The sequence below is a fragment of the Pristiophorus japonicus genome, chromosome 14 (assembly GCF_044704955.1).
Source record: "Pristiophorus japonicus isolate sPriJap1 chromosome 14, sPriJap1.hap1, whole genome shotgun sequence".
In the NCBI taxonomy this organism is placed as follows: domain Eukaryota; kingdom Metazoa; phylum Chordata; class Chondrichthyes; family Pristiophoridae; genus Pristiophorus; species Pristiophorus japonicus.
Window position 1 is genome coordinate 58,796,059 of NC_091990.1, and position 72,089 is coordinate 58,868,147.

At 41.9% G+C, this 72,089-nt stretch overlaps 1 protein-coding gene across 1 annotated transcript; it reads left to right on the top strand.

Annotated features, from left to right (window-relative positions):
* The first annotated feature begins 12,809 nt into the window (after positions 1 to 12,809).
* LOC139279923 (protein tyrosine phosphatase type IVA 2-like) lies at positions 12,810 to 56,722 on the top strand. The gene is made up of 5 exons (XM_070899244.1): positions 12,810 to 13,104; positions 17,467 to 17,559; positions 40,182 to 40,312; positions 44,770 to 44,844; positions 51,872 to 56,722. Exons 1-5 carry the CDS (start codon positions 13,009 to 13,011, stop codon positions 51,981 to 51,983), a joined length of 507 nt encoding a protein of 168 aa, XP_070755345.1. The 5' UTR covers positions 12,810 to 13,008; the 3' UTR covers positions 51,984 to 56,722.
* The last annotated feature ends 15,367 nt before the right edge of the window (positions 56,723 to 72,089 follow it).

A 72,089-nucleotide genomic window follows, 5' to 3' on the forward strand; every position in this document is an offset into this window, starting at 1 on the left:
TCCCCAGGGCCTGATGGACTGCATCGCAGAGTACTTAAGGAGGTGGCCTTGGAAATAGCGGATGCATTGACAGTCATTTTCCAACATTCCATTGACTCTGGATCAGTTCCTATCGAGTGGAGGGTAGCCAATGTAACCCCACTCTTTACAAAAAGGAGGGAGAGAGAAAACATGGAATTACAGACCGATCAGCCTGACCTCAGTAGTGGGTAAAATGATGGAATCAGTTATTAAGGATGTCACAGCAGCGCATTTGGAAAGAGGTGACATGATAGGTCCAAGTCAGCATGATTTGTGAAAGGGAAATCATGCTTGACAAATCTTCTGGAATTTTTTGAGGATGTTTCCAGTAGAGTGGACAAGGGAGAACCAGTTGATGTGGTATATTTGGACTTTCAGAAGGCTTTCGACAAGGTCCCACACGAGATTAATGTGCAAAGTTAAAGCACATGGGATTGGGGGTAGTGTGCTGACATGGATTGAGAACTGGTTGTCAGACAGGAAGCAAAGAGTAGGAGTAAATGGGTACTTTTCAGAATGGCAGGCAGTGACTAATGGGGTACCGCAAGGTTCTGTGCTGGGGCCTCAGCTGTTTACACTGTACATTAATGATTTAGACGAGCGGATTAAATGTAGTATCTCCAAATTTGCGGATGGCACTAAGTTGGGTGGCAGTGTGAGCTGCGAGGAGGATGCTATTAGGCTGCAGAGTGACTTGGATAGGTTAGGTGAGTGGGCAAATGCATGGCAGATGAAGTATAATGTGGATAAATGTGAGGTTATCCACTTTGGTGGTAAAAACAGAGAGACAGACTATTAACTGAATGGTGACAGGTTAGGAAAAGGAGAAGTGCAATGAGACCTGGGTGTCATGGTACATCAGTCATTGAAGGTTGGCATGCAGGTGCAGCAGGCGGTTAAGAAAGCAAATGGCATGTTGGCCTTCATAGCGAGGGGATTTGAGTACAGGGGCAGGGAGGTGTTGCTACAGTTGTACAGGGCCTTGGTGAGGCCACACCTGGAGTATTGTGTACAGTTTTGGTCGTCTAACCTGAGGAAGGACATTCTTGCTATTGAGGGAGTGCAGCGAAGGTTCACCAGACTGATTCCCGGAATGGCGGGACTGACATATCACGAAAGACTGGATCAACTGGGCTTGTATTCACTGGAGTTCAGAAGAATGAGAGGGGACCTCATAGAAACGTTTAAAATTCTGACGGGTTTAGACAGGTTGGATGCAGGAAGAATGTTCCCAATGTTGGGGAAGTCCAGAACCAGGGGTCACAGTCTAAGGATAAGGGGTAAGCCATTTAGGACCGAGATGAAGAGAAACTTCTTCACCCAGAGAGTGGTGAACCTGTGGAATTCTCTACCACAGAAAGTAGTTGAGGCCAATTCACTAAATATATTCAAAAGGGAGTTAGATGAAGTCCTTACTACTCGGGGGATCAAGGGGTATGGCGAGAAAGCAGGAAGGGGGCACTAAATTTGCATGTTCAGCCATGAACTCATTGAATGGCGGTGCAGGCTAGAGGGGCCGAATGGCCTACTCCTGCACCTATTTTCTATGTTTCTAAACTCTTCGTAAAAGCAGGCGTATAACCTACTTTTACCAGCGTAAGGGTTTTAAAACATATAAAAATGAGTGATTAAATTAAATTTTTCTATTTTAAAAAAAAAACCTGTCCATTAAGGTAAGTTTTTTTTTATCCTATTAAAGCACGTTAAAAAAATTCAATTTTTTTTTCTAAAACATTTAATTACACTCAATTTCAATTTTTAAATGTGAGGTTTTTTAAATTTGTGTTTCTTGTTTCAGGGGGGTATTCTCATCAATAGTAATGGGAACGCTACAAACAGAGCTCCCATTATTATCAATAAGAATACTACAGTAATTGGTGGTTCAGGCCCACATGATTCCAGGATACGAATACGTACCTGGAAGACATGTTCCCATACGCTGCACAGCCAGTGAAGGCCTTCGATCCGAATCCTACGTTCCTCCGGGACCACCAGGTATTTTCATTAAAAAATTACAGCTTGGAGGCGTTCGTCCGAAGGAAGCCTCCGAAGGCAATTTCCACCCCCCAATTTTTCGTTCGTTGCTGAAAACTCATCCCAAGTACTTTGATTAGCTTGAAGTTCCCTTTGCCATTGCTTAAATTCTGATGGTTTGTTGCTGATGGATATCAGTTGAAAGATTTTAACTACCTTTTTTATAAGGCTAGAAAGTTTGTAAAAATAATTGGACATCAGTTTTAAGTTGCATTTTTAGAACAGAGAAGTTCTCAATATGCTGCACTACTGCACTTCCAAGCCGTGTACAATAGAATCATAGAATAGTTACAGCACAGAAGGAGGCCATTCGGCCCGTCGAGCCTGTGCTGGCTCTCAAAGAGCACTTCAGGTAGTCCCACTCCCCGTCCTTTCCCCGTAGCCTGCAATTTTGTTTCCTTCACGTACTTAATCTAACTCCCTTTTGAAAACAAGAAGACCTGCAAGAACTTGAGCTTACGGTAAGAACTTCCTGTTCTGTACCCCACTCAAGCATCATGATGCATGTCAAAATTGTTAAACCTTTGACTATCGCTCTTGTTGATCTTGTACCTAACCAGATAATTTAATTCCTCCTTTTGCCAGGGCAGTCAAAAAGTCTACTCAGACTGACAGGGAACTCAAATAAGGAACTCAAAGCACAAGCTCTTTTACTGTTTGCTGATAATGCCAATTGAGGTAGCTGGTATATATAGCTGCTTCAGTTGGCGTTTGTATACATGTAGAGACAAAATGTAGTCTTCGGAACATGTGAGTTAGAGGATGGGTGGCTCATAAGAACCTAAGAAATAGGAGCAGTAATAGGTCATTTGGCCCTTCGAGTCTGCTTCGCCATTTAATAAGATCATGGCTGATCTGATCATGGACTCGGCTCCACTTCCCTGCCCGTTCCCCATAACCCTTTATTCCCTTATTGCTCAAAAATCTGACTATCTCCACCTTAAATATATTTAACGACCCAGGTGCAACAGATCTCTGGGGCAGAGAATTCCACAGATTTACAACCCTCAGAAGAAATTCCTCCTCATCTCAGTTTTAAATGGGTGGCCCCTTATTCTGAGACTATGCCCCCTAGTTTTAGTTTCCTCTGAGTGGAAATATCCTCTCTGCATCCACCTTGTCGAGCCCCCTCATTATCTTATGTTTAAATAAGATCACCTCTCCTTCTTCTGAACTCCAATGAGTATCGGCTCAACTTATCTTCATAAGTCAACCCCCTCATCTCTGGAATCAACCTAGTGAACCTTCTCAGAACAGGCTCAGTGGATAGCAGAGTCACCCGAATCAGAAGGATGTCGGTTCAAGTCCCACTCCAGGAACTTAAGCACAAAAATCTAGGCTGACACTCCAGTGCAGTACTGAGGGAGTGCTGCACTGTCAGGTGCCTTCTTTCGGATGCGACGTTAAACCGAGGCCCTATCTGCCCCCTCAGGTGACATACAAGATCCCATGGCACTATTTCGAAGAAGAGCAGAGGAGTTATCCCCATTGTCCTGGCCAATATTTATATCTCTCTCAACATAACAAAAATAGATCATCTGGTCATTATCACATTGCTGTTTGTGGGAGCTTGCTGTGCGCAAGTTGGCTGCCGTGTTTCCCACATTACAAAAGTGATTACACTCAACGTACTTAATTGGCTGTAAAGCGCTTTGAGATGTCTGGTGGTTGTGAAAGGCGCTATATAAATGCAAGTCTTTCTTCATGGGAATAATTTGACCAGAATTGTGTATTCTGTCCTTATTTTGATGCAGTGTTTTCATTGTATATTTAAAGTTAGTTTAAAAACAAAACTTGCCATGATTTGGGAACCAGAGAAGTAGAGCTGGCTGGACTGAGTACAGGCTGAGGTGCTGGGAGATGCAAAACTGAAGTAATCTGTTGCCACCACTGGTGGGAGGGTGTAATTACAGTGTAACTGTTTACATAGGTAGTTCTATTATAAATGCAAACACAGGAATTTTTAATAGGAAAAAGTTGATGGGAAGCACACGAATGCAAGAATTTAAATATTTATATATAAATCATATATCGCAATATTTGAAGGAAGTGCGTCTTATCTTGGCATATACTCTGCTGCTGTGCTTGTGAAGAGCAGATTGTTTAACCAGATGTTAAAGTTCCACAAGGAATGTGGAAAAGAGGGTGCAGCAATGAAACCAAGCAATTAAATTACAAATATATTTATGGTGACAAAGCCTGGAATATCTACTGGTCTATATATATATATCCATATTGATCTGTTCGAAGTAGAACTTATAACTTGGATTTTTGTTCAAGGAACCTCTTGACGTTGGCAGAAAGTCTACATTCCAGGAATGAGAGTATCTGTGCAGAGTGGCTGCACGTCTCCTTTATCAGCTGCCTCTTGAGTGCAAGATACCGAGAACTAAGTATGGCAGATAAGCTACAAACCAAAACATTGCTTTGGGGAACTGTGGCACAAGTCTGCTGTGCTGACGCACAGAAAACTAGATAGACCACAAACCTACCAAGGATTTGGCAGCATGCTTGTCCAAACTTACTTTTATTGCAGCTTTAGAGATTTGGACATCCTTTTTGGTAAGCTATGGACAGACTCTGCTTATGAGACTTTATTTAAAAATAACTGACCTAATATTGAAAATTTGATTTGTCATTAAATTCCAGCAAGAAATAGCTGCTTTTGGAAATTAGAGGAATTCTGTATTTCAAATTCCCTTTATTTTGACCGTGGCTATAAATTACACATTAATTCATTTCAGTACGTTGTTATAGTGGAAAGAAGCATTCCATTGATCCAATTAAAGAAAGACATTCATTTATATAGTGCCTTTCAAGACCACATGATGTCCCAAAGTGCTTTACAGCCAATTAAGTACTTTTTAAAGTGGAGTCACTGATGTAATGTAGGAAACGCAGCAGCCAATTTGCTCACAGCAAAGTTCCACAAACAGCAATGTGATAATGCTCTGTTTTAGTGATGTTAGTTGAGGGAAAATATTGGTCAGGATGCCAGGAAGAATTTCCCTGCTCTTCAAAATCGTGCCATTAGCTCTGTTACGTCGACCTGAGCAGGCAGATGGGACCTCTGTTTAACATCTCATCCTTTGACAGTGCAGCACCTCTTCGGTATTGCACTGAAGTGTCAGTCTAGATTTTATGCTCAATACCTGGAGCGGGACATGACCCCAACCTTCTGACTGTGAGAGTGTTGCCACTGAGCCAAAGCTGACTCCTAAATTATATTCAAGAACTACTTGGTTTTACATTTGTGAATGTCAGATAGGTTGTGTATGGAACAATAGCAACTTTGCACTAATGGCAAACAATGGAGGAAGACAATGGGTAACTACACTCGGTGTGAATCTATTGCTTGCTTTTTGTGTTTGTGTGTGTATTTATAAAAATAATATATATTCCTTTGGTTGTCCAAGCCCCACCATTTTGAATGAAGAAAATGTGGTTGCTTTAGTATGTTTTTCAAATTTTAAGGAAGCCTTCCTATGTTCCTGAATGATTACCGTGTTATTTCCGATCTGCATTCAGGGTGTTTATCCGTGGTGGGAAATAGTCGGCAATTTTGTGATAACAAGATTCCATCTTGAATTTTCCCTCATTAGTCACTGCCCTCCAGCTGAAAACCTGTGCTCTAGAACTAGCCACACCTCTAGCCAAGTTATTTCAGTACAATTCCACAACAATAGCATCTACCCAACAAGTGAAAAATTGCCCAGGTATGTCCTGTCCACAAAAAGCAAAACAAAGCCAATCTGACCAATTACCACCCAATCAGCTTACTCTCAATCATCAGCAAAGTGATGGACAGGGTTGTCGACAGTGTTATCAAGCGGCACTTAATAACCTGCTCACCAATGCTCAGTTTGGGTTCCGCCAGGACAACTCTGCTCCAGACCTCATTGCAGCCTTGGTCCAAATATGGACAAAAGAGCTGAATTCCAGAGGAGAGGTGAAAGTGACATCAAGGCAGCATTTGACAGAATCAGTGGGAATAGAGGAAAACTCCACTGGCTGGAGTTATACCTAGCAAAAAGGAAGATGGTTGTGGTTGTTGGAGGCCAATCATCTCAGCCCCAGGACGTCACTGTAGGAGCTCCTCAGGGCAGTGTCCTAGATCCAACCATCTTCAGCTGCTTCAATGACCTTCCCTCCATCATAACATCAGAAGTGGGGATGTTAGCTAATGATTGCAGAGTGTTCAGTGCATTTGCTGCAACTCAGATAATGCTGCATGCAGGCAAGGGACTGCTTCAAGACCTGGATGAGATTCAGACTTGGGCTGATAAATGGCAAGTAATATTTGTGCCGCGTAATGACTATTTCCAACAAGAGAGAGTCTTAACCACCTCCCCATGACATTCAATGGCATTACCATCAACATCTTGGGGGGGGTCACCATTGACCACAAAGTTAACTGGACCAGCCACATAAATACTGTGTACAAGAGCAGGTTAGAGGTTGGGTATTTTCCCCTCTTGACTTTCCCAAAACTTTTCCAAGATCTACAAAGCACATGTCAAGAGTGTGATGGAATGCTCTCCACTTGCCTGTATGAGTGCAGCTCCAACACTCCAGAAGCTCGACATCCATCATCCAAGCTGTTCAGAAGTGAAACTTAGAGTACAGGTAACACTGCTGACTGTGTAAAGTATCTGAGAGCAGGTAGCAGTACAGAATTCAAGTGATCATTATTCTAAACTGGAAGGTAAGGGTTGATTGTCTGAAAAGTGAACTCTGAATTTTGAATCTGACTGCTGCAGAGAAATTTCAGATTCGCGCAGCAACACAAAAGCTTAGAATTTAAACAGACTAAGTGCCATTGCTTACTGATGGTTGAGGAAATAAAAATGCCAGTTGAGTGCCATAATTTGGGACTCGAGCAGAAACCACAATAAACCAGCATATTAATTCTTACTCAGAATTTCGCAATGATTCTGATGTAAGTTTCTAAGCTGTTGCAAAGGTTTTAGGTTCTGATTTAATGATGCCTTCTTGAGACTTCCATCTATACTTCAGCAATGCCAGGCAGCAATGGAGTCATTCTGTCGCACACGAAGGAGCTGAGGCAAGGCACCATTAATTCAGAGGTAAGAGTGCTGACACATGGCTTTTAAATATCTCTGCTTTCAATGAAATTTATTTACAATAACTTCCAGCATTCTAGTGTATAAAAATAGCATTTGATTTTTAAAACAGCTTGCAATCCTTTCAGTAAACGGACCAAATACTCCGTTTGGGATTTCGTTGAACAGGCTTCCTGAAGCATTGTTCTCTGGCATTTGTACACAGTCTTCTCATGCAGGTAAAGGTTGCTGCTGATCAGTCAAGGATGACGTAAACTGTTTTACATTTCATTCGCTGAAAGGTAGAATTGCCCTGATAAGGTATCTAAGCACTAAATACAAGGTCTCATCGATTTGTCTTTGAACTGCCAGTTTTATAATGCTCCTGCTTTTTTATCAATAAAGTGTTCCTGAAATACTGGACCGTATTTACTCACTTGCATGCACGCTGCACCTTTCAAGAGCAAAAACCATTTAAGTTCAGAATGTGGTCGATATGCGAGTTATCATTTTTTTTGTAATTTTTCTTTGGGGTAAGATTCAAAGTTGGGGTGCATTCTTTTATTCAAGATTGGCCTGTAAATGAGTAAATGCAATAATTGTTGTAATTGTTCACCTTTTGTAACTAAACAATAGGGTGGGCCAGTACATTTTACCTCCATATCCCCAAAGAATGCTAACGTTCCTGTTGACATCAGCTAACCAGTACAGACCAGGAGTCAAACCTGTTACCACATGGTCTATCCACAAGTACAGGGGTGTCCAAAAAGCAGGTCACATGTGACCCTGGAGCCCAAATAAATTCAGTCCTGCTGCAATTGTATTTCATACTCTCTCGTTTGTCCTGTTTGTTTTATCAGCCTTGCGTTTTGGAAAGGACTTCTGTCTCATTGGATAATCCTAAATCAGAAAACCGAAATCTACTGGTATTAGTAATGTGAGTTAAATGTGAAATATTTCAAACATGGAGTGAAATTGTAAATGGCCCCCAGAGCACCTCGATATTTAACTGTGTGGCCCACAAAGCTTCGCCATCACTGCACTAGACCATTGGGGTCCTTTTTATAAGCTTTACATATCGTCACACGAACTGCAATTGTCACCACACGTTTATCCTGCTCATTTCACCCTAACTTTCTAGATAAAACTTTGTGGTTATTTAAGAATTAATTGTGGCCAAGAGGGAATTCTGACAGACCAAGAATCATTATTTTGAAAAATCTAGTTAAGTTATTTCCCTGTCTAACGTTGTGCGATGTGTAGTCAAGACATTTGGTTGACATGTAAAGATTGATTTTTTTTTTTAATGATCTGGTGGCAATATGGAGTTTGAAGGCGAAATTTATCCAGATTATAATGCACTAGAGTCTGCTTTTACACCCGCCTTTACGTCACATTTTGTTGATTAAATTATTGCTGTAGTTAAGTCTACCATTTTAAGAACATCCTTTTGTGATTGATGAAACAATTACATTCTGAGTTTTTAATGAACATTAGAAATAATCGGCACTTGCTGTATTACAAAATATAAATAGGCATAATTTGGCATTCCTGTCTAGTAATTCTGTATGTAGAAAATAGTTTGAGACTAGTTGGATTAGGGAAAAAAACCAAGCCAGTGTCCAAAAAGAAAATGTTGCATCTCATTCTGACAATTACATACTTCCCAATTTGCTGCGCGTGTTCCTTTATAGATCAGTGAAATTTGAAATTTTGCTGTTAATACTGTAGGATTCCTTTGGCTAGGGAAGGGGGGAATTAAGAGAGGATTTTAATTGGAGAGAAATTAAGCTATTAACTGCAGTCCTTTTTTTAAAAAAAAATTAAAAGGAATGGCTGATTTTCCTCAAGGTTTCTTCTAAATTTTACTGTTAAACAAAAATACAAAACAAAAATAGTAAGTCCTGATATTATGAATTCATTGTGTCTTCAGGTGTCAAGACCCTAAACTCTGAAATTCCCTCCCTAAAACTCTGTCTCTCCATCTCCTTTAAGATCCTCAAACTTAACATTTTGATCAAGCTTTTAGTCATCTATCCTAATATCACCATCTTTGGCTCAATCTCAGTTTTTGTCTTATTACATTCCTTGGGACGTTTTCCTACATTGGAAGATGCTATACAAATACAAGTTGTTGTAGTTGTGTACTATTGGTGGTGGTAGGTCTGTCACTGGTGACATTGGCAATTGGAGGTGCACTTGAAGCACATCACACAATGTCAATGGAGATTGGCTTAAGTGTTTTCCTTTCATACATGATGAGGTGATCCTCATCCTTGGTGTGAGACCAACTCTCTTCTTTCACCAGACTTCTGGGCTGCAGGAGCGTGCTCTACTTTGCCAGTTTTTCATTCTTCCCATTCCACTTACTGATTCCTCTTTTTAGTTCATCTCAAACTCTCCTATATGTCTTTTGCTCTCATTATGTCGCCTGTGAATATCACTTCTGCGCTTTAACCATTTTCTGGTCCCCACCGTAGCACTTTACATGTCATAAAAACATAGAAACATGTCATTTAATATATTTTCCTGCTTTCCCACCCACCCACCGACTTTCCCTGTCTGTTCCTCCTTAAATGCCGCTCATCTGGAATATCTTCCAGTTCTGAGGAAGAGTTCCCACCTGAAATGTCAACTGACTCCTATTTTATTGATGCATGTTGTCTGACCTGCTCAGTTTAAAAATTCAAAAATCAGTAAAAGAAAAGTTAATAAAAAATAAAATCTTTTGGTAGTATTACTTTAAAGTGGTGGTGAGGAGCTCTAACCAAGAGCTTCTTTGCAAAAGGACTGCTAAATTAGAAGAGCAATTTATGGATTATTATATGAACTGGCTTCTTCAGGCTTGTATTGATGTAGGATTTTTTAAGTTAAGGATTAAACGTTTAGTTATTTGATCAAATTTCAGTGTAGGTGGTGATTGCTGCGTAGGCAGCAATACGTACTAGAGGAAACCCTGTGTAAATGGGTCATAACATTGTGTGTACGTCTTGAGTGGAAATTTTATTACAGCATCCCTGTATTCTTAGTAACCACTCTAAAATGATGCAGGAGGTAAATTAGGTATTTAGAAACTGGAGAAAACCTTAATTGCTGCTTACAGTCGCTGAACCGGGATGTTCTGGGTTTGTGGGGAAGTGGGAGGAGGCAAAATGGCACATTTATATCACAACCACTTTAGGCTTTGACAGCCCAAGGACAACAGAAAAATAATGTGCACAAGCTTGCAGCTGCTGCACAATTCTTTTAACAGTTGCATTTTGTGACTTATTTCAGACTGCTGTGACTTACCCAATAGAAGGCGGCTGATAGGCTAGTTTTACCTGCCCAAAAAAACTCTTCGCTAGGCAGGCTGAGTTGCTTAATCTGTTCACCAAAAAGCTAGATGTCTCTGCTTTAGGCAGCTAAGCTTTTATTACCATCATGACCATGCTGCTTAAAGGCACACCATTGAAACCATCACTTTTGGGATGTTTTGGACTCTCTGAAGGCAGCATTGGCACCTTGTTTATTGTGCCTTTCCGTACTAAAGGGCATTTTAGCCCAAAATTCATCATCTAATATTCAGGAGTCTTGCTGCAGACACTTTCAGCTGTGTAATCTTAAGCTCCAAGCTGCTATTCTCCAGGCAAGTTCCATATTTATACTGGAGTTCCAGGAATCTGCTGCCCAGTACTGTGCTTCAGTCTCCCAAGAAATGCCATGCTATGCAAAAGAGGCTTAGGAAAATTAAACATTTTCAGATCATCTCCTGCCTTATATTAATTTCCACACAACATCCCAGAACCCGAGAGAATCCCAGCTGGTCTCTGGAATAAACATGGTCTCTGGTTTAAGAAGTACACATTCAGTCTGCAGTTTTGCTCTGATACGGAGAATATTTTGAAAGCTGATCCTTGTAACCTCTGAAGCACATTTGCAGCGTAAGAGTAGAAAGCGCTCAGCTGTTGCTGCCAATGTATGAGGGCCTTTTTGAAGGCTCAATGATCATGACTTTTTTTGAGTTATGAAACTCAGCCAGGTTATGGGGAGCGGGCGGGGAAGTGGAGTTGAGTCCATGATCAGATCAGCCATGATCTTATTAAATGGCGGAGCAGGCTCGAGGGGCCAAATGGTCTACTCCTGCTCCTATTTCTTATCAGTTTCAGCTTGTGCTGAAAGACTGTGAGCAGCATGTGTATGGAATGCAAGAACCAAGACAAGGATCTTGCCACGTAATTGCAGAACTTGAGCTGCCTTCAGATCTGTAGCAGCTTACTGAGCTGGGGTGCCAGGAAGGGGGCTGAACTTTAGCTAAAATGAGCCTCACCACGGATCGTTAGTGTAGTTTGTTCTTAAACTTTAAATGTTTCAAACTGCTTTGAGAACAGAGCAAAGTAGTACAGGTACTTAATTTCCTATCTACCCCCAGCTTGTGGGGTGCCTTGATGAATTTACAGCAGAAATTGTCAGGGCTATTTTTTTCCCCTCTGATTAATGAGCCATATTTTTGTCCAGCGTGCGTTTCTTTTAACTTGACATCCATGAATATGTTTCTGCAGTTGGATGTTACTGTAGCAGTAGTTCTGTTCTGTGATGTATCACTGCATTATTATGGAGCGTACACTGTGATGAGGATAGTGAGCTACCACTGGAATTACAGACACGCCTAGTGGCTCAGTTTTAAGAATGTAACAGTCATACAGACCACGGTTCGATTCCTGGTCTGTTCAGTTAACTGAACTCCGCTTGGTTGTGATGTTGCCCCAAGGTTGCCTCACAGGTGAGGCTCTCGCTGCTTGGCCATTGAGAACCTTGTGAAACCCCAATAGTGCCCTCAAGAAAACAAGGGAGAAAAGGGGATATAGTTACAAAACAATAGTCGATCTTACCACATTTTTGCCTCTTAAAAGGGAGAGGCACATATTTTCAGCGTGCGTCCAGTTAAAGTTTCACTTGTGAAAGTGCCAAGCTCTGTTAGTAACCTTGGACAGCCAAAAACCTGGTGAAAGCTTTACTCAAGACATAATTCCACCTGGGGTTCCTGGGAAAATGCAGTTGTCTCTAAAGAGGAATTTGATATACTGCTTGAGCTGTTTGGATGTGCACTAAAGATTTTTGGGAGCGCAGGAGAGAGTGAGAGAGTGAGAGTGTTAATTATGTCGTGCAACTGCAGTGGGGAGAAAGTATATAAACAACTGACGCAGAGGAGAATGTGTACTGTGGAAGGGCTCTCTTAGTTTATGAAAGTATTAATGCTTCTATTTACTTAGCGTCTTAATGAGTTAATATTTAAAGCACTTCACATATGGAGTTACGTGTGAAGTGCCTGCCTGTTATTTTGGTTATATTGTGTACAAGCTGTGTAACCCTTTACTGAGTGCTTCCTCCTCTTCTTCAACAGCAATTCAGTGGTATTTCCGGTTGCTCATTTATGGAGTTTCTGAAGGGCAGCAGGGACTATTGCCAGGCACAGCACGGCCTCCTTGCAGACAAGTGAACTCAAGGTCTCTCCCGATTCAACTACTCCACTAGGAAACCACCTTAACCGGAAAAGTGCCAACAACAAACTGGGATTCACCTGGATACTGGATTTAAAAATTGGATAGTTTGTGAGAAGCAGAGGACGTTTGTTCTTTCGATGACCTAGCCTGGATGGGGTAAATCTGCTCGTGTTTTGTGCAATTGGATGCTTTAAGGAGCACCATTGCACAGAGACACCAACCGAAAAGTGCCAGTTTGGACTGGACTTTACAACACGCGTGCTAAGTCCAGTTTTGTGAGTGGAGGTTTTAAAAGCACAAGTACCAACCGTGAAAAGGAACACGTGCTGCTTCAGAGTCTTTCCCCCTTTTTATTTTTATTTTTTTGTTTAGTTTTTTTTGGAAGTTGTAAAAGTATTGCGGCCACAATGAACCGCCCGGCCCCAGTAGAAATCAGCTCGGAGAGTATGAGGTTTCTCATCACACACAACCCAACCGATGCTACCCTCAACAAGTTCACAGAGGTAAAAAAAACAATTTATCTTCCAGGCCAACTTTGCAAATAAACTGATGTAATGTTTTTACTGTACTGTGCAATCCTCCCCATGGGTCTTTGGATCAGATCTAGCCCAGAAAGAGAAGATAAAACCTTTTTAAGAGGAAACAAATGGTACCGTGTGATACTTTGGCACTTCAAACCCAGCTCAGACAGAGGAGGAAGGTCTCTTCACACCACCCCTGCCCTCCCCCAAACAGATGTTAAGAGTCCTAAGTAAATATATTTGTGTTCACAGGCCAGCACCAGTGGCCGGAAGTCTAAAAACAAAACTGCCTTTGCATTCAGCACTCATAGGCAACCATTGGGTGGTCTTGTGGAAAGATGACACTTGGATTGAGCATGCATGAATTCAACTCTTCACTCGCACATAGCGGAGGTCTTTCTGGGGTGGCATTTCATTGTCGACGGTGTTAATTTGCTGGCTTTTTGCTGCAGCCACTAGGTGCCAATTAGAAAAATATGTTTTCAGCCTGCCCTTGACTGTAGCACAGTGATGTGCAAACACCAGCAGTGTCTGACTCTGGTGTTTAACTTTGGGGAAAAAAAACAACCCAAATCCTAGTGTCTCTCGTTCTCTTCTAACTACTAATCCGCTTAATATTTTGCAAGAGTTTAAATTCAAAAGGATTAAAGGTCATTGCTAAATTAGTAGTCGTAGCTTGATAGAAGCAAACAACTTGTTTAAAACTTTGGAGTGTACATGTGATTGTTTCATGTTTCTCATGTAGATAATCATGTTAAGAGGTCAGATGTCACCAAATAGCAAGTAGTGGAAAAAAATAGTGCGCACAAAAACCTAGTGCACAAGTATCCCCTTCACCTTGTTTTTAATCTAACTATTAAGAGCACAGCTCAAACATTTAAAACCTAATCTGGATTAAATTTTTGTTTTGCAAAGTTTCTTGTACCCTAATTAAGAAGGCAACAGGCAAGTTGCTAAATCTTCCTTTCTCTTACGCTCTCTCTCCCTTCCCAGTACATGGCTGATATAAGTCATATCATGGGAATTAAAAGTGCGAATCTTCATCACGTTACTCTAAGTAGTGTGTTGGAGCTGCAGTTTGCTGTGGTTACCATGTAATTGTTGATTTGACATTTTCACTAAGTGACCAAGTGATGCAGGCACTTAACATGCTTATGTTCATTGACTCCAGCACCATGGTTTGGACTAACACCCCAGGTTGCAAAGGTGAAAGTATCTTCTGTGCTGCTATTGGAGCCTGATATAAATGGGTTTGAACAGTCAGCACAGTTTCTAATGTTCAGAAGCTTGCACTATAAAACTGTCATTCAGTAGAAATATGCAATCTTGCTGAGCAGCTTGAAGGCTAACTGGTATGGGAAATTAAATGTCACACTTGGGCACAACAGGAGTTGTTCTGAGGTTGAAGTTGAAGTATGTTGAGGTGGAGTGAAGGGAGCTTTGCTCTATTTTCAGCTGCTCTTGACCAAGTGCTTGCTATTGACACTGGGTGAGAAGTGATTAATTCAGAATACTACAAAAAAAGCCAGCAGTAAAACATGGGGAACCATTTGTTTGTGAGAGTTAACAGTAAATGTATAATGTGGTTTTGAGGTTACCATGCAGTGGAAATTTCTGCATTTTGACTGCTTTGTCCACAGAGGCCGCAAGAGAATCTTTATTTAATAGTCAAATGACATTTAATACATTTCAGACCGGAATTGCACTGTGTCCCAGAATTAAGAGAGATGTTTAATCAGATGTGGTTCAAGTACTACCTCATTACCTTCCATCCAATCCTGTCTTAATGCTGCCTCTTCCCTTCAATATTTGTCAGTCATAAAATTGGATTTTTTGGTCCACGCTCTTATGATTTCTGCTGCCCTGTGCAGCAGGACTCATTTTTCCCAAAAGAAGTTTTCCATGTGCTGCTCGTCTTTTTCTCTGGTCCTTGCTGTTTATTGGGGTGAATGGAATTTGTAGACAAATCTTAAAAACAAGCACTCCAAGGTGTCAAGGATGTTATACGATTGGTTCATCCACCTTAATTTATATTAACTTATAATATAACAACTCTCCAAGCATAATTTCAAATCCAAAATTTAGCGCATGCCTCTATTATGTGCTCTCCTCTGTAATCACACACGAAGTTTGTGGCATTCATCACTTAGATTTTATTTGTGTTAAAAAGTAATCCCAGATCAATTTTTTTCATGTATTAAGATGTTCTAGATTGCACATGTATAATTTGAGATGTTGGTGTTGAATAATAGATGTGTAAATTTATGATAGAGTTGTTTAACTTTGGAATCCAATCTGTTTAAGTTCTATTTGAATATATACGGACCCTACGCATATTGTAGAATACTTGCAGGAATCTCCCGTGTCAACAAACTTTTACGTTTTTATGAAAATTTCAGTTCTAAGTATATTTCACACAATAGCCATTTTTTGCCTACTGATCTTCTGAGTGAATGCTGGTGCTTGTAAACTGAAACTTAGCTAAGCACATCTCAGCATCATGGCTTGAATTGAAGAATCACTTCAGTGGGACACACTGGAATTTTTATCAGATACTGTACATGAACAGTTGCCTTATCGTGTGCCCTATGGGGACTACAAGCACGTGTTTCAGTGATGAGTTACTCTTTAAAACATTTTTTTTAAACTGCCATGAGTTTAAAACATAATAAATGCTGCTGTTTCCAGTTGACTTCCTCAAGTGGTATGATATCACTCTTCCCAAGGGCTTATTTCAACCACAAGTTGTCACTTCAGCTCATGAAGTTTTATCCTAGTGGCCTCTACAGAATAAACCATTGGTCTGAAATAGGCACACCCATCTTGTTTAGATCTTTTTGGATGGAGTTGACTGGCAAATCGGTTAAATCTCAAAGCGTGACCATCTTGGTGCTCAAGTGGTTTAATGAAACCTGTATTAGGCTATTACACACCACGTTCAAACTCCTATTATCAACAACTTTAAATGTGCTTTTGTCAAAAGGCAGTTTGAGTTCTTGGAATTACAGAAGTTCCACTGAGTTACAGTAAATATTTGATCTGCATCAAACCCACATGATGCAGTCGAAACAACTAACTACAGTCCCAGCCTGCAGGTCTCTACTTCTAATTGCCACTGTAATATCCTCACACCATGGGATGCCCAGTTGCCAACACAGGAGTGACTTACCTCAAGCTGCACAATATTCATTTTTTTTCTACAAGGTTTTCAATTTTCCAATAAGCCTGATAACCACCTCTTGGGAATAAAATTGGAATCGGTGTTTATTTCAGTAACATCAATTAAAATCCCACAGAAATTGAGGGGAAAAGATCAAGAGGTAGCCAGTTATTTTAGGTTTGTGAGTTTTTGGTAAAATAACCTCTATTGACTGGCCTGCCTACATGAGTGCATCAGTTAACTTTATCTTTCACATTTTATCTATTTTGCACTGATTTTTAATTTTTGGTTGAAACAGAAGCAAATTCCAGTTTTAATGAAAATGCAAAATGGTTTAAAAGTAAACCCTGAAAACTTTTTTAAAAAAGCAAATCGGACCCAGAACCCTAATACTGAGCGAGTCTTTGGTTTAGTGGTAGCATTCCCACCTCTTGAGTCGGAAGGTGCAGGGTTTGAATCCCACTCCAGACAGTCCTGGCACAAAGACCATACCAAAGTTCCAGTTCTGAACTCTGGGTTGAAATCCAGTGGGATATTGCGCTTGCCCTACATATCATGTGGTGTGCGAATCCATAAAACACTCCCACCATATAGGACTACCCACTCTATTGTCTGGTATAATGATGGTTCCGGCCATGGAAGGAGCATTCACGGCTGTCGAACTGTTAATCAGCCTGTGGAACCTTCCACTACTTCATGCTATTCTCCAAGGGAAGAGCATGAAGTCACGCAAACAAAAACAACCTTACTAGCACATGTAATCACAAAGTTCACTGTGACATAGCTTTATGTACAAATAAAAGGTCAACCGATAATGAAAACTTGTATGCTGGCTTGGTTGATTAGCTGTGGAATGTGGAGAACTTCTTTTGAAGAATGAGGATTGCTGTCTCTTTGAGCAGAGATCTCTCCCTTTAATTGACATCTGAAAACTTCAAGTAATGTGCAAAGCTGTCCATTTCATTTATCAAACAGCGTGTCATTCCCCATTGTCGACTGCAACCTAGCATTGCCGTTGTCCAATTGCCCATAGTTGTCTGTCCCCTCTGACAAAGCAGAAGTATGTATAAATTGAGGTAGCTCTTGTTTACCATTCAATTTGACCAATGAGGGAAAGCAGAAACCGAAAAAAACTTTCCCAAGAACTTTTTATTTTAAACCTGAACTATTATTGTGCCCGCCAGGAGCTCAAAAAATATGGTGTTACCACGCTGGTTCGAGTTTGTGAAGCCACCTATGACAAGGCTCCTGTTGAAAAAGAAGGCATCCAGGTTTTGGTAAGTAGCTGTTAATAACAAACCAATTGAAATACAGCTTTTGGAGATAACCTGTTGACACGCAGTGCCCTGGATCTGTAGGATGTGAGTTTTGTCCCAATGAGTTCAGTCTCCAATGGAACAATTTGAAACGGCATTGAACACAGCCCGAAAAGGTCATGGATGAGAAACAGTCATTTGGCCCAGTGAGGTCATCTTTCCAGTATCCCAGTAGAAGGAGATTCCCCAATGAGAGAGTTGTCCCTGCCTCTCCTGGCTGATTGCAGAGTGAGAATTATAGGGATTTGGGGATAGTCCGCTGCCCTGTGATGCATTTGTTAAGGGATTAAATGTGTATGATAGGCAAGGGGGCATGGTTGGAGAAATAGATTTGACAAAATTTGTGCTTTCATTTGCTTAGTACTCCGCTTAGTACTTCAAGAATAGCACAGGGATATCCAAGCGTTTGACTTCATGGGCTGTACAGGTGCATATTATGGAGCCTCTAGGGCCACATAAATGAATGTTCAAGTTTCTGATACTAACCAGATCTTGGTGCTTTTATTAGGATGCATCATCAGTGAAACAATAGGGCTGAAAACAGACCTTTCCAAACTTCCAAGTCTACACAACAGGATAAACTAGCAGATAAGAAATTGAAGTGCAAAATAATATTCAGTTGACTAGGTTACAATGGGCAGATTGCTAGGGCTTGGGAGTTGGTTGGACACCCCTGATATAAAATATAATTTCAGGAAGGGATCCAAATTCCCATTCTGAGAACTTATGCCGCTAGTCTTCATGCAGATGGGTAATAGCGAGATCCTCAGTTTCTGAGATATCTCAAAACCTCCAACTGATTTTCCTAGTCTACAAAAGTAGCATTTATTTAAGAGTTGAATGCTTAGTACGTCTTGCATAGAGGACAGTACATCAAGCGGAATCTGATGACTTGATAAATTGCTTGAACTTTGTTCTTGTGCTTTATCCGCATTTCAGCCCCAGGATGAATTGGGCATATAAAAGTCAATCTATTAATCTGTGTGTGTCTCTCTCTCTCGTTCACCCGTTCTGTTTGTCTTTTTTTTACCAAATACATTCCCTTGACTACTTTTGCTGGATAGAGCAAAATAGGGGGAACAGCACTAATTCTTCATTTGATGAGCATCCTGCAACGGCATGAGCTGCGAATAGTGGCCCGCATTAACTTGGAACACACAGTCTTCTTGGGGCCACAGGCAGGAAAATGGTAGCTATAAATGGACTCTTGGGTCATATCACGAGTGTCACTGGATCAGACTGAAATCTACCAAATCTAATTAGTTGCAGTCAAAATAAATTATTTTTGATGGAACTTTCTGATATGTCCTTGGGGTCAACCTTGGCTCAGTGGGTAGCACTCTCACCTCGGAGTCAGAAGGTTGTGGGTTCAAACCTCACTCCAGAGACTTGAGCACATAATCTAGGTTGACATTTCTGTGCTGTACTAAGGAGGTGCTGCACTGCCCTCTTGGGTGGATGTAAAAGATCCCATGGCACTATTCGAAGAAGTGGTGGAGAGCCTTCCTGGCCTCACAAACAGGTTATCTGGGCTGATTTATTTCATTGTTTATGGGACCTAGTTGTGCAAATCAAAAATAATTTATTTTGACTGCAACTAATATTAGATTTGGTAGATTTCAGTCTGATCCAGTGATGCTCATGATATGACCCAAGAGTCCCTTTATAGCTACCATTTTCCTGCCTGTGGCCCTAAGAAAACTTTGTGTTCCAAGTGAATCCGGACCACTATTCGCAGCTCATGTCATTGCAGGATGCTTATCAAATGAAGAATTAGTGCTGTTCCCTCTATTTTGCTCTATCCAGCAAAAGTAGTCAAGGGAATGTATTTGGGAGTCAGAGTTACTCCACTTTCCATATAGCAAGTGAAAAGAGGTCTAAATTATACAGTATAAAGCTATTACAATAGTGACTGCACTTCAAAAATACTTCATTGACTGAAGTGCTTTGGGACGTCGTGAAAGGCACTCTAGAAATACAAGTTTTTTTTTGCCATTTGTTAGTTTTGAGTTCTTTTGAGGGCAGGGAATGTTGGTGTTTCACTGTTAACGAGGTACTGCCTTAAACACCATGCTTCTGGGAACTAACACGTTGCCCCTTGTTAATCTGATTAGATAGTCCAGAAACCAGATAAAGCAATGATATTTCTGTATTATTGATAACTTGTGTACATTGTTCCTGGAAAGCACTGTGTCAGTTGTTAGATTCCTGAGCTGTGACAAACACTCTGTTGCTGTTTATTTCTAGTTCCATTATCTCCATCCCTTTTTATATATATATAGACTGTCGCCCAGATGACTGACAATTGGCGGAAAGCATGTTTGTATATGGCAAGCCTCCAGAGTCTGCCTAGCAACTGAACGGTTAATTGTCATCTGTTTTCCTGCAAGCTGCATGTAGCGAGGGTTAGATACTTTGGCCCCAAGTTTCCACATGATTTGTTCCTGATTTTTAGGAGCAACTGGTGTAGAACGGAGTATCTTAGAAATCGGAATTCTCGTCATTTAGTTTGCTCCAGTTCTAGTCAGTTGGAACAGTTTCACTTTGGAACAGAATTTTATTTTTCAAAAGGGGGCGTGTCCGGCCACTTACGCCTGTTTTCAAAGTTTCATCAGTGAAAACTTACTCCAAACTAACTTAGAATGGAGTAAGTGAAGATTTTTGTACGCTCGAAAAAACCTTGTCTACACTTTAGAAAATCAGGCGTAGGTTACAAATCAGGCGTAGGGAATGGTGGGGGGGGGGGGTTTAAAGGGAAGTTTACAAACATTAAACACTTCAGTTTTACAAATAAAGAGCCATCATCAATAATAAATGATAAATACATCAATAAATCAATCAAAAAAAATTTATAAATATTTTTTTTAAATCAATAATTAAAACATTTTCTACTTACCGACTGCAGCACCGGGAGCCCTCCAACAGCGTGCTGGGATGCCCCCCCCGCCCCAATGTGTCTCTGTCAGTGTCTCTATCTCTCTGTCTGTCTGTGTGTGTCTCATTCTCTGTCTGTCCGTGTCTGTGTTTCTGACAGCGAGGAGAGGGATGGGGGGAGAAGGGGGGGGAAGGAGATGGGGGGAGGGGGGAAAGGAAGGAGATGGGGGGAGGAAGGCTGAACGGGCCTGGCCCGAGACTTCGGGCAGGGCCCGTCCCCAGCACCAGATTTACAGGTAGGTGGCGTCGGGTCGGGGGGGGGGTGGTGGGTGGGAGGTTGGTTCGGTGGGGGGGGGGGATCAAGTCGGGGAGAGGGAGGTCAGGTCGGATCCAGTCCGAGGGCGGGGGGGGTGCAGGAGTCTGGTCAGGTCCGGTCCGGAAGCGGGAGTCAAGTCGGGTCGGGAGGTAGCAGGAGCTGGCCGTAGGAGGAGCCTTATTCACGCAGCCCCAGTGAGGCCATTCGGCCAGGGCTAGGGGCTGCGTGCTTCGGCCCCTCCCACATAGTTTTGGGCACCTGGAGCTCTACTGCACTTGCGTGCCCACTGTAGCGCGCATGTGCAGAGGTCCCGGCACTGTTTTCAGCGCAGGGACCTGGCTCCGCCCCCTACAGCTCCTGCTGCGCTGCGCCGAGGGCCAGAGGACCTGCAGGGAGGTGGAGAATACGGAGGGTTTTTTTAGGCGCACTTTGTGGCGCGAAAAACGGGCGTCCAGGTCGGGACTGCGCCGTTCTAGGCGCGGCTCGAAATTTGGGCCCATTATTACTTTGCTTTCTCATTTTAAAATGAGAATGTCTGCTGCTACTCAGGAAGGTCAAGCAAGACCAATAAGTAATTTCAGTGCCACTTTGATACAACTAACATCGTCTTACTTGTACTGGAAGGAACAGCTGTTGGAAGTTGCACCGGACCGCCTCTTTCACTCTCATCCTTCCTGAGCAAGTTCATGCATGCTATACCAGTACTGCTGTAAATATGGCTACACTACTAGCTGACCAGCTCAGTTGCAGCATGTAATGGATGTTTTTTTAAGGATTTAAGCAAGGCAGCAAATTGCAGTGATACAGCAACTTGGAATGTGCCCTATAACCAGGAAGGCACATTAGATAAAAATGAAACTTTTCAGATCTCCCAAGAACTTCACTGTCAGACATGGTGCTCATGGGAGGAAAAGGCAGTTGAGACCCTTCATGCTCCAGTGATGTCAGGAGTCTCAAGCTGTGACCACCATTCCAGCCAGTATTGGTGATGACATGCGAACATAAGAAATAGGAGCAGGAGTAGGTCATACGGCCCTTTGAGCCTGCTCCGCCATTCAATAAGATCTTGGCTAGGATATGTCCGTAGTCAACCGTGAGAGAAGCAAAGCTTCTACTGCATATTGAGAAACACCTAGCATTAGCTGAACAGTGGAATGCCAGGTCGTGCCGGTGACTATTGCAAAAGGCAAGGCAATATAGTTCTCTTCCAATCAGTAAACCAGAACTTGAATTGAACTTTACAGCTGATCAGTGTTTCAAGTAAAGGTTAGATATTTAGTTATTGTATGCAACAGTGTTACTACAGCGCATGGAGAAAAAGACTAGCTTATGGCTTCTATTCTGTTATCGGTTTAAAAATCCAAGACACCATCTTCTAATTGTGGCATGTTACGATAGATGTTCTGTATAAACAGAATTTTTCACGATGGCTCTTCTGATTAAGGCAGTGACTAGCCAGTTAAGGCAGTGAATAGCCAAACCATGCAGACCTGGAAGGTCCCATGTTAAATCCCCAGACTGCGCTGTCACGTGGTGTCAACCGGGACAATGAGCGGGAGGCTACCATTGCCTAAACACCACTGGGTTGGTGGTACTCTGTAACTACCAAGTGGGACAGGAACAGATCATCTGCGATGCATTTCCTGTTTGCAGCTGGGGAAGCATGTTTTCTTGACTCCTTGCCTGACTATTGGGAAGTTGCTATGTTCGGAGATGCTTTAGATGCAACCACAATGGTAGTTAGTGTTTTAAGATGGTTGTGACCTTTGTTTTGAGAAGGAATAAACAATTAAAAGATCAGATCCAGCCATTTTTTTTTTTTGCTGCACATCTGTGAAGTACATTTTCTAAAGGAGGAGTATGCTTAATTCCTTGTGGAACTGATGAAGTATTTCATTCATGCAATTGCAATGGCTGAGACCTCACATTTAGTGAAATCACCTTAACTGAAACTCTTGAGGATCAATACATTTTGATTCCTTTTATTTATAGTCATGAGACCCTCCTTCCTCTAAGGTTAAATAGGTAATTTTTGGAAGCCTTTCAGATGGGAAAAAATTCTAAATATTTATCTAAGCAACATTGAAACATCGCTGATTTAAATCTAGGGAGCCAATGTTCACCAGACTGATTCCCAGGATGGCAGGATATGAGGAAAGACTGGATTGGCTAGGCTTATACTCACTGGAATTTAGAAGAATGAGAGGGGATCTGATAGAAACGTATAAAATTCTGATGGGACTGGAATGGTTAGATGCAGGAAGAATATTCCCGATGTTGGGAAAGTCCAGAACCAGGGGACACAGTCTAAGGATAAGGGGTAAGCCATTTAGGACCGAGATGAGGAGAAACTTTTTCACCCAGAGAGTTATGAACCTGTGGAATTATCTGCCACAGAAAGTTGTTGAGTCCAGTTCGTTGGACATACTCAAAAGGGAGTTAGATGTGGCCCTTATGGCTAAAGGGATCAGGGAGTATGGAGAGAAGGCTGGGGTACTGAGGTTGATTGATCAGCCATGATCATATTGAATGGCGGTGCAGGTTCGAAGGGCCGAATGGCCTGCTCCTGCACCTATTTTCTATGTTTCTATGTTTCTATGTTACATAACTCGTAACTTGAAGTAGTGTTGTAATATCCTGAAGTTGATGGTGCTATGGAATCTGCCCCACCTGATAGAACTGGAGAAACAATCACGCATCTCTGGCCGTGGGCCTATCCTAATGTTGGCCGATGGTCTGAGTAGGTAGCAGTGCTGAAGTGGTAGTCCGTACCTTGCTAGCACTGGCTATTGACATTTGCTGGCTGCATTTCTGTCTCCAGAGATGCCTTGGAAAACTACTTCATGGGTGATTTTCCAACTGTTGCAATAGCAACACAGCTACACCATAATTTCCATTACAATGCTAAAGTTGGGGTTGCTGGCGGCAGCAGCACCACTAATATAAAAAGGTAATTGAATATCGCATTGTTTTGGCCATTCCGATAAGAATCTTTTGTGTTTTAGTACCTGTTGGCCCTAATGTGTGTTTAAAAATGCTTAAATTCCTGTAGTGGACCAAGGATTGGCCAAACCCTGATTTGAATTCATAGCTCTCCAAAGAGTGAGAGTGATCTCCACTGTGCTCCAATTTGAACCCAGAATCCGTTCCTCCGTTTGGGAAAAAAAAGTCACGCTGTGCTCATTACAACTGAGCCAACAGAAGATACAGTGAGGCTTTAGCAGGTCTTTTAGTGTTCAATGTTGTCCAGTTTTGCACCCATTTCTAGCATGCTAATTCATAATTGAATGTCTCTACGCTGCTGAGTTCTGGTAAACCTATTGTCGGCTATATTCTACAAGCTGTTGCACTTGTGGTTCTTGGAGTCAAAAAGGCTGCGTTGCTCTCTGATGTACAGACCAGTAAAGTTCAAAGTAAATATATAATATGCTTAAAAAGGTTTAATGACTAGCTGTGATGATTAGTAACAAAGGACGCTGCATGTAAACCATCTGTACGGAATTATTGTTCGTTGTAGCTTTTAAGTTGGAAACAGTGTTCTTAATGGTAATCCTGTGTATTTTAATGTATTCAAAACAGAAACAGTTCAGCTAATTAAAGGATCAAGAGCCTTGTGAAAATGTATTCAGCAAAACTTTGTGTTTGCTGGCATTTTGGTTACTGCCCCACTTTATGTAATATAGGCTGAACCTTTTAAAACTGGCACTCTCATCAGGCAACATCCCTTGTCCTGCTTCGTTCCCGGCCCCGGGGTTTGTGGGGGTGGGGTAGCGTATGCGCAGAACGCGGCAGGGTCGATGACCGCAGCGTTGTCAGCATTACCCAGTCAGAATTACCTTCTAATTCGTCGATGTTTAATACAGCAGCCGCTTTCTGTTCTTTAAATCTTTGCCCCTCCCTCTGGCCCCGCCCAACGGTCGCTGGGCCTGAAATGCTGCACAGTAGTCTTCTGTACAATAGCTTTCTGCGCAGCGCCTGCACAAATCCAGCTTTGCGATCGGGACGCCATCTTGTGAGGCAACATTCAAAAAAGGAGCGTGGCGGGAGTTTTTGAGCTGGAGAGTGACGGAGGCGCTCAGGGGCATGAGTGTTGTCATCAGGACCCGGTAAATCGAGGGTCGGCGTGACCTTCCATCGTCTGGCAAACTCTCTTGTCCGGCACAGGCCAGGTCCTGAGGGTGCTGGATTTGAGAGGTTCAACCTGTAGTGAAAATAATGTTTGACTCTTCATTAAGCAAAACAAAAATAATTGGTGAGCATTTTTTAAATGAAGGCAATGTCCCTTGGAACACTTTGTGAGGAGGGTGGCAGAAGAATGCAAATAATAGGGGATAAATTATATTAAACTTGAATTTCCTGTGGTGTTGAAGATGAGTCAGAAGTTGTGCTGTTGCAAGTGGGTGCTGGGATATGCAACGTGGGGCCGGGTAATCATTGCCACTGAGGCTTTGGGAAGAGGTTTGAGGGAGGCATGCTCAGACAATGATGCAAGTGGTTTTGATGGGTTCCTGCCAAATAAATAGTGTTTTCCTAATTCATTTTAGGTAGATTGATAAATTGTATTCCCTCACGTACCTCATGTAAATAAATGTATACACTTTGGTGAAGAAGACACTTCAACTTTTACTGCAACACCAGGCATTTAACCTCCCACAAGGATAATCTCAGATGTGTTTCTGTCGCTCTTATTTTTCTCTCCCATTCCCAGGTGTAAGCAAATGTGGTTCCCAGGGGTTTTCATTCTCGATCATTTTTCAGTGATGTGCAAGAGGAGAATGCTGGCTTACTCTGGCCAATCTCAAAGATTCAGGGCAGTTTTTGAAATCCTTCTGGCTGCCATCTTGGACACTCTCTAAACTCCCAAATGTGTGCATGCTGGGAATTGTAGCCACCTACCTCAATTAGTCTCTTCAGTTGACAGTAATGGCTTATCAACACCATCTTGAATTTGAGTCCCAGGCTTCATATTTTAAACACACCAAATATTACTGTATACACAAGTCTACCCATTTCTCTGTGAATTTTTAATTACATGTTTCACCATTTCCAGTGCTAAATTTTTCCATGTAATGAGTTGAAGATTGTGGCCAAAAGGATTTGAAAAAGACATTTGGAGTGATTTTCATTTCATTTGTTTGCTTTTTTTATTGTCAGATTTTACTGGCTGCTTTATTGATTTTTGTTTTTATATGCACTTGCAGTTCTTCGTTGGAAATTTATGTACCCGCAGTTCTATGTTGTGGCTTTATCCAGATATTTTATGCTGAGTGCCAAAGACCACTCCCATAAACAAGCCCACACTTGCTATGAAACAGTGTGAATTTTTACACACACAATCCAGTAATGCAGCGTCACCCAGGGGGCGAAGGCGATCTCTTGTTACTGTAATTAGTCAACTGGCTTGCCATGAATCCCCTCATGTTCTCGTTTTTGAGTAGCGAAAGAATAAACTTCCTCAAACCACATGATTTAAGCTACAAATTAAGTTGAATAAAAATTTAAACAGCAAACTTCACTTGGTTTCAGATTTTCTAACTATCTTCTCAAATGCAAAAATAAGATACAACACTGTGCCAACTCTTAAAGTTGGACCAGTGCCTGTATTATAAAACTTGCTTGTGAGATTTTGCCTAAGCAACATGGAGTCTTCAGATAATTGTGTCTCTCGATGAACTGGGGAAAGCTGTCCCATTTATCTTCAGATTTAAGAGCGTCTAGCCAGTGAACTGTCCATCGAATGGCGTTAAAAGCTTCAGCCCCCAATCCCCCTGTCTCTAGCCAACCAAGGTGCAAGCTAATAATCAGCCAAATTTAATAAACTGATAACTATTTAGACAGGTGTGAGCAAGAGCTTCTAATGCGATCAATAGTTTAGGAATTTAAAAAAATTATCAACACATCCAAGGTCAGCCAGTGTCATGACAGCCATCTTCAGAGAAGGTTCACAAGGTTGATTTCGGAAATGAGGGGGTTGACTTTTGAAGAAAGGTTGAGCAGGTTGGACCTCTACTCATTGGAATTCAGAAGAATGAGAGGTGATCTTATCGAAATGTATAAGGTTATGAGGGGGCTTGACTAGGTGGATGCAGAGAGGATGTTTCCACTGATGGGGGAGACTAGAACGAGAGGGCATAATCTTAGAGTAAGGGGCCACCCATTTAAAACTGAGATGACGAGAAATTTCTTCTGAGGGTTGTGGATCTGTGGAATCCACTGCCTCAGAGCTGTGGAAGCTGGGACATTGAATACATTAAAGGAGGAAATAGACAGTTTCTTAAACGATAAAGGAATAAGAGGTTATGGGAGTGTGGGCAGGGAAGTGGACTTGAGTCCATGATCGGATCAGCCAAGATCGTATTAAATGGCAGCAGGCTCGAGGGGCCGTATGGCCTACTCCTGCTCCTATTTCTTATGTTATGTCGATAGTGTGTTTGTTAAGGCAATTCCATGCCAGCTACAGAATGTGAATTCAGACTCACCCAGGGACACTAAGCCAAAAATCTAATTCATAGATATTAAAAAAAATATAGAAATGTCAGGATTTGAGTTGTGACAGAACATCATCACAACTGATCTATCTTTTGATTGATAAACTCTATACCTGTTCTGATTCAAGTTTGACCAAGATAAAATTTCAGCCATTTGCATGCGAATTTGACAGTTTGCTTGTAGAAATTTGGCACTCATGCGTGATAGAAAAAAAACACATCTTAAATGCAAGAGGAGGAACTGAAAGGCACAACTGCTGGAAATTTACTGCAACAACAATATTGGCCACGCATGCCATAAGTTAGACCACTGCATAAATTATATCCTCCAGAATTTACTGGAATCTGATGTGAATATGCCGCAGCAAGGATGGTGTTGAATCAGTATTGGTACAAACAATGGATATCTCTGCACCAAAGGGAAATCTTTCTCACGCAACCAGTTCTGTCAAAGACAAAAAATAATTGTTTTTACAAATTATTTTAAATATTTTCATGTTTGGTCTGATCTAATCTCAGTTTTAATATTGTTCATACTTCTTATCCAGTCTCTCGCTCTCCTTCCAGTACTTATGATTTTTCTCAGTTGTCCTTGTTCTACAGATTTCAGATTCTAATTCTTGGCAGCCACTTATTGATGTGATTGGAAAAGTTTCACTTGGTTTATTATCTATTGGTAAATCCTATTTCTTGAAAATTAATCTGATTCTGCTGTGTACCTTTTTATGAATTACTGAAGTCTATGATTAAATTGAATAGTGTGTTCACTTATTATAAAAGACGCACACAGCAATTTAATTCGTAATATCTGAGTCGACTAGATATTAACATAGCTTTCTTAAGTCACTTTTTTATATATTTGTACAACATACGCTATAAGTTCTTTAAAAACACTTGGTAGAAATTGTCATGTCGAATATAAAACTTTCCATGGCATCAAACCAGTCTGCGTGGCGATCCATTTTACATCCCTTCATGTATATAAAAAGGCAGTAACAATTTGAGGTCCTTGAAAATTATTTATGCACAACAATAATTGATTACCTAGCTTTTTCTATACTGCAAGAATTTCCCACTGATAGCATATAACTTATTCAACAGGTGAATTCTAGTTGGTGAAAGAGGCAATTAATGCAGTACTGTAAACAGTTATATTATTAGGTACACTCTCCCCTGTAATTGCATAAAACACATTTTGCAATTATAAATAGCTATGGGATAGTTTCAGAAGGATGTATGAAAATAATTCTAGTCGAGTAATAAGTAGCTCTAGAAACATTCATTTTCTAGCATTGCTTTATATTGCATGTCAAAACGCGGGGTAGTGGCACTGTCTGTTAATACAGTCTTCTTAGACGGTCCCTCGTATCTGTAATATAATCACAGAACACAGCACACACAGCTCCTAACATGGCAGGCAGCTCTGTCAGAAGCCTCTGGAACAGCCTGGTTCTGTTTATTATTAACTCTGTAGTTGCAGTACACAATACGTCCACATCCACAGTATGGAGCTACAAACATTACAAGCTTACAGACATTACACTTCTCCCTCCTTTAATGAAGAAGTTATCATAACAAACATCAGACAAAACTTTCATTTTTATACATAACACAGGATATAGACTTTTTTTTCCATATTTAACTTTACCACTTGTTTTCTGTTTCGAAGAAACATAGAAACATAGAAAATAGTTGCAGGAGCAGGCCATTCAGCCCTTCTAGCCTGCACCGCCATTCAATTTTGCTCTACGTCTATCATGATTCTCTTTCTGTCTTAATTGTGTCTCTTCTACGGACTGTGCCAAATTTGATTTTAACAACGAGAATCTGGTTCGTGGCTGTCGTTTGAGAAACAACTCTGCTGGTGTTCTACCAGTAGTTGTATGAGGAGTATTTTGATATGTAATCAAAAAATTAGCCAATTTGTGATCCAATGACAACTGTCATTTCCTTGGATTTGGATCTAACTTGTTTTATAAGGGCACGTTTTGCAATTTGTAGAGTGTGCTCTGCTGTACCATTCGAAGCAGGATGGTATGGTGGAACCTTGATATGTTTCACACCATTTTTGCTTGTGAATTGTGCAAATTCTTAATGAAATTGTGGTCCATTATCCAAAACAATTTCTTCAGGGAGGCCAAATGAAAAAAATAATCTTCGTAAAATGTCCAATGTTTTACTTGTTATTTTCTACATTGGGAACACCTCAACCCACTTCGAATGGCTATCAATCACAATGAACAATTGTTGTCCTTCTAACTCAGCAAAATCAATATGTAGCCTTTGCCACACCCTGGGAGGCCATTTCCATGGCTGTAATGGTACTGATGGTGGTTGCTTGCTTACTGATATGTCGTACACTGACTCACGATGTACTCTATCTTTATCAAGACCTGGCCACCATAAATAACCGTGCAAAACTCTTGGTCAAGCACATTCCCAAGTGCTGGTCATGGAGGTCTAATAATAATTTGGACCTGAATTTATTTGGTATAACCACTCTTGCACCCCACATGATGCAATCTTTATCGACTAATAATTCATTCCTATGAATGAAGAATGGATGAATATCCTTGTCTGATAGCTGGTTTGGCCATCCATTTGCAATATAATCATACACTTTGACATCACTGGGTCACGTTTGGTTGCTCTACCAATCTCTTCAGCTGTGACTGGCAGTTCATCAATGTATGAAAAATAAAATGCTTTTTCCCTATCCGGTGTAACTTGTGATGGGAAAGGCAATCTAGACATTACATCAACATTACTGTGATCAGCTGATCGTCTGTATTCAATGTCATATGTATATGCTGACAAAATCAAAACCCATCTCTCCATTCGGGCTGCAGCTAATGTTGGAACTGGGGACCTTGGATGGAGGATTACTGTTGGGGGCTTATGGTCCGTAACGATGGTAAACTTACGACCATACAAGTATTTGTGAAACTTCTTGATCCCAAAAATTAATGCCAAAGCTTCCCTTTCAATTTGTGCATAATTACTCTCACTGGCACTGAATGTGCGTGAAGCAAAAGCAATTGGTGTCTCCTCCCCACTGCGTGATACATGATAGATCACTGCCCCAACTCCATACGGGGATGCATCACAAGCTAGCTTAATCTCCTTAGTTATGTCGTAGTGAACTAACAAGGTGCTCTCTACCAATTTGCTTTTACACTCCTTGAATGCTGTATCGCATTCTTTTGACCACTTCCAATGGACTTGTTTTTTCAATCGTTCATTCAGCGGATGTAATATGGTAGCCAAATTTGGTAAGAACTTACCATAATAGTTCAAAAGACCCAAGAATGAACGAAGTGGGGAGTGGGTGCATTTCTAATTGCATCCAGTTTTCCTTGGTCAGATGTATCCTAAGTACTCCACTGAGTTTTTAAATAACTCACACTTATGAGCAGACACTCGTACTCTGCTTCTTTAGCCATTTGAGGACTTGATTCAATATGTTATTATGAATTTGCCTATTTTGTGCTGAAATTAGTATGTCATCCAAATAACATACTACCCCTTCAATACCTTGCAAAATCTGGTTCATCACCCCTTGGAATATGGCGGGGGCAGAAGACATTCCAAACGGTAGCCTATTAAATTGATGTAGGCCTAGATGAGTATTTATAGTGAAACACGACTTGGACTCCTCATCCAGGTCAAGCTGTAAGTAGGCATTTGTAAGATCCAGTTTTGAGAAGATCTGATCATCTGTCAGTGTTGTGAACAAATCTTCTATATTCGGCAATGTATTGGGGACATTATCCTCTAGAACCTGGCTTACGGTTACTTTATAATCACCACACAATCTTACCTTCCCATCAGACTTGGGTACAACAACAATGGGTGTAGCCCAATTACATCGATCTATCCTACAAATAATGTTCTCAGTCTCTAGTCTTTTGAGTTCTTGCTCAACTTTCTCCTTGAGTGCATATGGTACGGAACGTGGCTTGTAGTAAACCGATCTAGCATCCTTCTGTACCCTGACACTCGCCTTGAAGCCTTGGATCGGACTGCCCGTTTCGCAGAACCACTTCGGATACTTCTTGATAACCTCATCCGTTGATGAAAATCTCGCTTCCACACAGAAAATCTCACTCCAATCCAGCTTCAGTGAGCTCAACCAATTTCTTCCAGTAAGGCAGGCTTGTCTCCTTTCACTACTATTAGAGGCAAGTTCTGAAATTGATATTTATATTTCACCAGTATGGTGATACGACCTACCACAGGAATTTTCTCTCCCGAGTAGCCTCGCAGCCCTATCTTGGATTTCTCCAGATGGAAATCACGCAATTTGTTGAGGTACAGCGACTCCGGTACTACACTCAGAGGCACGTGTCAATTTCCATTGGTATCTTGAATCCCACAACAGCTATTTGGATTTTGATACTTTCCGAATCGCTGTCCATTAACCTCGTGCTCCTGATGACGTATAACTCTAACATCTCCTCTCCTGTTGTTGTTCTTTCATGCTATGTAGTCTCTTGGGATTTCTGCTTATAGCTTTGAACGCTGGATTCATAGCTTTGAACGCTGATTTACCCTTCAGTCGGCATGCCTTCGCAAGATGCCCAGTCTTTCTGCAGAAGAAAAACACTGCCTTCACGTATGAACAACTTTGAGCAATGTGTTGTCCCAGGCACCTGCAACACGCCTTCAATGCTCTTAGAATTTCCAGTTTCTGAGACTTTGAACCCCCATCTTTTACTTTGAACCTGCAGATGATTTACCTTAGTTGACTGACTACCATAATATTTCATTCGCGGGAATATTGTTCGGCCATACCCATCTGGCTGTCTGACAAGCAATCTCAAAAGTCAACCCATCCATCGTCAATAACTTTCTTCTGATCGCATCATTTTTCATCCCACAAACAAAACAATCCCTCAATGCTCGGTTTTGAAAATTTCCAAAATTACAGAGCATCGATAGCTTTTTTTAATGCTATGATGTAATCACTGATACATTCATCAGTCTTTTGATTCTGGATCCCGAAACGATAGCTTTCAGCAATTTCTAACAGTTTGCTCCAGCTTTGTTAAAATCTCTAAGCTTTGTGCCCTTTGGCTCGTCAGGCACAAGCAGATTTACCAGCGTTTCATACAATGCCGGACCTCCCTCTGATAAGAAGATCGCTCTCTTACGTTCCAACACAGCCCAGTTCTGGACTGCATTGTCTGGAACTTCGATTATGTTATTTGCAGTGAAATACATTTCTAGCCGATCCACGTACGCTTTAAAATGTTCTGGGTTGTGTCTATATTCACCCAAATGTCCCATTACACCTGCCATTTTAATCTCTAGCTGTTCACCCGCGTGCTGTATTTTCCCTTTGATTTTTGTAGCTTTTTCCAAAGACACAAACTTCTAAAGTGTCTCAGTCGGCTGGCTGAATCCTTCACCAACAAAATTTAAGCTTTAAATCATCTGAAAAATCTCATCTCATCGCCAAATGTGATATATTCACAGAGCACAGCACACACAGTTCCTAACATGGCAGGCAAATCTGTCGGACGCCTCCGGAACAGCCTGATTCTGTTTATTATTAACTCTGCAGTTGCAGTGCACAATACGTCCATATCCACAGTGTGGAGCTACAAACATTACAAGCTTACAGACATTACAGTATCGAGGAGGACATGCTTCCACACCAAAAAATTTGCAGGTGTTTCAATGAGGGACCTGATATTCCAGGTCTCGAACTGCATATTAAAGGAAGATGCCTGTGTATGGGTTTTTTTAACGTGCGGTGGCCATCGCACACCAGCCACCACTGTTAATACAGTAGTGTAACCACATATATTAATACAAGCAGTAATCAAAGCATATGAAAATAACCAGGCTGATTTTAAGCAGATCAGTACAAAGTATTTCATTCTATGCATAATGAATAAATACAAGCTCGCTCTTCCCTCCCTGGTCCTATTGCTCAGATATTTGTGAATAAAATTTAATAGTTTGGGTCCTCTAGTGTTTGTGTATGTATGGTTGTGATTAATTGTAATGTGGGTTAAACTGTTCTCCATATACATTTGTTTGCATGCCTTGTAGTACCTGTAGTAATTTTTGACTGGAAATGAGTGTGCGCATTTCTTTAGCACGCTTGCAAGCGGTGAGCAAACCGGTGTGAATCGAATGGAGGGCTGATCTATTATACTGAACCTTTAACTGTTTAGGTGAGATTTTGACGGAGATGTCCAGATGGCCCAGGATATTTTGACGTGATATAAAGTTACGGTAAATCACGCGCACTATAATTTCCTGGAACTTCTGAACTAGAATAATGTAAGTTTTCAGGACATTCTAGAATAGCAGCCGAATGCAAGAATTAATTCTAAGAATCAGTGTGGTGGTGCACACTATTAATAGTCTGGTGTCTAATGTGCACTTCCTGTTTATCAAGGTTTTGTAATGCCCGAGTGTTACTTTTTAAAACTGTGAGGCCTGTCCTTCTCATCTCCAGATGCCATTAGTCTTAAGAAATGTTTTTAAATGTTCACTTTTCTTTCCCTTGCTGCTTGCGCCTCTCACTGCGCTGGTCTTTATCTACTTTTCATCCCCTTCCCCGGGCTGTTGTCTTCACCAGTTCAGCCTACTCCTTGGCTGTACCCAAGCCTTCAGCCTCCTCTTCCCCAAGTTTGCTGGCTGTACACAGCACTGCCTGCTCTCCCTGAGGTGCTGCTGGGCCTACTGATGTTATTTGGTTTAGCGACTGTTTACCTTTTAAAACACTTTATAACTTGGTGTTTGCAAATATATTATAAGCGCTTTAAAAAGTAAACGGGTAAGGAGCAAGAAGCAATAGATGAGATAGACAGCTTGCACAAATAAATAGATTATAACTACAGTAAGTGCTTTTAAAAAGCAAATAGCTGGTTTTCCAACTCGGTGCTGGGAAACCACCAAAGAGCAACCATGAGCATCAGGCTCAGCAAGTGGGCGGCAGACAGGATGAGCAAACTAGCAGGAAATAATGAGGTAGTAATAGGAGAATGGAGCCATGGTGTAAGGAGGAATGGTTCTGTGGGATGGGAATGTGTATGCGATGGGCTGCAACTGGGGTAATAGATGTGGGGTAAAGTGGTGAGATCACCCCCTTCATATTGTTTCTTAGGACTGCCATACACCCTAGCCAGATCTCTTCTCTGCACCCCCCCGCGGCAGCCACCTAAATCTCCTACTGACTAAAGAAAACAAATTGAAATATGCATAACAAAAGACAGAAAAGAAACACAAAAGAGGAACAGGCAGAAAACACGAGATAAAAGGACAAAAGGCAGGTACAGAAAAAAGACCACAGCGGCAACAAAAAACAGTACGTGGACAGAGAACAAGACAACAAAATAGTTACACCCAGAAATACAAATAACATATCCTATGACTTGCCATGAGCACTGATGGAACAAACCAGTTGGTAATACATTGGAACCTGGCCTGTGCCTAATAAAGGATTTTGCCAGATAAAGGGAGGTCAGCCAAAGGGGGGGGAGGGAGGAAAGGTTGGTGCCCCGGGCGGGCCCGAAGTGTCGGCAGCCTCAAAGTCAGGGTGGAGGTCGGCAGCGTTCTGCACGTGTGCCCCCGGCCACCAGAATCATGCCGGACAGGGGTGGTGCCGGATAAGGGAGGTTCAACCTGTATATTCAAAGTCTTCTGTATAGCACATACTTCTCGTAAGCTTCACACTTTTATTACTGGTTACGCTTTAGCATCTCCTTCAATTCGATGAGCAAACTCACAGATCCTCTATATGATATAGCTGTGCTTGTGGGTGTTTTAAATCCTGGGACAACAATAATAGGTTTAAGAAAGGGAGGGGTGTGCACACAGATGATGGCGATTGCTCAGAACAATAAATACTATATCTAAAATCTAGTTTAGGAAATAGTTCCTTTTGTGCTAAAACAATTAATTGCAAGTTAAGTATGTCTTGCGTGACGGGGAGGGAAATGAAGGCGTGTGCAGGGTGGCTTTTCTTATTGCTACATTCATTTTGTTCTTGGCAATATATCCTTTAAAGTTAATATGTAAAATTCACCAAATGACTAGGTTACATCAGCATGACCAGTGGATATGTGCTATGAAGTAGCCTGGTGAGGCAGAGAAAGTAAAATTGGATATGGAGAGTTGGGAGGCAATGCTACAGTTCTAGACACGGTTTAAATTTGTATAAACTTTACTCTCCTAAAATCTATATAATTTCAGCCCCAGTAAGTGTTTAAAATGCAATTTCCCCTCTTATCTTTCTACCCCTACCTCTGCCATAAAGCACCTTCCTAACCCCACAGTGTGCCTGGTGATCCAGTGAGTCAGTGGAAGGTACAGCACCAGGATGTAGTTTGTACCTGCGTAATGCCATGTAACTCGTAAACAGAGACGGAGGGCCTCTTTGAAATGTTGGCTGTACGCCAACGCTTTAAATAGTGGCTGTGTTCCCTTTCCTGGTTGGGTGTCACAGAGCAGCCTTTGTACCTCAATCCAAGAGTGATCATATTTGCTCAGTTTGAGCTGGCGTATCGTGCAAATGATACGCGGAGCGGCAGGGCAGCGCTCCCAGCAGCAGTGCCTATTGGTTCTATTCTTTTTGTTACACGCTTCATGCCAAAGTGTTGCTTTGACTAGAACTAACAGGAGGTTATAATCAATTCATTTAAATTTATACTGCAAGTATAGATATGCCAGGTCTGGTATAAACCCAACACATTCTCCACTGAAAATCTCTGTTCTACTTTGACAATTTGTTACCCATTTCACATTTCAGTGCACCATGCTTCATCTGAACTGCGCAAGTGGTAGTGGCTATATGCCCTTGAAGTGCTGAAGAAACTAGATTTCATTGTTTTTATACTTGCCCATATCTAATTCAACATGTTGGAGGAAAAAAATCCTCAATAAATTTAATTCTTCTGACTTTTCTTCTTTCACTGTTAGGTTTTCATTTTCAGTTAATACCATAACAGTTGAAATTTGTTCACAATTAAGATGTCTCAAAGTTTCCAGGACTTTGTGTCTGTTTCTAGTGTTTCCTCTTCTGTTTTTTTTTATATTTGTTTACTAGGTTAGCTAGCTTCGTTGCTCAGAACTTTTGATAGTCTGAACAGCCCGAGTGAGCTCTAGATCAACAATGGCATGTTGACTCAGAGGATAAATTCGTGGGTGACTGCATCTTTAGTCTCCTGACTAATTGCAGTTACAGAGGCCATCATCTTTCATACTTTCTTAGAGGAATAACTTCTAATTCACTATCATTTTTCCCATTGACTGATAACAATTAGAAATTCTAATTTACCCCTATTAAATTTCTGTCCTTCTACACATACAAAAACAAAGGATAGGTAAAGATGAACTTGTCCCATTCTATCATGTTGCAACTTCAGTACACTACAATCCCATTCCCCCTCATGAATCACCTGAGAGGCAAAAACAGGGAAAAGGAAACAAAGGCCAATTTAGAGGGGGGGGGGGGGCTGCAGCAGGTGGAGAACTCGAGGAAATTCCAGGAGACCGTGATAACTGGGAGAGACATCCCCAATACCCACCTTTTTATGTGCAGTTATGTTGTCCACATTTGGGAACTTGTCCAGCGCCCTTTTGAAGCAGCATATCCGCACTCGCAGCACATCCTGGCAACTTTGATCAGGTCGCAGCCCTATATATAAGTAACATCTAACCTAGTTCTATGCCTTTATAAATTATATTCATGTTCCCTAATCTTCCCAGCATATCCAGTTCAAATAGTCTATCCACATAGACCAAATCTAATCCTTCCATTATTTTTAAAAACCCTCAATCTCCTTGAAGTCTATGTTTTTCTAGAGTAAAATGCCCCAGCTCTCCCAAAACTGGTTGAGGCTTGACCAAGGCTTTGTACAAAGACAGAATTGTATCATTTGATTATCCTGGCAATATATCCTAACAAGCTATTTGCTTTTTCAATAGCCTCACCGCACTAGCCGTGGACATTCAATACTTAATACATTACACCCAGGTCCTCCTGCTGCTCAGCAGCTTGGAGGAACGCAAGTCTACATTATTCCTTAATTGAGAAATTGAATGTGAGGCTTCTGCTAGTGCAGCCCTTAAGTCACCTGAAAAGTAGATCCAAACAAGGAGGCCATGCAGCTTATTGTATCTGTGACAGCTCTTTGCTAGAGCTGTGAGAGTAACCCCCTTATTATTTTCCCTTCCCTCTCGGCTCTGCTGGCATACCTTCTAATAGTGTGACTATGATTGGGAGCTCAATGTATGAGGGATCAGATCTGCACTGGACAGCTAATGATGGCAAATTCTAAAAGTAATGCTTTATAAAATAGTGTATGGTTAAGACTGGAGCAAGCAGTGTTGCTGAACAATTGGCCATTTTCTAAATTTTACATGTTCTAGGTAAGCCAGTGTCCTCACGAATCCTTCTTGCATAGATTGTAGTGTGTTGGTTACTCCTTCGCCTGGATAGGGAATTGTAAAAGTTATCAGGATTCTTTCTGCTCCGAAAGCAATATCCTGAAGTATTAATCTTTTATGTCTAGATGCGGAGTTGAGTCTAGTAGCAGATTTGGGTTCAATCCACTGAAAACCATAATGCGGTTTCACTCTTGCTAAGGAGTATGTGCAAGCTGTGCCTCCATTAGTGTGAAGTTGGCTTTCTCAACCTGTAATGATGGTAGGGCAGAGTTGGATAATCGAATTGTAAAACTGGTTGGAAAGAACTAAGACAAGAACATCAAGTGGTATGTGAGGATACAAAGTATCGACGGTAAGGGTGTAAACTGATGAGTAGCAAGGGGAGTGAAGAGCAAATTTAATGAGACATTCAAGCAGGGGAAAAAAGGAAATTTGAGAAAAGGAAAATGAAGAAAATACTTCACATTTGGATTTATTACAATCTTTGAAAATCCTGACACCAAGTTAATTTTTATGAGTAAAATTTCATGGCTTTAATCCAGAATTGAATGGCTGTCTGTTCGAGTGAGTGATATTTGGCTGGTCTGTTTCTAGTACAGTAGTAAGCTTAATGGTTACCTGCTGTCTAAAACTGCTGTTGTTTTTATTCTTTAAAGTTGAAGCTTCGTTATTGTTTTTGTAAAAGTACAGAGTTCCTTTCTATTCAGCAGGGCGAGGATTCTTCACTGTGTGACTTTGCAGAGTTCCTGTTTATTCGGCAGGATAAGGCTTGATCTAAAATGGGATCATGCGGCTGAGTTGGTCAAGAAAAGAGATTCTCATCCTTCCCCCACCCCCCCCCCCCCCCCCGGACACTGATCATAGAAAATAGGTGCAGGACCATTCAGCCCTTCGAGCCTGCACCACTATTCAATAAGATCATGGCTGGTCATTCACCTCAGTACCCCTTTCCTGCTTTCTCTCCATACCCCTTGATCCCTTTAGCCGTAAGGGCCATATCTAACTCCCTCTTGAATATATCCAACGAATTGGCATCAACAACTCTCTGCAGTAGGGAATTCCACAGGTTAACAACTCTCTGAGTGAAGAAGTCTCTCCTCATCTCAGTCCTAAATGGCTTACCCCTTATCCTTAGACTATGTCCCCTGGTTCTGGACCTCCCCAACATCAGCAACATTCTTCCTGCATTTAACCTGTCCAGTCCCGTCAGAATTTTATATGTTTCTATGAGATCCCCTCTCATCCTTCTAAACTCCAGTGAATACAGGGCCAGTCGATCCAATCTCTCCTCATATGTCAGTCCTGCCATCCCGAGAATCAGTCGGGTGAACCTTCGCTGCACTCCCTCAATAGCAAGAGTGTTCTTCCTCAGATTAGGAGACCAAAACTGAACACACTATTCTAGGTGAGGTCTCACTAAAGCCCTGTACAACTGCAGTAAGACCTCCCTGCTCCTATACTCAAATCCCCTAGCTATGAAGGCCAACATGCCATTTGCCGCCTTCACCGCCTGCTGTACCTGCATGCCAACTTTCAATGACTGTTGTACCATGACACGCAGGTCTCGTTGCACCTCCCCTTTTCCTGATCTGCCACCATTCAAATAATCTGCCTTCATGTTTTTGCCACCAAAGTGGATAACCTCACATTTATTCACATTATACTGCATCTGACATGCGTTTGCCCACTCATCTAACCTGTCCAAGTCACCTGCAGCCTCTTGGCGTTCTCCTCACAGCTCACACCGCCACCCAGCTAAGTATGTGTTTGAAAATTTCTGCAATTGGGGTTAGTGGCGTGTTCTATTTTTGGTGTTACGGTGGTGCTGTGCCGGTTCACAAATCTCTGCTGTTAAATTTTTGGGGGAGGTGGGTAGGGAGAAGTGAGGGGTACAGCAGCTTATTGGGAGTACCAACATGCCTTAATGTTTCAAAACAGCTTTTACACACAGTATTTTTATGACCTGAATGGGGCCCCTCTTTCATCTGTATATAAACTTGAAGGAGAAGTGTATCCTACTGAATTGTCCCTTCCAGTGACACTAAATAGTACGGTGGGATTGTGGAGAGTATGCCTTCCACAGTATTGGGTTTTCATCTTCACAAAGATCCATTAAGGGACCTTCTAAACAAAATAACTTTTTTTTTAAACGGATTACTTCCAGCTGACTGTGTAAAGTATAGCAATAAGGGGTGACTGACAGAAGTGTGCTGGCCATTTAGGATTATGGACCATTCAGTAGAATATGCTTCCAATTACACATGCTGTCCCTGGTTGATTTGGGGCTTATGTCTACATGATTGGCAATTGCTAAAGAACATATTGACTTCATAATGGTTTAGTGTTGCATAACGTATTCACCCCAAGCATCCAACATTCTGTAACTTGTGTCATAAATTTAGGCCAACAAAGCTTGGGAAAGGGATCCTTTCAACTATAATGTAGACTGTACCATATTAGTTCTGCTGTATATGTCTCACATTTGTATTTTATTTTAGGACTGGCCATTTGATGATGGAGCCCCACCTCCTACTCAGATTGTGGATGATTGGTTGAATCTGTTGAGAGAAAGATTCCATGATGAGCCTGGATGTTGCATTGCTGTGCACTGTGTGGCAGGACTGGGACGGTAAGGAAGATATAACTTGAATTCTTAGTGCCTTTTAATATAACAAAATGTCCGAAGACACTTCATAGGTGGGCACAAGAAAGCAAACACAAAAGGGTCAGCTTAACGCACGTCATCTTTCCTGGCACTGCTAGAGTAGAATTGAGTACCAATAGCATTGTCAAGTTGGCCGTTCAATGAGTGAAAATCTTTTCTAACAGCGGGAGTATGTTGGGCTGTCAGGTGTGCTTTTAGTTGCGTCATCAGAAAAAGATGTAACGTAGAACACATGCAAAAAAATTCTCCCTTCCATTACTGGTTATTTGACTGCTGAGTACGGTCTGGAGGCCAGCTATATTTTTCTTGCTTCCAAAGAAAATAGAAAGCAGGGTAACAAAGCTTTTTACACCCAGCTTTACACTCCTTGCTCATTAATTTCTTTGTTTCTGCTTTAGTTACCATTTACTCATGTGATCTCCCACATATTTTGCGGTATCTTGTACATCTGTTCAACATTACATTAGTTTATTTGGCTTTTGGCAGCTTCCGCTTTTCATTAAGTTTAGATTGTATGGGGATCATCTGTTGGCTGTCCCATTTAATGCAAACCATTTATAAATTATGTCCAGTTGGCATACATGCCAACCTAGAAAACTCGCAACAGCTAACCAACTTCTCAAAAAAAAACTGACATCACCAAAAACTGACCACTTAAAGTGGTAGGAGATATACAAATTCTTCTCATTACATTGGAGGAAAAACACAAGTACTTGTAAGCCTAAAGGGTAATCCAAATATTGATGGCAGAAAACTAGAGGGATCGAGCAGCAGGCTCCACTGGTGAAATTTTAAATTTTTACATTCTACTTTGCTTTAAGCATTTTCTTCACAATTAATAGGGAGAGCGACTGAGAATTGAAGTGAAGGAGGAGGGAAACTAAATAGTAATGAAAGGGAGAGGAATGGTGAGCAATAGGGAGACGGGGACATGGATGGTAATGGAGAGTGGAAAGGGACTGAACTTGAGCACCATGCTGCTGGGGAAGGACCATGGTGTACCTGGAAGAAGTGCCTTGGGATAAGAGAGGAAGGACTGCATCAGCACAGTGGAGAGGGAGAGTGCCAACTTGAACTGTGGGCAGGGGGCGGTGAGGTAGAGAGAATGTGTCACCATAAAATCTGAGATGGAGGGTAGAATGCTAGCTTGAATTGAGGGATTGGACTGGTTTGGAGGGGGAGCAGAGTGCCCAGTTGAATTGAGGGGGCGAGCATGCCCGTGTGAACTGGGAGGGTTTGCGGAGGAAAGAACATCTATTCAATCTTTAAAAATTAAAAACAAAAGTGACATTTAGATTTTCAGTTGACTAGCCAGATAATGACTTAGCCAAAAGTTATCTCCATGTTACACTCCCACTTCCAAACACCCACTGCCTTAGCTCACAAAGACTCTCTACTCCATCCAGACCCAGTTCACAGACTTGGTATCCCATACATTCTCTTGTGCGCGCTCTCTCCCTCATTCCTATCAAAATCCAGTGGCTAATGTAGAACAGGCCCCTTTCTCTTATCGGCACTGGTCTTCGTACTAATTGCAGGGATTGTAACATTGATTTTACAAGAGTTCCCACCTATAGTATATAGGGGACGTAATCCTGCCATTAGCACTGGGGACAGCGTTGAAAAAGGAGACACCCCTATTTTGTACATCAGCCACCATACTCTGGAGAACATGCGCACCGTATCCATGCTGATGGGACATTGGTGATGCCATTTGTCAAAACAGAAATGTCGGGTAAATAACTAAACAGGTTTGACTGGGGTTATCTGGTCTCGGGCCTGTAATTATCTGTAACAGTAAGTCTTTGTGCGCTAATTAGTATGGGAAAGCAGAAATGATAGCAAGTCCAGTTAGCGTTCTCACAGCTAACAATCTCACTGTTCAAGTTGTGTGTAAAATATATTTCCTAATAGGAAAAACTCTCTCAATAAATGTCTTATCTTCGTGTAGCAACTATAGGAGCTTATTGTATTGTTTTGTACCCTTTATCAGGAATCAGGAGTTTCCCAATAGTTAGAGTCTATACTGCAGTGCAAGACCAAATTAAATGCCAGTAATGCGTCTATAAGCGCGTCAGCTTTGGTTCTACCTTATTTTTCACCAGTATAAATTCCTGGATTTCAAAATTGTTCCCAGTTACATTTAATCAATTCTTCTCTCAAAAAATCGCTAGATTTGCGAACCTGGATGATTTGTAAAAACGTAAAATTTTGTGAGTCTCGTGATTTGGAATGCGATGTAGAGATGATGTGACTTTTGTTTTACTTCTCATTTACTCCACTACCCTATGTACTAATATGCGGATATTATTTCTATAATTTTGTATTTTTAATGGAGTTAAAAAAAGAAATAAAGATTTCTTCCAAGTTTTAGTTGAATTTAACTTTTTTTAATGGGAAAACATTATTGCAATTTTTTTTTTTAAAATCACGATTTATAATGTCACCTGTCGTTCTTTGATTGAGCAGGCATGCAGACGATTGGTTCCCAGGCCCCTACTGCTCGTGTGATAGACATAACTTCATTTGTATATTTTTCCGTTCCTGTTTACGAGGAAATGTTTTGTCCCGATTCACCAGAGCCTGATCAATCCGGCCAAGATTGGAAATTGTGCATATAATCTGCGTGCTATCATTGTAGGTTACAACACATTATATCACCAGCTGTCTTCTGCAAATATTAACTAATGTACTATGGTCGCAAATGCTACCCTGCAGTGTATCTCTAGTTCTGTTAAATTTGAGAGGTAGTTACCTGAATATTAATTTGTGTCATTCCTACGATATTGACAGAACATAAACACTGTTCTGTCCTTGTTAAAGGTGAATTGATTACCGATGAGGGCCAGTTTACAATCTGTATTAGAGACTTACATTTTTGGCAAACTTTTGTTTTTGAGTTTGGGGAGGGATCAGTTCTGTGCATCATGTTTGGCAAAAGATGCAGGTAATGATGCATCTCTCGTGATTTATATGATTACGTCATATGTTTGGCAAACCCTTTTCTGAGCAAGAGCAGTAGTAAGGATAAAGACAAAAATGTGATTTGAAAAAGGAAAACTTCAACAGAAATACGAAAACTAAAATAAATCAACTGGATTTATGCTGAAAAATTTAGGACAAAAGGACACATATTTTAAAACTATAATGTTGAAATGTGCAGATAAGCATGCAACAAAGAAAAATAAATGTAAACTAAACTGTACAAGTAATTTTTTTTTTAAATGGAGAATAAAAGAATAAAATTATACAAAGGTTACAAGGAGAAGGAAGTGGGGGACTCTGGGAAGTGTATCAGAACTCGCTAAGGAAATTTACAAGGGATATTAGGACCCTGGAGATGAATATGGCTGAAGATGTTAGTACTAAACACATTAGGGAGGAAGTTGGAACTTTAAAAGATACTTGGGGTAGTGAAGCCAAAAAAGATTAATACAGGTTGAGCATCTGAAATCCGGAGTTCCGAAATTCGTCGGCCGATCTGTGGCGGGGTCGTCCGGAATCCGAAAAATGTTCCGAGATCCGATCCGCCATCACCCGGACCCCTCCCCCTCTCGGCTGCCGCCTGGACCCCCAATCCCCCCGCCCCTTTACCTTGGCCCAGGCGTTTGCGGATTCGGGACATCGGAAAGACGTTCCGAAATACCCAAAATGGCCTCGGTCCCAAGGTTTCCAGATATTTCGGACGCTCTCCTGTGGTTGAATTACATTAAATTAATAATATCCATTTGCATTATCTTATGAATATCAAGTCGCTTAATTAAATCTCTCTCCGCTTTTTTTTTTACACAAAGGGTAGTAAAAAATCTGGAACTCTTTCTCCCATTGCCAGTCATGATCCAATAAAATGGAGGAGCAGGCTCGAGGGGCTTAATGGCCTACTCCTGTTCCTATCTTCCTCAGAATGATTCACAAGTATACAGCGAAATGGTGAATTGAGACTTGGAAAGGTACCCAATACAAAATAGTAAACATTTCACTTTCGTTGTTCAGACACTGGCAATTTTTTTAAACTAATAGAAAGCTGAGATTTACAGCCAGGACAGCAGAGTACATGTCATCGCAAGTTATGCTGAGGTGTGCATTACACTGGCTATACCATTTTTAGCATTGGTTATCATGCCACATGCATAGGAAAAGTTGCAAAGTGGAGCAATCAAAACTGCTCCCAAGTTAAAGATGAGTTATGAAGAAGGCAGTTAATGTGACACTTCATAATTTATACCATTTAACATGTATATTAAGTAAACCCAGAACATTACTTTGAAGTAAGGCAATGCACAAATAGCTTTTTTTTGCTGTTATTTATTTCTCTCTCCATCGTCTCTGTAAAAGCACAGCAAATAATATTGCATAAAAAATTGCAGCCTTTCTAAACAAGCACTTACATTATTCAATCTACCCATTTTCTTGCACTGCAGAGCTCCAGTTCTTGTCGCACTAGCATTGATTGAATCTGGAATGAAGTATGAAGATGCTGTTCAGTTTATACGACAGTAAGTAAACTATAGCAGTTATTCGCAAAGGTGGTTTTAAATTTTGTTTATAGGTAGTGATGGTGTATATTGAGCAGTTTCCCTGTTGGCTTAGTCAGTAGACTGCCTATTGTGGAACTGAACCGTACATTCCACAATGTCCTGAGATTTGATTCTCAATCTGTGCTGAATTAATTGATCATACTTGGTGCAATTTTATTTCAAAATGTCCCAAAGCTTTTCACAAGATTACTTTTGAAATGCAGCGATTGTTATGTAGGAAAATGCAGCAGTTATTCTAGCAACATCACAGAAGCAATCAGGTAAATGACCCGTTGGCCTGTTTCTTGATGGTTCTGGTTGAGGGCACAGAAGGAACTCTGTGCTCTTCAAATAACAAGTTGAGTCTTTAACATTCAGCTGAACCACCAGATTGGTTTAACATTTCCAACCGATGGACAGTGCATCCTCAGTAATGTACTGAAATGTCAGCGAGATTATTACCCCAGTAGAGAGCTTGAACCCATAACCACCTCATACAAAGGCAAGATGCTACGAACTGAGGCAGACTGGCACATAGACTGGGTAGAGCAATGATTTAGATAGGGCCCTTGACTTCTGGGACTGAATTCAAATCCATCCCAGAATGATTGGCTAAAAGTCTCTTCCGTCTGATAGCTGCAAGAGTCCTATATGAAATTAGGACTGGTGTAGTTGGTTCTTGATGGTATAACTAGTAGAGTGGCCACTATGGGAAATGGAAATGTATCTTGCAGCAATGGATGCTGTTCTGGAGCAGAGCAGAGATGAAAGAGTTTTACTTTGTATCTAAGCAGGGTACCTACTTCAGAATGTTTGGGACAGTGTAGAGGGAGATTTACTCTATCTAACCCATGCTTGTCTCTGACCTGGAAGAGCTTGTTAGAACATTGTCGAGGGAGATTTACTCTGTATCTAACCCATACTTGTCCTTGACCTGGGAGGGCTTATTAGAACAATGTTGAGGGAGATTTATTCCGCATTTAACCTGACCTGGGCATGCTTGATGTTGACACTGGGAGCCTGAAATGGAAAGTGTTCCAGGAAGAAGGCATTGCTGGATCTGGTTCTGGGGAATGAGGTGGAGCAAGTGCTGGTAGGTGAACATTTAGGGAACTGTGATAATAGTGTCATTTAGCTATGGAAAAGGACAGGGAGCAATCTAGGGTAAAGATACTTAATTGGAGGAAGGCCAATTTAATCGGGTTCAGAATGGATCTGGTAAATTGAAATCAAAGATTGGCAGACAAAATTGGAATCAAACAATGGGCTGCCTTTAAAGAGGAGATGGTTTGGGTACAGTCGAGGTACATTCGAGGGGGAAAGGTAGGGCAACTAAAGCCATAGCTCCCTGGATGACGAAAGATGGAGAGTAAGAGGAAGCAGAAAAAGGGGGGAATGTGACACTTGTCTGGTTGAGAATACAAGTGCGAACCAGGCTGAATGTAGAAATTTTAGCGGGGAAGTGAAAAAAGGAAATAAGAAGGAATATGGCTGTACTTAAAGTAGATAAATCACCAGGAGCGGATGGGATGGATCCTAGGACGCTGAGGGAATTGAGGGAGGAAATCGCAGAGGTACTGGCCATAATCTTCCAATCATCCATAGATACGGGGGTGGTGCCAGAGGACTGAAGAATTGCAAATGTTACACCCTTGTTCAAAAAAGGGTGCAAGGATAAACCCAGCAACTACTGGCCATTCAGTGTAACCTCGGTAGTGGGGAAGCTTTTAGATAATCCGGGACAAAATTAAGTTACTTGGACAAGTGTAGATTAAGAGATTTGATCGAAGTGCTCAAAATAATGAGGGACCTAGACAGAGTAGAGAGAAAGAAACTGTTACCATTCGTGGAAGGGTCGAGAACCAGAGGACACAGATTTAAGGTTTTTGGCAGAAAAACCAAAGGCAACATGAGGGGAAGCATTTTTTACGCAGCGAGTGGTTCGGATCTGGAATGCACTGCCTAAGAGGGTGGTGGAGGAAGATTCAATCATGGCTTTCAAAAGGGAAGTGGATAGGTACCTGAAGGAAAAGTATTTGCACTACAGGGAAAGGGTGGAGGAGTGGGACTAGCTGAAGTGCTCGTGCAGAGAGCCGGCACAGGCTCAAAAAGCCAAATCAAAGGCAAAAATCAAAAAGGGCCACACTATAACACAATTCTAAAAGGACAAAAAGTGTTAACAAAACAAGCCTGAAGGCTCTGTGTCTCAATGCAAGGAGCATTCGTAATATTAAGGTGGATGTATTAACTGCGCAGATAGCTGTTAACGGATATGATGTAATTGGGATTACGGAGACATGGCTCCAGGGTGACCAAGGCTGGGAACTCAATACTCAGGGTATTCAATATTCAGAAAAGATAGACTGAAAGGAAAAGGAGGTGGGGTAGCGTTGCTGGTTAAAGAGGAGATTAACGCAATAGTAAGGAAGGACATTAGCATGGAATCTGTATGGGTAGAGCTGCGAAACACCAAAGGGCAGAAAACGCTAGTGGGAGTTGTGTACAGACCACCAAACAGTCATAGTGAGGTTGGGGATGGCATCAAACAGGAAATTAGGGATGCGTGCAATAAAAGTACAGCAGTCATCATGGGTGATTTTAATCTACATATAGATTGGGGTAAACAAACTGATAGCAATATGGTGGAGGAGGATTTCTTGGAATGTATAAGGGATGGTTTTCTAGACCAATATGTCGAGGAACCAACTAGAGAGCTAGCCATCCTAGACTGGGTATTGTGGAATGAGAGAGGATTAATTAGCAATCTTGTTGTGCGAGGCCTCTTGGGGAAGAGTGACCATAATATGGTAGAATTCTTCATTCAGGTGGAGAGTGACATAGTTAATTCAGAGACTAGAGTCCTGAACTTCAAAGAAAGGTAACTTTGATGGTATGAGACGTGATTTGGCTAGGGTAGACTGGCGAATAATATTTAAAGGGTTGACGATGGATAGGCAATGGCAGACATTTAAAGATCACATGGATGAACTTCAACAATTGTACAGCCCTGTCTGACGTAAAAATAAAACTGGGAAGGTGGCTCAACTGTGGCTAACAAGGGAAATTAGGGATAGTGTTAAATCCAAGGATGAGGCATATAAATTGGCCAAAAAAAGCAGCAAACCTGAGGACTGGCAGAAATTTAGAGTTCAGCAGAGGAGGACAAAGGGTTTAATTAGGAGGGGGGAAATAGAATATGAGAGTAAGCTTGCAGGGAACATAAAAACTGACTGCAAAAGCTTCTACACGTACGTGAAGAGAAAAAGATTAGTGAAGACAAATGTAGGTCCCTTACAGTCAGAATCAGGTGAAGTCATAATGGGGAACAAAGAAATGGCAGACCAATTGAACAAATACTTTGGTTCTGTCTTCACTAAGGAAGACACAAATAACCTTCCGGAAATACTAGGGGACCGAGGGTCGAGTGAGAAGGAGGAAATAAAGGAAATCCTTATTAGTCAGCAAATTGTGTTAGGAAAATTAATGGGATTGAAGGCCGATAAATCCCCAGGGCCTGATGGTCTGCATCCCAGAGTACTTAAGGAAGTGGCCCTAGAAATAGTGGATGCATTGGTGGTCATTTTCCAACATTCTATAGACTCTCGATCAGTTCCTTTAGACTGGAGGGTAGCTAATGTAACCCCACTTTTTAAAAAAGGAGGGAGAGAGAAAACAGGGAATTATAGACCGGTCAGCCTGACATCGGTGGTGGGGAAAATGTTGGAATCAATTATTAAAGATGTAATAGCAGCGCATTTGGAAAGCAGTAACCGGATCGGTCCAAGTCAGCATGGATTTATGAAAGAGAAATCATGCTTGACAAATCTTCTCGAATTTTTTGAGGATGTAACGAGTAGAGTGGACAAGGGGGAGCCAGTGGGTGTGGTGTATTTAGATTTTCAAAAGGCTTTTGACAAGGTCCCACATAAGAGATTAGTGTGCAAAATTAAAGCACATGGTATTGGGGGTAATATAGTGATGTTAGAGAACTGGTTGGCAGACAGGAAGTAAAGAGTAGGAATAAACGGGTCCTTTTCAGAATGGCAGACAGTGACTAGTTGGGTACTGCAAGGTTCAGTGCTGGGACCCCAGCTATTTACAATATACATTAATGATTTAGACGAAGGAATTGAATGTAATATCTCCACATTTGCAGATGACACTGAGCTGGGTGGCAGTGTGAGCTGTGAGGAGGATACCAAGAGGCTGCAGGGTGACTTGGACAGGTTAGGTGCATGGGCAAATACATGGCAGATGCGGTATAATGTAGATAAATGTGAGGTTATCCACTTTGGTGGTAAAAACAGGAAGGCAGATTATTATCTGAATGGTGACAGATTAGTAAAAGGGGAGTTGTGATGGTACATCAGTCATTGAAAGTTGGCATACAGGTATAGCAGGCGGTGAAGAAGACAAATGGCATGTTGGCCTTCATAGCGAGAGGATTTTAGTATAGGAGCAGGGAGGTCTTACTACAGTTGTACAGGGCCTTGGTGAGGCCACACCTTGAATATTATGTTCAGTTTTGATCTCCTAATCTGAGGAAGGACATTCTTGCTATTGAGGGAGTGCAGCGAAGGTTCACCCGACTGATGCCCGGGATGACAGGACTGACCTATGAAGAAAGACTGGATCGGCTAGTCTTGTATTCACTGGAATTTAGAAGAATGAGAGGGGCTCTCATAGAAACATAAAATTCTGACGGGACTGGACAGGTTAGATGCAGGAAGAATATTCCTGATGTTGGGGAAGTCCAGAACCAAGGGTCACTGTATAAGGATAAGTGGTAAGCCATTTAGGACCGAGATGAGGAGAAACTTCTTCACTGAGTTGTGAGCATGTGGAATTCTCTACCACAGAATGTTGTTGAGGCCAGTTTGTTAGATATATTCAAAAGGGCGTTGGATCAAGGGATCAAGGGGTATGGAGAGAAAGCAGGAATGGGGTACTGAAGTTGCATGATCAGCCATGATATTAAATGGTGGTGCAGGCTCGAAGGGCCGAATGGCCTACTCCTCCACCTATTTTCTATGGCCCCAAGTTTCCACATGATTTGCTCCTGATTTTTAGGAGCAACTGGTGGAGAACGGAGTATCTTAGAAATCGGAATTCTCCACATTTTAAGTTTTCTGCAGTTCTAGTCAGGTGGAACAGTTTCACTTTTGAACAGAATTTTTTTTTCAAAAGGGGGCGTGTCCGGCCACTGACGCCTGATTTGAAAGTTTCCACAGTGAAAACGTACTCCAAACTAACTTAGAATGGAGCAAATGAAGATTTTTGTAGGCTTGAAAAAACCTTGTCTACACATTAAAAAAATCAGGCGCAGGTTACAAATTAGGCGTCGGGAACGAGGTGGGGGGGGGGGAGGTGGGGGAAGGGAAGTCATTAAATTCTACAATAAATCCTTAGTTATACTTATACAAATATTATACAAATAAATCCAACCTGAATAAAAATTTATAAGCAAAGAAAAGATTAAATGAACCATGTTCCTACCTGTGTGAAAGTGCTTCAGGCAGGCCTTTCAGGCAGCGGTTTGCCGTCGGGACCGACCGACGGTAGGGGGAGGGAGGGAGGGAGAAAGCTGCAAGAAGCTTCAGTACTTGAGGCAGCCGTTTGCCGTCGGGCCCGACGGACGGCAGGAGGAGGGAGGGAGAAAGCTGCAAGAAGCCTCAGTACTTGAGGCAGCCGTTTGCCGTCGGGCCCAATGGACGGCAGGGGGAGAAAGCTGCAAGAAGCCTCAGTGCTGATCATGGAAGGGCAATGTGGTTTTATTAAAAAATTTTAAAAATTGAACAGCGACAAAGAATTTGATTAGTCTCAAACAAGTGCATGTGTCCCGTTTATCTCAGTCTATCTTTAATTACAGAATGCACTCCCTCACCCTCACACACAGAAATATCAAGAAAATTAAAATGCAAGTCTTTGCAAGGGTTCAATAAACAAAATTTTTACTTTTTCTGCAGCACTTTTTAAAATGGCCGAGTGCCAATGTGTACTTCAGACTGCGCAAACGCGCACGCGCAGGGTTGCCAGCACGAAAAAAACTCATTTAAATTATACCCGCCCCCTCCTACTTACAAAATCGCCGCAAGTGGTAGGCTCCGCCCCCTGTGCGCCGCGCCAAGCAGACATCGAGCTGCAAAGCACTCGAGAATAGCGCGGTTTTTTTTTTTCAGGCGCCGTTTTCGGCGCGACAAACGGGCGCCCAGCTCGGAGGGGCGCCTGTTTTGCCGCGTGTGGAAACTTGGGGCCACAGTTTCTAAATCGCCTCCTGTGCTGTAACCATTCCATGATTTCCTGGCACTATCTACTTCAGTTTCACGAGTATTAAACTCGCCAACAGATAAGTGACACAAATGTAATTACAGCTCTGTGGCTGCCTGTTGCTGGCTAGGACAAGGGGATTTTGCTGCTCAATGTGTTATTGGAATTGAGTTTATCATGTTACTGGCTATATAGTAGCTGTACCCTGCAACAGGTTTGCCCAAGTACATTCAGTTAATTTACATAAATCTGCATTATTCTGCCCCCACTATCCTGAAATTATATGATCTAATTATATAGTATTGGTAATTAGAATAGATGCCCAAATTATCAAATCAAACTCCTTTTGAACCACCTAATTCTGCTGACTTGCATTTAAAGCTCTCTTTGATTCCCTTGCCGACTGCAGATCCTGCACTTCAGCAGCGGCAGTAAGAGGCTGCAGTTGAAAAATCAGAGTGCAGGACCCTGAGGCAACATTCCAAGCCATTTCCAAAAAGAGCTCTGAAAACAAGCAATGAGATCTATAAAGTACCCTGGTTTGGGAACTGTCAGTTGTGTAATTAAGTAACTTAGTCAAGTTGTAACCTAATGTTACTTAACAAAATGTCAGGTGCAGGCGGGGAGAAGACGTTTGTGAAAGATGTGAGTCATAATTAGGAAGTACAGTTCACTTGATTTTGTTTTAAATGTGTGTATCCACTGAAACCAAATCATTCCATTGCTTTCTCCATTTCAGGAAAAGACGTGGAGCTTTTAATTCAAAGCAACTACTTTACCTCGAGAAATATCGGCCAAAATTGCGTTTGCGCTTCAGAGCCTCCAACAGCACGAGCTGCTGCATCCAGTAGCGATCTGCCTCCGGACTGTAGACACCCTGGTGACACGAACACAGAAATTGAGATATATCCACACTGCGGTGAAGTCAGGCCCGTCAATCTTGGAGTGAATTTAAAAAAAAAAAAACAAATCTGTCTTTGGTGAAGGAATTGTGTATTTTTCATATTATGATTGATCTTATCAGGGAGGTGTTGCATCTTAAAACGGTCTGTATAGAAAAGAATTCACTGCCTCTGTAAAAAGGAGGTTAAGATTATGTCTGTGCAAAGCCCCGCTGTCACCTCACTTTGTAAACCTCACTTGCATTGCACAAAGACTTCCTGAGGATATGGTTCGATGCAATAGTTTATCCCTCTGGTTGCAGCAGGTAGGCAAAATAAAAGATGGAATCTGGCACTGTAATTGTATTGTATTTGATTTCTGGAGATAAGCAAAGCCAATCTTAGAGAATAATCTCTCTGTTTTGGTGTAATATTTAGTTTTTTTTTTAAATGGAAGAATTAAATCTGTAAACATCTGTATTTTAGTTTTTTTTAACCTACCAATTTTTCATCCAAAAAGGTTGAGGAGTGAGAAAGCAAGTATCTGTCCTTTTTATTTAAAAAAAAAAGTGAACAATTTTTGCTTCGGAGCCCTTACTCAGTGACAATCTGCCATGTGCGCATGAGACATTTCCCAGGATGTGCAATGTGTGCATGTTAGTATTTCTGCAGTATTGGGTTTGAGTTCCACAAGTGGCAAATGCTCCCAACCTATGCACCAATATTAGGGCGATGGGTTCTTTTTTCCAGCCAGTTTGCTACATAGTGTGTCCTTCTATACTGTCGCTTTCTGGGGCAAGATGGTTTGGATGGGCAGAGAAAGGGAGAGTAAATTACCACACTGGCTCCTGTGTCTGCTTTTGTGGAACCCACAAAATAGATTAAGCGTATGCACCAATGACTGGTACACATTACGAGTCCATCCCAGCAAGGTTATTCTAAAAATGAACCCCTCTGAACATAGCACTTGTGTGCATTGTCCTGTGGACCTGAGAGCAGAAGAACGATACCATAGCAATGCTCCTTTTTTATCATTGTTATCAACTTATTGTAAATAGAAAATGGGGGGGTGGTGGGAGAGAGGAACAGTCGATTTATGGAAGAACATGCAGCTTGTTGGATTTGGGAAGGTTGGGATGAGTAAAAAGCAGTGATTTAAAGTGATGGAAAATGGTTAAATGAAAAATGCAGATGTCTATCTAACATCTGGCCCTAAATGTTGTTAAATTATAAAACTTATCTGCAGAGAAGAATGGAAATGTTTCATGCTCCCATTTAAAATCACAATTATTAGTTGCCTACTGTGAATGTTCACCCTATTTTGTGGATGGTTCTGTTTGGATTTAGCACTGAACCCCTCCTAAGCTCATGCTAAATGTCAATTTATTGGATTTTTTTCTTTAAATTCTATCTTGTAATAAAACCATTCTCAATTCTTTATTAAAAAAAAAAGCACCACAATTTTTTTTAATTTTTATCCACTTTAAATGTAGAGGAAAGGCAGGCATTTCATGAGATGGCTGATGTGTAAAATGAAAATTGTCTATCTTGTTTTATAGTCATTAGGTAAGAGGGGGGCACCTTGTTAGTTTGTCCAATGATCAGCCTGGTACTTAAGGAGAAAATGTTTCTGAATCATGGTTAATTTTTTTAAATGTTTTTCTCCTGTTAATGTTTTCAGTTTTTAATCTGTTTCAAGCTGTTCTCTCTGAACAGGCACTTTGTGTGGTGCAGAAAGTGCTGTTACTGGATGAATGGCAACAGACATGCTAGCCTAATGATGTAAGGAGGCCAGAAAGTTTTGCCGTTTTAGTCGGGTTGTTTCTGGTCCTACAGGTGTGGCTCATGTAAGAGCTTACATCACTGATGTGGCCAAGTGTGCAAAGATGCATGGCATGCACAACCAAGACTCTGCAGAGCAAATGTGCAGCCGTGGCATAATTTTTTTTTAAATTCTCTTCAGTTCTAGTGGGTACTAATTTTACAGAAGGAACATGTGACCCTTCAACGCTCCTCGTTAAATGTCGGGTCAAGCTGCTGTTTGCTGACACAATATAAAGTGACCAGTGCCTATTAGCTTAGATGGCACTAGTGCCAGAGGACTTCCTGTTGTCTAAATGTTTAAGGACCCTGCACATTGCGCCCTGCTGCCATCCATCAGCCATGATTTGTTTGTTTGCAATGTTTGGGTAGGGGTGCAGGGTCCAGCACAAAAGTAGGGTGTAGCAAAATTGAAATCCCCTGAACGCACCCAGCAAATGCTTAAGTGTCATTCTGGTCCTACTTACAGGAGCAGTTTTGTGGCTGACCGACCTCATGTTGCAGTCATTTTGTAATGTACAGTGTGTAACAAAACAGGAAAGAGCTGAGTAACTGGAGCATACCAGTTATATCAGCTAAAGCCTGGCTAATCATTAACTGTGCCTGTCTAAATGGTATGATCTTGTAGTGTTTTAAATCTCATTCAACTCAATTTTTGTCCCCTCATAATTTTTTTGCAAGGTTGAACCTGATTATAGCCTTGGAACAGTTGGCTTTAAAATGGTCCTTAACTAATTCATCATGACTATTCTGGTATGATTTGCCTTTTTTCCAATATTACATGAGAGGCTCCTGCAGAATTTTCTAAACCAATTTTATATCTGTAGAACTTTTTAATTATATCACCGGGAATGGGCTACTTTGTTTATTTTGTTTTTAGGTGAATCCCCACTCCTCCAAAAAAGCATCCAAAAGATTATGCCTTAATTGCAGCACAATGAATGCCGGAATTCTGATTCTATCTGGTCCTAGATATCTTAACCCGCACACAGTCAAATCTCATCAGTGCAAATAACCTCCGTAGTAGCTGCATCAATGAATCATTGTTGAGAAGCATATAAACTTGAAACCGCTGAACTACTTGTTCCTGAGACTAAGCTAGTAGCTCTACCTGTGGAGCACTGCACTCTGCCTTGGGTGCCCTGGGTAGCTTTGGCACTAGTCTGCTATTTTCATACTCCACTTTGCCTGATGTGTAACATCTATTTCGTGGTATGCTAAACTGGGCATTCTAAGGAATGGGTAGAAATCAGTAAGTAGGCCTTCACAGGCCCTATAAAGCACACCTGCTATTATCTGATGTCCGCCAAGATGTTTCAGACCAAACCATTTTCCCCAGCAAATCTAGGAGATCAGGAAGGGAGTCGGATTAAAATTAGAAGCGGGAGGGGAAGGAATTGCACGTGTTTTTGATTTGAAAGCGTGTGGGGTAATGTGGCCTGGCCGTACTTTCCATCTCTTGTGTGACAATTACAGTTTGTATTTGGAAGGAAAATCTCAAGACACCTTGTATTTAAATGTTTTACTTGTAATTGAAGGACCTCTCAAATTCTGCCATATTGGAGTGTGCACTAATCGTTCCATTATGACTTTTAGGAACTGAACCAGGTTCATGTAGTCCGATATACCCATTTGTTCAAGAGCCTAACTCTTTTATTTCGAGAAGAAAACTTTGAACCATTGGCCCCTTGTTTCCTCGATTGTACAGGCCATGTCAGTAACAGGGTTTCCTAAGTTGTGTTGGGTGTGGTAGGGACACCTACTGCATTTCATACATTGGAAATGAATTTAGGCTCTGGGGGAATTTTGCAAATTGTTCAATCTCACGTTTTTCAGATCATTTTCTCCAACCTGGAAATGATTTGTATTTTATATTTGTCTACAGACATCAGCTGGGTACTTATTTTACTTGTACACACCTCAATATGGCAGTTGCCAAGTTCAAATATTTGGCTAGAAGAGTATAATTGAGTTAAGAAATCTAGACTAGTGATGGACCGGTAGGAATACTGGACGGGTGCCTACAACCAGGTACTGCAACCACCAGGCCAGTGTTGAAAATGTCCAGATCCAGATATGGGTCTGCTTTGATGTCCCAACTCATACCCAGGTCCAGTTTTTTCTAGTGGACTTTGATGTTGCCAGACCTGTGCTTTTAGGTGCTAAAATAAGCGCACAAGGGTGAAATTATAACATTAACTGCTGGTCTGTCACTATTTCAAACTGATTGTTGGTATTTAGAATCAATTTTCTGTCATTTCAAAATTAACAAACTATGCTAAATGGTGAATTATTGAAGAACTTAATGATGTCTGTCCTAGAAAGACTGCATTCCTTTTTAAGTTATCACATGTGTTTTCAGAGGAAATCTCAAGTTGACGAGAACAGTTGCCAAATCTGAAACTTGAGCAGGGCCTTGGAGTGTGAGGTTTCCTGTTTGAGGTGGGCACCTTGAGATAGATCACTGATGTCTTGTGTGTGATTTGTAACGAGCTAGAAAAGTGCTCAGTCTTTAAAATGACAGCTTGACACAACGGTAGTCACTGGCCTGAATTTTGCAGTTTGACAGGCTGATCTGTCATTCCTGCGACCATTCTATGCATGCCCAGTTGGTGTGTGTGCACACGAGCAATCACCTAGTTTTCTGAAAGTATTTATTTTTTCAAACAATTTAATTCTGTTCCAAATATATTCACTCTTCACCATTTTGCGAAACAATGACGTTGGTTGGAAGTGCAGCTCAGTGTTGCGGGAAAGCTGCCCCTGCTGTGAGCTGCTTTTACCTCCTGTGTAAACTAAAGGGATGCAGTCTTTCTGGAATAGTGTTTCTAGCATAAATTCTGCTTTTATTGATTTGATATTAAAGAGATCAAGTGTCTTCAGCGTTAGAGCTCTCTTACTCTGCGTTTTGTTTTATTGTTTATGCAGCCCATCATTGGGCTAAAAAAGGTTAACAACATCTACATCATGTTGGTTTTCATTCTGGATTCAATGATCGAGGTGACCAAAATCAGTTGAGCCAGCATCCACTTTTATTTTCTCAGTTTATGGCACAAAGCAGTGCATCTAAATTTATAAACTTATCAACTCATTTCCTCTCTGGGCTGACGACATGCCTGTGTCCTTAAATAGGAACTGAGGGAATGAAGGATGCTTGGTCAGGACTGGTGTAGGACAATGTGCACGAGAGAAAGAACTTGCATTTAAATAGTGCCTTTCAAGAGTGGGACTTGAACCGACATTCTTCTGACTCAGGAAAGAGTACTAATGCAAGAATGACTGACACCTAACAAGCAACTTATGTCAATGTATTGTACTCATTGGTTGTGACAAAATCTCATCACATCACAGTGAATGCTTCCATCATGTTTGATACTTGTTCAAAACTTTCTTTGAATGAAACTTAAGTACTTTTTTTCCAAACCGTTCCAAATTGTAGTCAGTTCAGTGTTGTGACCTTGTATATACAATCCAAGCAATGTTTCACAGAACCATAACAATTTTTAGGAACAGGAACATAGTCTGGATTTTGCGATAGAAGTAACGGTGAGGCTATCAGCACTCACCGTTATGGAGTAAATCAAACAGCAACTTCCAGAGTTTGCTTATGTGCGGTTAAGCAGAAATCCAGAAGTTGCTATCCGATGTGCTTTGCTCCTCCACAAGTTGTGTTTCACTGATACCTTGCCGAGAGATTCAACATTCAAACACATGAAGGGCATGTTGCGGTACTTGCCCACTAGATACTTAATCAATAAGACAGAAAAAAATTAAGGCTAGTGAATTTTTTAATGGCTTATTAAGCAATGTTCCCTGAAATTTTTATAGGCGGGCCAAGTGGGCCATTCAAAATGCTGCGCATGTGCAGTTTTTGCATTGAAAAGCTAGCTGAGAGGATTACCTGGAGCACTGCGCAGCTTAAAGGGAACATTGGTGTTGAGTCTTAATTATGGCCAAACAACCTCTCTGGCTCAAAAAATGTAATGTGTGTAGTGTCTCATTATTTCAGAATTTAATTATTGTTGGACATTTATAAAAATTTAACTTTTTTCACTACTTTTTTCTCTTGCCTCCCATCTTTCTTTCCCTCTTGCTTTCTGTACATGATTTTACATTGAATTAAATATTCTAATTTATACTTCCTGGTTTAGACTCTGCATGTCTGTGAGGATTCTTCAATCTTGATTGGTTAAAGAGCCAAGCTGTTGCTTTCCTTGCTCTCACCACAAATCCCCTGTAGAGGGCGCTATGCTGAATAGGATCTCTAAATACCGTAAGTTGCTGCTTAAAAGCCCACAAAGTCTGTGAGCAGCTGTAAGCGTAAAGAATGGTAAGCGCTGTTCCTTTGCCGCTGACTACAAAATCTGAGCCAATGTTCCTATCTTATCCCTGAATTCCTTTTACTCTCCAGAAATGAATTTAAAGGTCACAACTCTAATTACATTATCTGTTTTAAATGACCTGACCTGGTAACTGATTTCACAACTTTATTTGCAAGAGTGCTAACGTTTTCACCTGACTTCCATTCCCTTCTTGTAACTTACAGATTTCTATACATACCCCCTGGTGTTGAGCCTTTTGCTGTAGTCAACAATTTGCTTGGAGCAATTTTTTGGATCAGGCTTGCTTTCTTTTGAAACATAATGGACTTACTTTCATTGTATAAATAGGTTGATGTACACAAGCCTGATGGAATGATTATATTGTCATTGCATGACATACAGAAAGGGATGCTTGTAGCAGCAGACCTAACTGGACTAGTCAGCCAGATAATGGTCTTGTGTTTCTGTCATAATTTCATCTGTTTAAGCAATACTTTCCAAAGCTATTAATCTGTGCTCTGCATTCATATATTTATGCAGGAGGTAGAATTCCAAGGAGACTGAATGCTTTTAGTTTAGGTTCAATATTACCATGATAAACCAGAGCAGACCCTAGTAGATAGTATACTTTGTCATACCTCTTGTCCCTTCTCTTCACATCCCCCCCCAAAAAAAAAAATAAAGACCACAAAAGTTTGACATTTTGTTACTCCCACTGGCTCCAGCTATTTATATCCATAGACTATCCTGCATCTGGCCTGTGCTCACTGGTGGAAGTGTGCATACGTGAACATCTGATGCAGAAACACCATCTATGTACACATCTGGTGTGCTCACTTGGGTAAGGAATGGGTGTGTGCCAGTGGGACCACATCCCAGCAAGTAGTACAACATTGAGGGGGGATTGCTTGTAATACTGTGAATATAAAATGAGCTAACATTGTTTACCAACTGACTACTAAACCCAACATTGGTTTATACTAACCATGTGACAGTATAGGTATGTAAAGAGAAACAGGTTAGTAAAGACAAACGTAGGTCCCCTGCAGTCAGAATCAGGGGAAGTCATGACGGGGAACAAAGAAATGGCAGACCAATTGAACAAGTACTTTGGTTCAGTATTCACTAAGGAGGACACAAACAACCTTCCGGATATAAAAGTGGTCAGAGGGTCTATTAAGGAGGAGGAACTGAGGGAAATTTTTATTAGTCGGGAAATTGTGTTGGGGAAATTGATGGGATTGAAGGCCGATAAATCCCCAGGGCCTGATGGACTGCATCCCAGAGTACTTAAGGAGGTGGCCTTGGAAATAGCGGATGCATTGACAGTCATTTTCCAACATTCCATTGACTCTGGATCAGTTCCTATCGAGTGGAGGGTAGCCAATGTAACCCCACTTTTTAAAAAAGGAGGGAGAGAGAAAGCAGGGAATTATAGACCGGTCAGCCTGACCTCAGTAGTGGGTAAAATGATGGAATCAATTATTAAGGATGTCATAGCAGCGCATTTGGAAAATGGTGACATGATAGGTCCAAGTCAGCATGGATTTGTGAAAGGGAGATCATGCTTGACAAATCTTCTGGAATTTTTTGAGGATGTTTCCAATAAAGTGGACAAAGGAGTACCAGTTGATGTGGTATATTTGGACTTTCAGAAGGCTTTCGACAAGGTCCCACACAGGAGATTAATGTGCAAAGTTAAAGCACATGGGATTGGGGGTAGTGTGCTGACGTGGATTGAGAACTGGTTGTCGGACAGGAAGCAAAGAGTAGGAGTAAATGGGTACTTTTCGGAATGGCAGGCAGTGACTAGTGGGGTACCGCAGGGTTCTGTGCTGGGGCCCCAGCTGTTTACATTGTACATTAATGATTTAGACGAGGGGATTAAATGTAGTATCTCCAAATTTGCGGATGACACTAAGTTGGGTGGCAGTGTGAGCTGCGAGGAGGATGCTATGAGGCTACAGAGTGACTTGGATAGGTTAGGTGAGTGGGCAAATGCGTGGCAGATGAAGTATAATGTGGATAAATGTGAGGTTATCCACTTTGGTGGTAAAAACAGAGAGACAGACTATTATCTGAATGGTGACAGATTAGGAAAAGGGAAGGTGCAACGAGACCTGGGTGTCATGGTACATCAGTCATTGAAGGTTGGCATGCAGGTACAGCAGGCGGTTAAGAAAGCAAATGGCATGTTGGCCTTCATAGCGAGGGGATTTGAGTACAGGGGCAGGGAGGTGTTGCTACAGTTGTACAGGGCCTTGGTGAGGCCACACCTGGAGTATTGTGTACAATTTTGGTCTCCTAACTTGAGGAAGGACATACTTGCTATTGAGGGAGTGCAGCGAAGATTCACCAGACTGATTCCCGGGATGGTGGGACTGACCTATCAAGAAAGACTGGATCAACTGGGCTTGTATTCACTGGAGTTCAGAAGAGTGAGAGGGGACCTCATAGAAACGTTTAAAATTCTGACGGGTTTGGACAGGTTGGATGCAGGAAGAATGTTCCCAATGTTGGGGAAGTCCAGAACCAGGGGTCACAGTCTAAGGATAAGGGGTAAGCCATTTAGGACCGAGATAAGGAGAAACTTCTTCACCCAGAGAGTGGTGAACCTGTGGAATTCTCTACCACAGGAGGTAGTTGAGGCCAATTCACTAAATATATTCAAAAGGGAGTTAGATGAAGTCCTTACTACTCGGGGGATCAAGGGGTATGGCGTGAAAGCAGGAAGTGGGTACTGAAGTTTCATGTTCAGCCATGAACTCGTTGAATGGCGGTGCAGGCTAGAAGGGCTGAATGGCCTGCTCCTGCACCTATTTTCTATGTTTCTATGTAAGGACCAACCAGAAAAAGGGGGAGGAGTGAGGAGAGTTTAATGTGTTTTGACCACCATGATCGTTCCCTGTTTTCCTGCTCTGTTTATCCTTCAATCTGACCATTTTGCCTACTCCGCCTAGTTGCACTTCAAATGTGACCGTGGTACGAAAAGTCATCCATTGTGTTTTTCTGATAAATGAATCAAGCTGAATTGATAAGAAGGTAGGTAAGGAAAGCTTCTAATTGGGCACCTTAGTGATTCTTCAGTCAAAAAGTGCGAGGCTTGGCTCCTGAGGTGAACACTGCATAAGGTTCAAGTGCGATTAAATTGTACGTCAGCTCAGCAGCGACAATATGGCCGGAACAGAGAGGCACCCCACCCAGAAGGGTGGTTTTACTGGTTGTTGGTCCTGATGATTTACTAGCTCTTCGTAGTGGCTCCAAGTGCCACACTAGGAATTTACTACCATCATTTAATTCTATTACTGTTTGTGAAGTCTGAAAGGTGCGCAGACACTGTTTAATTACAGCAGGCTGTAGGCACTCTTCATGGAAAGTGGTGACATTTTTTAGAAGGATGAAAAGCATGTAAGTTGCGAGACAGTGCCATTGCATATTCCTCAATGCGCCTTATAGGAAATCAACTATATATCATTAAAAGTCTTCTGAATGGCGCCAGTTCCACATAAATAATATTTCCTAAGTTCTAAAATACATACAAGTTCAACCATCCCAGATTGGAAAGTAAAACTTATATTTCCTCCATCCTATCATCTGACTTTATCTTGACCGAATCTGGAGTTTTTCCATCACTATTCCAAGTGCTGATCATTTTTCTGATATCAATCCTAAATGCTCCGTTCATTACAAGATCTCCTGACGATGCTTCATGCTGTTGGAGCTAAGCTTCTACAGGGAGTTTACCGGCACTATTGGAGCTAAGCCTGTAGTTTCCTGGCTTGAATATTAAAATCCCATACTCTATCTCCCTCCTTCATTGTGCTCTGCTCTCTACTTTGCCCCTAGCCATGGTAAAACCGTCAGTATATAATAATACAATGTGTGCTGCATGCTTTATCATGTATATCTTTTTAAAATCCTACTTATGGTGTTCAAAAACAAAATATCCAGGGCTGATGTTCCTGTCACTACAACTGCACTAAGATTGTGCAGGTCACAGCACCAACATCACGAGAAGCGTCGACTTAGTACTGATACAAAAGCGGAATACTGCGGATGCTCGCATCTGAAATAAAAACAGAAAATGTTGGCAATCTCAGCGGGCCAGGCAGTATCAGTGGAGAGAGAAACAGTTAACGCGACTTAGTACTGGTTGCCAATTCCGATTTTGGGGTGGACCTCGAGTTCGGGAATAAATTACACAGTTACAACCCCTGACTCCATTTTCACTCCCGCATGCATTGTTACCCCGAGTTCCGGGTCGCACCCACCAAACATGGGCAGTCAGAGTCGGGGGCAGGGCATTTTGTGCATTCTTTAAAGTCGCTTTGGCACTCGTGTTTTTTTTTTCTGCAGTCGTTTGTGAGTTTGGAACCTTAAAGGTTTCCAATATTTAATCTCCTTACTGTTGCCGGCGCTGCAAGATTGTTTTCGCCATTGCTCAAAATTGCTTCCACCCCTCCCATCGAAGGTGCTGCTGCAGACATGTCCCCAGCTCAGGATTGTCAGGGGCACCTTTTGCGCTGGCAGTTCAGCGAATTAATAAAGCCCGACTGCGAAAATGGCTCAGAGCCCAGCCTGTCTCCTTCCAGTGGGCAGAATGCACACACATGCCTATCCACCTGTAATGACTCAAGAGTCTTGTTACTGTAAACTGATCCATCTTTATTCACGCCCAAAGTACCCGCGTGATATAGTACCCGCGTTTATATACAGCCATGACCGCGCACACACGCATACAGCTCGATGACCTCTGACAGTAGCGTTCTCTGGTGTCTGGTGACCCCAGACATCAATACATAACACCGCCCACCCGATTAAAGCTGTATAAGAAAATCACCCCCCGCCCTCTCCAGTTATACATTTTTAAAATGTGGTTGGGGCCTGCATGCCTGATTTGGGCTGTGATAATGGCTGTCACCATTAAGGGGTTATCACCCACATGGTTGCTGGGCCTTGGTCGTGGAGCTGCCTGTGTGCTTTCAACCCCAACCAGAGCCCCAACACATCTCTTCCCTTGCACAAGGGCAGCAAGATGATGCATGGCTCTGCCCCACCCCCACAGGACCATCTGTCTCCAGGCCTCTGTGGCAATTGCTAAAAAAACAAAGATACAATGGCCATGTTCGGTACTGCTATTTCTTCAAGGAATTGTTCATACTGGCTCAAGAAGTGTTTGTGTTTTTGGTATCCTGGAGGATGTCGTGGAGGGAGAGGTCGACTACTGAGAGGAGCATTCAAGCTCATCACGATCCATAGCTTTTACCCCCTAACTGTATGACGGCTTCTTACCTGTCCCAACACCGAGCACCTGGGAGTGAAAGAGAGGGACAGTTTTGTTTCTACATAGAAAGGAAGACTCTGGGAATGTAGGTCTTTGTGAGACAGTTGGGTGGGAGATGGTGGAAGTACAGATAGGGGTGCATTTACTTTGGTTTCACAATATTTATTAAAAGTGCTCACCGGGGTTGGGGGTAATATATTAGCATGGATAGAGGATTGCCTAACTAACAGAAAAGAGAAAGTCTGGATAAATGGGTCATTTTCCGGTTGACAAACAGTGACGAGTGGGGTGCTGCAGGGATCGATGCTGGGTCTTCAACTATTTACAATCTATATTAATGACTTGGATGAAGGAACTGAGTGTAATGTAGCCAAGTTTGCTGATACTACAAAGATGGGTGGGAAAACAAATTGTGACGAGGCCACAAAAAATCTACAAAGGGATATAGAGAGGCTAAGTGAGTGGGCAAAAATTTGGCAGATGGAGTATAATGTTGGAAAATGTGAGGTTATCCACTTTGGCAGAAATAATAGAAAAGCAAATTATAATTTAAATGGAGAAAAATTGCAAAGTGCTGCAGTACAGAGAGACCTTGGGGTTCTTGTGCATGAAACACAAAAAATTAGTATGCAGTTACAAGAAGTAATCAGGAAGGCAAATGGAATGTTGTCCTTTATTGCAAAGGGGATAGAGTATAAAAGCAGAGAAGTCCTGCTACAAATGTTCAGGGTATTGGTGAGGCCATACCTGGAGTACTGCGTACAGTTTTGATCTCCATATTTAAGGAAGGATATACTTGCATTGGAGGCTGTTCAGAGAAGGTTGATTCTGGAGATGAGGGGGTTGACTTATGAGGATAGGTTGAGTAGGTTGGGCCTATACTCATTGGAGTTCAGAAGAATGAGAGGTGATCTATTGAAACTTATAAGATAACGAGGGAGCTCGACAAGGTGAATGCAGAGAGGATATTTCCATTCATAGGGGAAACTCAAACTAGGGGACATGATCTTAGACTAAGGGGCCGCCCATTTAAAACTGAGATGAGGAGAAATTTCTTCACTCAGAGGATTGTAAATCTATGGAATTCTCTGCCCCAGAGAGCTGTGGAGGCTGGGTCATTGAATATATTTAAGACGGAGATAGACAGATTTTTGAGCGATAATGAAGTAAAGGGTTATGGGGAGCGGGCAGGGAAGTGGAGCTGAGTCCATGATCAGATCAGCCATGATCAGATCAGCCATTATTGAATGGCAGAGTGGGCTCGAGGGGCCAAATGGCCTACTCCTGCTTCTATTTCTTATATTCTATAAGTTGCTGCTCCTTTCTCTGGGGTAATCTGATGACTCTCCAGCTCCACCTCCTCTCCTTCCTGTGCACCCTCCTCCTGATTGGCGATGGAGGGCCGCCTTCAGCTTTTTATCATCGTCCCTTCAGCGGAAGCAGCAATGACTATGGAGATTCTGGGTGGACCAATATGCAGGGCTCCAGCAGATTTATCCAGACACCAAAAATAAGACTTTAATGACTATGGTCTGCTCTATTTAAATATATGTAGCTCCATCGGTCTTATAATTGTTCTCTATCTATGAATGCCTTACTGGAGGCATAAGCCATGACTAAGGAATACCCTTGATCATCAAGTAACCATCTTGATACATGTTTCTGAGTTATTAAAGCTGGTACATAAGAACAAGGGCAGGAGTAGGCCATTTTCCCCTTCGAGCATTCAATAAGATCATGGCTGATCTGATCTTGGCCTCAGCTCCACTTCCTTGCCCGCTCTCCATAAGCTTTGACTCCCTCATCGTTCAAAAATCTGTCTATCTCCACCTTGAATATATTCAATGACCTAGCCTCCACAGCTCTCTGGGGTAGAGAATTCCAAAAATTCACAACCCTCTGAAAGAAGAAATTCCTCCTCATCTCCGTTTTAAATGGGCGACCCCTTGTTCTGAAACTATGCCCCCTGGTTCTAGATTCCCCCACATGGGGAAACATCCTCTCTGCATCTACCCTGTCAAGCCCCCTCAGAATCTTAAACATTTCAATAAGATCACCTTTCATTCTTCTAAACTCCAATGAGTATAGTCCTAACCTGCTCAACCTTTCTTTATAAGCCAACATCTTCATCTCAGGAATCAGCCTCGTGAACCTTCACTGAACTGTCTCCAATGCAAGTATATCCCTCCTTAAATAAGGAGACCAAAAGTGCATGCAGTACTCCAGGTGTGGTCTCACCAAGGTGGAGACACAGACAGCTGTAGCAGGAAATTCCTACTTTTATACTCTATCCATGCATTGTTGCATGGTAAAATCATCATAGTAACTTTCTGGGTAATGGGCATTAATGTTCATGCATGATAAGGTGATTGGCTTCACACATTAGCTGGACATTTATTGAATGAAAGCCTTTCCAATTAATGAAATTGGTCAGGCACATACCATATGTAACTGACCATCTGCTCCTTGCACTTATGGGGCCCTGCCAATCTATAGAATTGGACAGTTCTCTTTGCTTCACAGATTCCATAGGGAAGGTAATAAACTGTAACAACCACCTGAAGAAAGCATCAGTAATCTTTATCCAATGGTGTGCCGCTGCCTGACTAGTATGACAAAAGCCTATCGAGGCTGCCTGGAATGACTCAGTGGCAAAAATATTTTTTGTGACAGTGATCACTTTCAGTGCTACGCTCCTGGTGGAAGTTGGCTGCAGGTTTTCAGCCAGCAGCTTCTATAAATCCCCAGTAATCCATGGGGGACACACAGGCTCCTGGAGCACTAACAGGCAGTGAAATCTAAATAATACCTTTTGGTCTGTAAACCCTGGAAAGTGGGTATCGACGTGTAGGAAATAAATGTCTTTCAAGAGTCTCCAGTCTAGACTCTTCTATAATGTGTTCCTCCTCTTTATAATACAAAGAAAGAAAGAAAGACTTGGATTTATATAGTGCCTTTCATGACCACCGGATATCTCAAAACACTTTACAGCCAATTAAGCACTTTTGGACTGTAGTCACTGTTGTAATGGACAGTAAAGGAATAGAAAGATTCTCATTGGGAATTCCATATACCCAGTCCAGGAATTTACTTTATCAACTACTTACAATACCAGTCAGGAGAAATGTTCAGAGAATTCCAGAGTATGAACTGACCAAGAGTCGCTGTGTAGACAAAGTTCTTGCTATCTTCAGTCAGGAAATCCAAAATGGCCTCCTCCACGCGGTGTCCGCCTCAGGGAAATCACTGCTCATGCCGCCAAATATAGAGCAGCGGGCGGTGTCCTCCGAGTTTGGGTTTGGGGTAGAAGGTGGGCGAAATGGCATGGCAATGTTGGCCACAGCCACCGATCCCCTTTTACATGTGCTGGAGCTATGTTCAGGTGGCAGCAATGCCGATTGGCAATCTTTTTGGTGGAAAATTTTAATAGCCATTTTATTGGGTGGAATTGTGGCAGTGAAGTCCACTGTCCCATCTTACTTCCTTTCGCACTTCAAAAACTACCAAAAAAATGGATTTTTCCCCCCCCCCAGTAAAACAAATGTTTTAGAAGGGCAATCCGGAGCACTGCTTCAGGTGGAGAAAGGACAGAATGATAATGGGGTATGGGCCAATGCTGGTTAAAGGAAACATTTAGTGTTGAAGCCGGGAAGTACTTCCTCATCAAAGAGTTATCAATACTTGGATTGAACCTCCAGGCAAAGTATTGGAGGCACAATCTTTGCAGTTATTTAAGAGGCAACTGGATGCTCTGGTGGGGACGATTTCTCAAAATGGATGAACTAATAAGCTGCGATGGCCAACCTTGGCTTCATTGGTAACATTTTCGCCTCTGAGTCAGAATGTGGATTCAAGCCCCATTCCTGACATGAGCACTGGTCTAGGCTGACACTTCAGCACAGTACTATTGTTGAAAGTATCGTCCCTCGGGAGAAACATTAAAATGAGGCCTTGTTGCAAGTTCAGGTGTTGGCAATATTGGAAGAAGAGAAGGCACTTTTCCTGGTGTCCTGGGCAAAAGTATCCCCCTAACCAACACCACCAATAAAAATAAAAACAGAACATTCTGGAACTACTCAGCAGGTCAGGCAGCATCTCGACCTGAAACATTAACCCTATTTCTCTCTCCACAGATGCTGCCTGACCTGCTGAGTATTTCTAGCATTTTCTGTTTTTATTTCAGATTTCCAGCATCCGCAGTATTTTACTATTGTACCACCAATAAAAAATTGATTAACAAGTCATTCAGATCGTGTAGGCAAAATAACTCTCCTGTTTAAAAGAAAGAAAGAATTTGCATTTATGTAGCACCTTTCACGACTTCAGGATGTCTCAAAGTGCTTTACAGCCAATGAAGTACTTTTGAAGTATATTCATTGTTCTAATGTAGGAAACATGGCAGTCCATTTGCACAACGCAAGGTCCCACAAACAGCAATAAGATAATGACCAAATAATCTGTTTTAGTAATGTTGATTGGGGCATAAATATTGACAGGGGAGAACTGCCCTGCTCTTCTTCGAAATAGTGCCTCAGGATCTTTTACGTCCACTTGAGAGGGATTAACGTCTTATCTGGAAGTTAAGGCCTCTAACAGTGCAGCATTCCCTCAGTGCTGCAGTTGAATGTTTGCTTACAGGACAGTAGTATCTATGTAAAGAGCTTTGGAATGTTTCTGTGAGATGCAATAAGGTGTTATATAAGTGCAAGCCTTTCTTCTTTAATGTGAGAATTCTATTATTGTAAATTTGTATGGACATTTGATGGCAACTTTAGAAGGACACAATAATAACTGTGCAAATTAGGCTAATCATTCCCTACATACTCCTTACGCATTCTTCCAAAATACATCTTAACTCACTAGTGTGTCACATGGTGTGTCAGTAATTACATGCATCTTCTGGAAACTCTAATGCCATTTCTGGCTGAGCTCATCGAACAACTCCTTCACTCCAGGTAACCTCATTTAGTAGGGCTATGGGGAAAGAGCAGGGGAATGGGACTAATTGGATCGCTCCTTCAAAATGCCGGCACTGGCTCAATGGGCCGAATGGCCTCCTTCGGTGCTGTATAATTCTGTGATTCGTTAATTTTGAAGTGTGTTTGGGGAAAGTGTACTTGCTGGTTAAGTTTCTGGTTCCTGACATCTGGTGGTGTTGAACATGAGAAGCTATTTCACCTTGTACAGTAGACCAGAGGACACGACCTCTGCTAAAAGGGGGTAATCTGTGGAAACAACATTTCAGTGAGCGAGTGATCGATCTATGGAACAGGCTCCCTTGGGAGATGTTGGGAGGAGTTAGTATTGAATCTTTCAAATGCAAATTAGATAGATTTATTTCAGAAAATAACATTTTGGGATATGAGTACTTTGAGACATGAAATGTGATGAGTGTAGCATGCTGGGGAGGTACAGATGACTTTGGACCTATGGTTCCCAAAGCTCTCCACTAATAGGGTTTTCCTCACCTCATGTCTGGGTCTGTTGTAGACTAACTAATAGATTGATGCTATGATTAAGCAACAACTCCATTATTATTGTATTATGGGACTACCAGGACAGTAGAAGGTAAACTAGATGGACCTTGTTCTTTTTTGTCTAGCAATTCCTATGTTCCTATGATGCTGTCTTGAGTTGTTCTATATGTGGTAGGTGACTGCTCATGTCCTGTTTAAATTGTGTCTGTTATGATGGTTGCTATGTAGTTTTTGTCTTGTCCATCCCCCCACTTGACACTACGTGTAGTGTGCCGGACATGTGTGTGTGCCTGCAGGGAGCAGAGCCATCCAGAGTTCCTGCCTCATGACAGGCCAGCCCATTGGCAGGGCCTGGTGCTGGGATGGCAGCGGGCAGAAACAGGGGCAGAACTGTAGGCCAGCAGCTGCACTCCTTGGGGCAGCAACCAGAAGGCCGCCGAGGCTTGAAGATTGTGTTTGAGGGGGATGGAATAATTGATACATCTTCTGCCCCCATAGCTCTTCGGGGTGCTCCAGGCACTGCCGCCTGCGCAGGGTCCGGGCGTGAGCCCCGCATACAGCTTTCTGGGGCACTCCTCTGTTTGGGGTGCCCACAGGCACACTCAGAAGAAAGTTACGAGGGAGGGCTCCTGATTTACATGCTTGCCTCCCGCAGGGCCCACGCCCGGTCACGCCAAGTCACGCCAAGTGGGAACCGCTGGAAATTCCAGGAAGGCATAGTGGGGGCAGAAACTTAAGGTGACAACTCACTTCCTCTTCTTTGCCCCTGGGAGCTGAGCATTCTCAAGGCCAAAAGAGGGAACTTATGTGCCTGTAGGACCACAATTCAGACCAGGGGGACGTCCTGCAGCTTCTTTCTGATGGTTTGAGAAATGACCTGAAAAGGATTTATTGCTGCTTCTATATGGATTATTATTGTTTTAGTGCATAATCTAAAACCTTGGATGTCATGTAGAAGAAAGGATGTGGAGATTGCACAAAGCCAGTGGGAGTTAAACTGCTCTGAGTAGGTGGCTGTGAAACACATTTTTCATTTCTACATTCTTATGTAGGAGGGATAAAGATAGGTTAGGTTAATAATAGATAAACACTTCTTGCTCTCTTAACATCAAAGAAACTTGCTATTACCCTATAAACATAAGTAGCCAGGGATATAAGGGAGTTCCACTCTGTAGCTGTCAGACTGAAGCAGAAACCAAGGAATATATAGAAGATTGAGGGGATGACCTAATTGAGGTGTTTAAGATGATTAAATGAGTTGATAGGGTAGATAGAGAGAAACTATTTCCTCTGGTGGGGGGAGTCCAGAACAAGGGGGTTTAACCTTAAAATTAGAGCCAGGCCATTCAGGGGTGATGTCAGGAAGCACTTCTTCACACAAAGGGTAATGAAAATCTGGAATTCTCTCCTCCCCTAAAAGCTGTTGCGGCTGGGGAACAATTGAAAATGTTAAAACTGAGATTGCTAGATTTTTGTTAGATGAGGGTATCAAGGGTGACAGAACCAAGGTGGGTCAATGGAGTCGAGATACAAATCAGCCATGATCTAATTGAATGCTGGGACATGCTCGCGAGGCTGAATGGCCTACTCCTGTTCCTATATTCCTATGATCCTATGTTCCTATGTTCGCACTAGTTAGTTCTTCCAAAGTCACATCAACAAGAAAGAAAGAATTTGCAATTATTTACCACTTTTTACATCCTCAGGATGTCCCAAAGCGCTTTATAGCCAATGAATTACATTGGAAGTGTAGTCACTGTTGTAATGTAGGGAAACACGGCAGCAAACTTGTGCACAGAAAGGTCCCAAAACAAGAGATGTGATCAGTGAATCTGTATTTTGGTAGTGTTGGTTGAGGGATACACATTGACCAGGACACCAGGAGATCTCCCTGGCCTTTGAATAGTGCCAGGGGATCTTTTACATGCACTTGAGAGGCAGACGGGGACTCACAACATAAAAAATGGCTGCGTGGCTCTGACTCTGCCGGCTGTGAGGGTTTATCCGATCTGAGTGTCCTTTCCTGGCAAGTAGCCATCCCAGGCAACATCGAGCACAGTGAGAAGGAAATGTTTGATCACATTGAATAGGTTGACAACAACATCAGCAACAACCACTTGTATTTATTGTCAGCCGTGGCTCAGTGGGCAGCACTCTTGCCTCTGAGTCAGGAGGTTGTGGGTTCAAGTCCCACTCCAGAGGGAGCTCTGCACTGTCAGAGGTGCAGTCTTTCAGATGAGAATTTAAACCGAGGCCCTATTTGCTCTCTCAAGTAGACATAAAAGATCCCATGGCATTATTTCGAAGAAGAATAGGGGAGTTATCCCCAGTGTCCCTCAATCAACATAACAAAAAAACAGATTATCTGATGATTATCGCATTGCTGCATGTGCGAGCTTACTTGTGTGCAAATTGGCTACCACGTTTCCCACATTACAACAATGACTACACTCCCAAACTACTTCATTGGCTGTAAAGCACTTTTTGATGACCGGTGGTCGTGAAAGGCGCTATAGCAATGCAAGTCTTTCTTTCTTTCTTCTTGTATAGCGCCATTAACATAGTAAAACATTCCAAGGCGCTTCATACGAACGTTATATAAAAAAAAATTGACACTGAGCTACATAAGAAAATATTAGGGCAGATGACCAAAAGATTTGTCAAAGACATAAGTTTTAAGGAGTGTCTTAAAGGAGGAAAGAGAGGTGGAGAGGCAGAGAGGTTTAGGTAGGCAGTTACAGAGTTTAGCGCCTCAGCAGTTGAAGGCACGGCCGTCAATGGTGGAGCGATTAAAATTAGGGATATGCAAGAGACCAGAATTAGAGGAGCGCAGATATCTCGGGGAGGGTTGCAGGGCTGGAGGAGGTTACAGAGATAGGGAGGGACGAGGCCATGGAGGGAATTGAAAACAAGGATGAGAATTTTAGCATCGAGGTGTTGCTTAACCGGGAACCAGTGTAGGTCAACGAGCACAGGGGTGATGGGTGAATGGGACTTGGTGTGAGTTAGGACACGGACAGCAGAGTTTTGGATGATCTCAAGTCTATGGAGGGTGAATAGCTAGGAGAGTATTGCAATAGTCAAGTCTACAGGTAAAAAAGGCATGGATGAGAGTTTCAGCAGCAAATGATCTGAGGCAGGGGTGGATGCGGGCGATGTTACAGCAAGCCAT

Bases quoted from the DNA above. Each gene is read 5' to 3' on its own strand.
- LOC139279923 (XM_070899244.1), top strand. From the start codon at position 13,009: ATGAACCGCCCGGCCCCAGTAGAAATCAGCTCGGAGAGTATGAGGTTT. The intron at 13,105-17,466 runs GTAAAAAAAACA...TGTGCCCGCCAG, and splicing joins CCCTCAACAAGTTCACAGAG to GAGCTCAAAAAATATGGTGT. The intron at 44,845-51,871 runs GTAAGTAAACTA...TCTCCATTTCAG, and splicing joins GCTGTTCAGTTTATACGACA to GAAAAGACGTGGAGCTTTTA.